The 72,089-nt window shown below is 45.4% G+C and overlaps 1 protein-coding gene across 1 annotated transcript; it reads left to right on the top strand.

The window, feature by feature from the left end:
- Window positions 1–27,141: 27,141 nt before the first annotated feature.
- On the top strand, window positions 27,142–62,612 carry OPN4 (opsin 4). The gene is given in 9 exon segments (XM_090058706.1): window positions 27,142–27,387; window positions 37,722–37,887; window positions 48,719–48,922; window positions 50,883–50,977; window positions 50,980–51,050; window positions 56,765–56,929; window positions 61,163–61,239; window positions 61,242–61,269; window positions 62,432–62,612. Coding segments are annotated over 9 exon segments (1,233 nt in total).
- The last annotated feature ends 9,477 nt before the right edge of the window (window positions 62,613–72,089 follow it).

The following is a 72,089-nucleotide window of genomic DNA, read 5'->3' as shown; positions in this document are numbered from 1 at the left end:
AAATAGAGGTTCCACTCCAGTTGTGCATTAATTAAAGTGGGTTAGATGCTAAGTATGTTTAAGGGGGAAAAAAGAATTAGTCTATAGATACAAGGCCATTTAAGCCACAAAATCTGTCCAACTTAGACAAACCAGAAGTCTATTTTTAAGCAGCATAAGGCCTCCCAACCATTATCTGTATATAGTCCTTTCTCCAACTGATTTTCTGATAGAAACAGATACTATGATGATAGTGAAATAAAGGACAAAGGTCTCAGCATTTTTCTTAGTTTTGTGGACTTTGATATTCCTTTCACATTCACAGATTTTCTCTCCTCCTCTGTTTTTCTCTTCCCCACTTTATATGGTTGAATCTAGGCTTTTGTATCTTGATAAACAAGTCTGACATGGCTGATGCATTAAGCTTCTGGTAACCAGCCAGAGTCACAGATTGCATAATTTATATAGGTGGTGCTCTTTTCAGAGAGGCGGATAAGTGTTGCTCAGGGTCTAGGTTCCTCACTTTTTTTGTATTGGTAATAGACAGGTCTTACCTCTTTACCAACAGTGATACTCCTGTCCTCAGCATCTCTTTCTCTTAAAGAGGATAGTTTCCTCCAATCCTCTGACTAGGAACAGCCATTGCTTGGATTAGTTCTGTGGCTCACCTCTATGACCTGTTAAAGACTTGGTTGGAAAAATGGGTTAGCTGCTTTCATAAAAAGTAAATAGCTCTTTTGCCTAGGAGTGTCTAGGAGAGTTGGCATGAAACAACCGGACCGTGGCCAACAAGCCATGTATTTATTTTCCTGATGCCTATCTGTATGAGAATTCTTTCTTCCCTAACTAGCCATTCCTCTAGAGATGAGGCATATTCCCAGTAAATCCTAGCCATTTCCTCATACCATTGCCTAACTGGGCTGAAAATTCATTCTGATTCTAGTCATTTATGTTTTCAGTATGCCTCTCGTATTAGCTCTGATCTCTTTAAACTCAACCCTTTAACATTAGTCAGCACCATGTGCAATCAATATTCATTTGTTACACGTGCTTTTAAAAGCTTTTCACTCAGTCAAGAGATAGGAGACCTCATCTGCATCCTCCATTCAACAGTTTTGAGGTCAGATCTGCAGGTTTGCATCTTTGTACTGACTGAATTTATGGGGTATCTCACCTGCCTCCTTACCAGAATATCTGGGTTTTCCTGTTTCAATGTCTCCATCTTAAGAGAATGCCATCTCTGCTGCCCCATAGTTTTGCATGATCAAGCTGCATTTCCTTTCCCCACTTAAAATCCCATCCTGTTTGGTCACTCAATTAATTTGGTTCCCCTAGTCATGTCCATTTCTACCCTAGGCTTGGTACTGTATTAAGAGATTTTCTTCATGGACTTCATACATCCCCTTTGGATCCTTAGCTTGTTAGCCCTAGGCACACTGTTCTGATCTTGACTTAATCTTTGAGGCTAACAGTGTACTGCTTACTAGTCACAGCTCTCACCCATTCAAGACAGTTTCCATTCTCTGTTTCTGAACCTAAACTGATCTCTAAGTAGCCCCTGCAGATACATTCTGTTTCTAGGATAAATGTCTAGCTCAATACATTTCCTGTAGATCATTCTCTTTTAGACTGCTCTGTTTTTCTGCTTTTTTTGTTGCCTTATTTTTCTATGGCTAGCTGAGCTATAAACAAATGCGCAACTGATTGGCATCTCTTGCATGTTTTCTTCACCTTTCTAGGATTGTTGGTTTCATAACAGTTTTGCTTAACTTACTGCTGTGTCACAAGCTATTACAACGCCCCCAGGAACAGTTGTTGTTCCCCTATATCAACCTAGATCCTTGTCCCTCATCACTCATGCATTTAAGAGCATTGCTTCCATGCTGTCTTTATAGTCTTGGCACTAGGGCTGTGCAAAGCTTCAGATCATGATTCATATTTGGAGATGATTCAGATGATTTGGAGGCTGAATATATGAATCAGAATCAAATTGTGGGAAGCTTTAGGCTTTCTGAATAGATTTGGAGCTTCCAAATCTATTCGGAAAAGATTTGGAGATTCGGCCATAGGGTATAATGGGGAATCAATGAAATATCTATAACTTTGTTGTCTGTTGGATGATTCAGATGAAACTTGCAGGAATGGTAGATTCTTCTGAGAGCAGAACACATGCCAGGCTTCAAGATGATAGATGCAGGCATTTCTGGTAAACTTCACCCCAAACTTCTAAAAGCAAAACTCGTGTCACGTGTGTGTTAAGCTACAGTGGAATGAAAACTGCAGAGATGGTAGCTCCTCCTGAGGCCACAAAGTCTGCCATGTTTTAAGAATATAGGAGCAGGGGTTTGGGGGAAACTACTCCCCACATTTGTGAAAGCAAAAACTCATGTCACATATGTGTGTTAAGCCACAGTGGGGTCAAAACTGTAGGGATGCTAGCCCCTGGGGAGGCCACAAAACCTGCCAAGGTTCAAGGAGATAAGTGCAGGGGGTTGGGGGAAACTGAACCTCAAGCTGTGGACAAGCAAAACTCGTGACATGGGTGACACTGTGTGTGTTAAGGTGCAGCAGGGTGAAAGCTGCAGGCCTACTAGCCCCTGCTGCAGCCATGAAGCCTACCAGCTGTCGAGGATATAGGTGCAGGGGTTCTAGGGCCCTGCACCTCTAGCTGCTGACAGGCAAAACTCATGTCATGGGTGCTTGTGCAACTGACGGTCTTGGGGTATGGGGGGGAGGAGGGAGTGGGGGAGGGCTACTGTAGGCCTGGCTGCTAAGCTACTGTGTTATCAATCAATCAATGATTCGCTCAGGGACCAGCTCAATACACTGTAGCTAGCTAGTGTAACAAGTTAACTAGCAAAGATTAACAGTACAGACTAAGGAGAGGAAATAATACAGAGCCAAACTGCTTCTGGTCTAAGACAAACACAGTTGCACAAGCACCCATGTCACGAATTTTGCCTGTCAGCAGCTAGAGGTGCAGGGCCCCAGAACCCAGAATCCCTGCACCTATATCCTTGACAGCTGGTAGGCTTTGTGGTCTCCACAGGGGCTAGCAGGCCTGCAGCTTTCACCCTGCTGTGCCTTAACACATACAGTGTCACCCACATCACGAGTTTTGCTTGTCCACAGCTTGTGGTGCAGTTTTCCCCAAGCCCCTGTACCTTAAAATATGGCAGGCTTCATTCTCTCAGTAGAGGCTACCATCCCTGCAAGTTTCATCCAAATCAGACAAAAACCAACAAAGTTATTGATATTTCATTGATTCCCCATTATACCCTATAGCTGAATCTCCGAATCAGCTCCAAAGCTTCAGAGCCAATTCGGCTGAATTGAAATGGGAAATGGATTCAGATCTCTGAATCAAATTGCTGGCATCTGAACTGGTTGAACTCGAATTGAATAGTTACCTATTCACACAGGCCTGCTTGGCACTATTTGGTCAGAAAACCATGCCCTGTGTAGCAGGGTGATAGAGGTTGGAGAAGGAGTAATCCTGCTTGTGCCCTTTTTTCTTTCCTGTCCTTTAACTGTGTCACAACCCCCAGCATCTGTGGGCAGAGCTGACCTGCCTCCCCAGGCTCTAGCAGCTGCATTTGCATGAATGGTGCCAGGGAGTAGCTGAGTGTCTCCCCTGGCTCGATGTGCCCCTGGTAAGGGCTCTGGAAACCTCCAGCAGCCTCCCAGAAAGGTGGGAACCCTGAACTCCTGACAATGCTGAGAGTCTACACACTGAATTGAGTAGGACTCACTAGAACGAAGCAGAGCCATCACGTGAGTCATCGGAGCCGCCATCAATTGGCTGAGGTCCTGAAATACTGAAACAAGATGGAAAAAGAAGTAAGATGAGAGGAAGTGGCTGGTCATTGTGGTGATGGGAAGCTGAGGCTGAGGAGTGGTGAGCAGGTAGAAACTCTGCCTTGATTCTCTTTCTGCATTACTTCAGTTTTGACTTCTGTTTCAAGAACTGACTTCTGGTGGTGAGCCCAGAACCCTGTCATTTTGGGGTTAACACCTGCTGCACTTATATAGAGCAAAAATAAAACTTTACTGAAAATGCTAAAACTCAAAAGCTTAACCTAACAATATAAAACATATTTTAAAAATTTTTAAAAAGGGAAGATATTTTCAATGAACTCCTCTACTCCTCATCAATGGGCGGTGGGCTGGTTGCCATCCCCAGTAAGTTTTGCTCATGAAAGTTTACTGCAAGGAGAGGGGAAAAGGAAGAAGAGGAAAAGGATGGGGATTTGGTGCACAGTCAAAAAAATTGACTTTTGTCCCCCTCCCCCCGCCACAAGGTTGGTGGGACATATTACCTAAATATCACCTGGGACGCTGCATATCCCAGGTGTCATGTCTGGCAGGCAGCATCCTGCTGCCCTTTGACTTTTGGTCATGGTTCTGAAATGGAATGTGATAAAGTTCAGAAGGTTTGCAATATTGCAATACTGCAATACTGAAGGAAGTCATGTAACCACTCACTCCAAAGCTCCAAACTGATTGCAAAAAACTTACCATTACGGTGATGCTGCAGCTGTCACTGGAAGCTATGGCCACTGTAGTGGCAGCAGTGGTCACAGGGGTTGCAGGTGTTTGGTACATGGGGGAACAGGGGGGACAGGAAGGTACATGGGCATGGGGGAGGACATACACTGTAGGTGATAACGGGGGCCTGAAGAATTTAGAGGGGGTAAAAAAATTAAAGGATTACTTCTCTCCCCCATTTTAAAATACTACTACTACTACTACTACTACTACAGGCAGTCCTCGGACTTATGACACAATTGGTTCCTGAAAATGGCATCTTAAGTTGAAATGTTGTAACTTGGAACTGATTATCCCATAGGAAGCAATGTTATAAATGGGGAATTGGTTCCTGAACCAAGGCCTGATACCCTGTTTTCACCAAAAAATAACCCAGAATTTTGTACTCAATCAATTATATATGAGTAATATAGCTACAGTAATGTATTTATATTGTAAGTAGCAATCATATTGTTTTGGAAGGACTTTTTTGGAAGGACTTCTTTGAGGTGACTTTGCTGGATTTTTTTGCAGGGTTCTTAGTTGGACTTCTTGAAGGGTTCTTGGCTGGATTTTTCTCAGGAGCCTTGGCTTCAGGTTTTTCTGGAGTCTTGTCTGCTTTCTGAAAGAAAGTGTCCAAGGGAGTTTGGACAGATGTTCTCCAGGGAGATGGGTGACAATGTGACTTGTTTGCTGTCATGGCATCACATCAGATTATGTGTTGTAAAGTTGAAACTGATGTCAGAAAGTTGAAACAGGGTGTCAGTTTAAAAATGTTGTAAGTGTGAAATGTAACTCAAAATGTTGTAAGTTGAGGACTGCCTATATTCCTAACAGGTTTGAGCAGGCCCGTCCTGATCTGCCTGAATTGCATGCTGTGAGGGAGGAGAGAGGAAGGAGGAGTGAGGGAGGCTAAAAAAGAACACACAGCAGCACCTACCAGCTAGAGGCTGGAACACAGTGACCCCTCATGGTGAAAGGGATTAATTAGAAGTCTTTGGAGTCTCTGGCTGTTTGCACAAACAAAATCCACAGTTGGGATGGTGTAACTGGAAAGCGATGCAAATGAAAACATCTTGAAGTAATGTTAGTTTAAGGTGCTAAATGGACTTTAAAGTAATGGGAAATCCTGGGTTGTGCAAACACAAACGCAGTTGCATTGACATAAATGGGAAATTTTGTTTCGTCTACACACTGGAGGGGTTGGATGTATTCAAGTCAGCCGGTCCGGATGATCTCCACCCTAGAGTTCTAAAGGAACTGGCCGAGGTCATTGCAAGTCCCCTGGCACAACTTTACGAGCACTCGTGGTGCTCTGGTGAGGTACCAGAGGACTGGAAGAGGGCCAACATGGTCCCCATCATCAAAAAAGGGAGGAAGGAGGACCTGGGAAACTATAAGCCGGTTAGTCTTACCTCGATCCTAGGCAAGCTGTTCGAGAAAATTATGCTGGTACACATCCAGGAGGGGCCAGCAGGGGACTGCATGCTTAGGGGCAACCAACAGTGGCAGGTCCTGTCAGACCAACCTGGTAGCCTTTTACGATCAGATCACCAGATCATTAGATGCAGGGGTAGCAGTGGATATAGTCTTCCTGGACTTCCGGAAGGCTTTTGACACTGTCTCTCACCCTGTTCTCATTAAGAAACTGGGGGGCTGTGGTGTAGACACCCACACAGTCAAATGGGTCACCAACTGGCCGGAGGGCCGCACCCAGAGGGTGGTAGTGGATGGGTCCTTCTCAACCTGGAAGGACGTGGGCAGTGGGGTTCCGCAGGGCTCAGTCCTCAGGCCCGCACTGTTCAACATCTTCATCAGTAATTTGGACGAGGTGGTAAAAAGCACCCTGTTCAAATTTGCTGATGACACTAAGATGTGGGGGGATGTGGGCACACTGGAAGGATGCAACAGGCTACAATCAGACCTAGACAGGTTACAAGGGTGGGTGGATGAGAATAGGATGGGTTTCAACACAGACAAGTGCAAGGTGATGCACCTCAGGAGGAACAACTGGCACCAGACCTACAGGTTAGGGAACTCCCCTCTTGTCAGCATGGAGGCGGAAAAGGATCTGGGGGTCATCATTGACTCCAAGATGAACATGGGCCGGCAGTGTGGAGAGGCAGTTAGGAAGGTCAGCCGCACCTTGGCATGCATCCACAGATGCATCTCAAGCAGGTCCAAAGAGGTGATCCTCCCCCTCTATGCGGCACTGGTCAGGCCGCAGCTGGAGTACTGCATCCAGTTCTGGGCGTCACACTTCAAGAGGGATGTCGACAGCATGGAGAGGGTCCAGAGGAGGGCCACTCGTATGATCAGGGGACAACAGGGCAGGCCCTATGAGGAGAGGCTATGGGACCTGAACCTGTTCAGCCTCCAAAAGAGAAGGCTGAGGGGGGATCTTGTGGCCTGTTATAAACTAGTCAGGGGGGATCAGCAGGCATTGGGGGAGTCACTGTTCCCCCGAGCACCGCCAGGAGTGACCAGGAATAACGGTCACAAGCTGGCAGAGGGTAGGTTTAGGTTAGATATCAGGAGGCGTTACTTCACGGTCAGGGCGGCTAGGGTCTGGAACCAACTTCCAAGAGAAGTGGTGCAGGCTCCTACCCTGGGGGTGTTTAAGAGGAGGCTAGATGAACATCTTGCCGGGGTCGTTTGACCCCAGTATTCTTTCCTGCCATGGCAGGAGGTCGGACTAGATGATCTGCTCAGGTCCCTTCCAGCCCTAGAAACTATGAAACTATGAAACTATGCCCCATCTCAATAGTAGAAAAAAGGTTCTTTACAAGCTCGTAGGCACAAACACCCTTTGTCAAGCATAGAGACTCTGTTGGTGTTATCTTCTCCATGGTAGAAAAGAAACTAATTTACAACAAGCAGGTCTGTGAAAATGCAAATAAGTGGAAGTTAGGAAAACAATGGGTAGAGAGAGATAGAAGGGAGTAGGGGAAGGGAGGGAAATGTGGGAAGGAATGCAAGTGATCAGTGGGGGGAAGGTTATCTGGGGTATTTGTTCACACACATTGCAAGGGATTATAGCTTTTTCAGAGCTCTCCATGTTGCCAGACTTCTTCTTCCACTCCTATGCCAGTGGAAGGGATACCTTCCTGGTAGGCAGGTAAACTAAACTTCTGGTTTGGTCCTTGCATTGTCAAACAAGAGCTTTATTCAGTTCTTCTGAATACCTCTCAGGGTTACATTCTTCAATATAAGGTGCATCTGCAATCTGGTACTTTATAGTAAGCAGAGGGAGAGTTGGGCTTTTGCAAGATGACGGGGGAACCATATCTCTGATAACTCTAGTCAATCTGAGAGCAAAGGTTCAGTTCATCATTGCATACCACAAGAGATCCTCACAACACTGAGCATCACATCAGATGAAGGTGAGGGAACCTTCTAGCAGCATTAATCAAACCATGTAGCACCACAGTGAAGTATCCCTCCTTACCAATCTGAGACCTGTCCCCAAATACCATTAGTGGTCCATTACAATTTAGGAACCCCAGCTGAGCAAACTTATCAGTAAATTACTGTACTTGGACAAGTTTTACAATCCAGGATGGCAGCCCCCTCTCAGTAATGGAATTCCCTTCCATTATGACAACACTCATCTGACTTATCAATATCAAACCCGTTAGCAATTGCCAAGCAACCATCAAGTAGGGAGCTTTCAGATCACATGGTGAAATAATTCACCATCAGAACCATCGGGAAGCTTTGCGCAGAGATCTAGTAAAGCAGCCTTGAGCATCTTGAAGCACTGCTCTCTCGGCTGATCAGTCCAGTTCAGCACTGCTATCTTGTTCTAGCAGCCAGTATATTTGACCACACTTGGGGGTGGCACCCTGATAAGTGAAATGGATACACAGTAGTTTCATACAGAAGTACTGCTTGCTTTACCTTCAACAATCAGGTATGCTCAGCTACCAGCCTGTAGAACAGATCTGGCCCACAGGGCCCCCCCAAAGGTCCAGAAGTTTGGCCCCAGGGGAGCAGTGGCAGGATTAATTGCTTCTCCCCTTCTGTCAAATTTCCATACCTCTGAGGAATTCCACTGGCTGGATAACATGGCCCTTCATGCAGCTGGATCAGTAGACTGGCAGCATGGGGCCAAATCAGGGCAGTGCAGGCCTGGATCAAGGAAAGGAGTGGCAAGCAGCTGGATTAGATCTACAACCCAATCCCTTGCCACTGGCTTATAGGGCCAGAAAGTTGGGCACCACTACTCTACAATATCCCAATGGACTCCATGGCTGCTTTTCTATGTAATTGTTAATGTACCTAGAATAGCCTGTCCATATTAAATGGCTATCAAGACTATAGCATTCAGAGATGGTCCATATATGTCAGGGGTATCAAAATATTCTTGCCCTGTAGACCACAGCAGTGGTGTGGGGTCAGTGTGTGAGCTAGATCAGGCCCACAGACCAGGCCAGCATGCCACAGCCAGTGAGCAGGGCCGATGTAGTGCAGGCACTATATGCAGCATGTGGCTCCACACGCTGCATATGGCACATGGAGCCTGTCTGAGGCACAAGCTGCATGCAGCATACATATTGGACCAGCCCAGTGCATGAGGACAATCCATGGGTCAGATATGGGCTGACCCCAGATCCTACAGCCTGACTCTGCATGGCTGATCTGCCACAGGCACCACATGTAGCACATGACTCAGCCTGCCCCCATAAGGCTCTTGTGCTGCAGCCTGGGTCAGCTCTGTAAGGCTAGGCAGGCTCCTGCTCTGCAGCCCTTGTTAAGTGCACTGACTCTGTGTCACAGAGCACTCAGGTGCCCCACATCTGAGAGCAGAAACAGCTCGGGAGAGGCCCCTAGTGGCAAGAAGGGGGAGGCTCAGCTGCCAGTTACCAGGGCAGCCAGAGTCACAGGTGCTGGTTCCTAGGACAACTGCTGGGGAACCAGCTGACAGGAAGGGGCAGGGTTTGGCCCTTCTTAAGCCCTAGGTGTGAGGCCAGGAGGGCAGTTCCCCTCTGGCGGCCAAGGGAGGGGGAGCTCGGCCAGTGCAGACAGAGGGGAGAAGCCCGACTGCATGAGCATCCCCTGATTACTGCTATGGGTTGGAGTATTTCCCAGTAGGGATTGAATGTTGTTTGGCTGGATGGTTTAGCTTTTTATGTTATAGCCCGGGGGCTTTGTGTTTTTGTGTTCGCTGTTTTGACCAGAGGACCGGGTGAGGCTATTAGGGGTTGGAGGAGGCCTCATAGAGGCTCCACGGTAGTGTGGGGACCCTGGTGCCAGAGAGCACATAGCATTTGGTGTGCACTGACCCCAGCCCCAGAACAAGGGAGCAGTGAGAAGCCCCAGAGCAAGGCGGGCAGTGAGGAGCCTGGAGAGAGGGCCGCAAGGAGCGAGACACCCCAGAGCAAGGGGGCAGTGAGAACCCCAGAGCAAAGGGGGACAGTGAGAAGACCCTGAGAGAAGGCAAGGAGAGGGCCAAATCACAACAGGGCCTAGATCGAAACCACATCAGTACCACCTGCAAGGCTTGGGCTGTGGTGTAGGGGAGGAAAAGGAGCCACAGATAGTGCCCCCTGGCACTGGGGTGCATAAAGTGGGCAGCCTCCTGCTAATTACATCAATCAATTAAGATCGAGGCATGGCAGGAAATTAAGCAGGTGGTTGGCCCATAACAGGAGGGCGGAGTCACCAATAGAAAGGCTCCAGTAGCGATACTTCTTGTCACACCCTGTTACCACTAATGAAGGCCAGCTGACACACAGCCCATTGGCAATGTGCAAGGGATGCATATGGATGCATATGCACCCCCTGAGATTTGCCATGCCCCCCCCCCAATAGAAGCACTGGCAGCACTTCTGTCAGTGGTGTGGATCAGCCACTGTAGGGAAACGGGGGCTAATGGGGCTCAGCCCTGACAAATGCCAGGGCAACCTGGCCCCAGGCTGCTGCAGCAAGAGGAGGGGTGTGCCAGGCTCATAGTCGGCCTAGCACAGCAGCTAGATAGGTAAGGTTTCTTCTTCCTTTAGTTTCTGGGCTGAGGGGGTGGAAATCAAAACCCCCACAGTTCAGGAGGGAGCAGAGTAGAGGCAGGACCGAATCATTCACCCCTGGCTTGCTCCCTGCTGCGCTGTGGGGTTGTCCCATTACCTGGCCCAGCTGGGACCCCATTCACAGAGAATGGGTCCCTGGCTGGGCTGGGTGATGGGGCAGTTGGATCCTGGCAGCTCCCACTGCTGCACGCACTACAGGGGAGCCAGAAGAGGGGCAGCATGTTTCCCCAACCCCTTGGCTCCAACATGCCACCAGACAGAGCCCTGGACAAGCTGCTGGGCTCTGAATGACCCACGACCCAGTAAATGGTGAATGGAGCTCCAGCCACATTGGGTTGTGGGAGAAGCAGAGCCCAGTGGCAAAGCGGCACTGGGGAGCCAAGGGGGGTCACATGTCCTCCCCCAATCTTTGCATGGGGCAAGAGTGGCTGCTGCAGTGAGGCAAGTTGGGCTGTGTCTGCTCTGCACCTCTGCGCCTCCCTGCAGCCTTTAAAAGCCACTGAGCAGGCTGGGCAGTGAGCACATGGTGCTATGCTGTGCCACTTTCAAAGGCTGCAATGAAGCATGGAGGTGTGGAGCAGACAGAGCCCAGCTCACCTCACAACTGCAGCCTGCCCTTACCCCATGCAAAGATTGGGGGGAGGGGACCATGTGCCCCTGCTTGGTTCCCTGGCACCACGACTCTGCAAGAGCCACCAGGCTCTGCTTGTCCCACAACTCGGCCCAGCTGGGGCTCCATTCACCATGAATGGTGCCCTGACTGGTCTGGGTCATGGGGAAATCAGAGCCTATTGGCTTGACCAGGGCTCTCTCTGGTGGTGTGCTGGAGCCAAGGGGTCGGGGGAATGTACCATCCCTCCCCCGGCTGCCCCCCATGTGCCTCCCTTGGCTTCCTGGTGCCACAACCTGCAGAAGCCACCAGGATCTTTCCAGGGATGACTAGACAGGGTGGGGGTTCTGGGGGTTTCCGTTTCCTTCAGCCCAGCTTCGCAGCTGAGGCTGGCCCTGGTCCAGCTCCAGGCCCCGCCAGGCAGTGTGAGGCTGGGTCCAGACTGGGGCCAGTGCAGGGCAGCATTGAGGGCCAGTGCAGAGGTGGGGGGTAGTGGATGCTGGCACTGGGCAATGACCTCTAGTGTGGGGGAAGGGGCAGCTGCATGGGTACAGCAGACCCTGGCCCTAAGCCTGATCCCTGCTCAGCACCAGCCCAAGCTTCACTCCCTCCACCCCCTATGGCCCTTTTCCCTCCCTCTACCCCTTTCCCCAAAGATGTTCATGCTCAGCCCGCCTCCCAACGTTTTTCTCCCTCTGTCCCCAGCTTGGGATTGGCTGCTAGTGCCCACCCCAGTATTAAGAGGCACCCGTCACCCATGCCCCAGCCCCATCTCCTGCCTTGTTCTGGAGCTGCATTTAAGGAACTCCTAGAGCATCTGAGCCTCGTTGCATAACACACTGGCCTCCACTCTCTGAGCAGCTTCTGTAGCAGTAACATCTCTGGTTCCCCTTGTTCCTGACGCTGTCTTTGGCTTGCTCCTGGATTTTGGTCTTCAGACTCTCCCTACAGGCCTGTTTCCTGACTCCTAATCCCAGTTTGGGTTACTCTTAGACTTTGCCTTGTGGATTATCCTTAAGGCTTGGGAACTAGGTTTCTCATTCTTGGCTCCTGACTTGTGGCTTTTGACCCTTAACACTTCAACCTCCAGCTTCCAACTGGCTCTAACCTGCTGGCCTGGTGGAGAGTGACAGGCCCCATGCAGCATGTACCAGACATGCATGCAGCATGTGGGCTCAGGCCAGCCCCTGGACCATATATTTGACATCCAGTCTACACAGGGGAAGCTATTCCCACTGAACACGTCATTCCCCTCTTATCAAACTACATCAGATGAAAAGAGCAAATGGCAAACTTCTGTGCTGAAATCTGACACTGCAGGAGTAAGGCATGAAAATGACTGCTCATTAACAGAGAGTGAGGTAGTTAACTGTGCCAGTCTGAAGTCAGGCAGAAGGCAGAGTAGATGTGCACCTTATAAACAAACTAAATCATTAGCTGCTGCAATGAAGTAAGCTGCTGCTTACAAAAGCTTATGCTATGCATCTCTGATGTAGTTAGTCTATAAGGTTCAAATCTACCCTGTCTTCTGCCTTTCTTCATTAAGACAACAGCCACACTACCATCTAGATTTGGGCTATGCTTCCCAACATTCCCCTTCCAGTATTAATTTGGATGCAGGAGGAGGCATGACACAGCTTTCCATGGAAACAGAAATCATGGTTTGCTCTGACCGGTCTGCAAGTCCATTCCTGAAAATTCAGTTCTCAAAGTGAATGTTGTATAATTTTGTTCTGGATCGTTTAGCCTGAAATAGAGAAAGCTTGGGGCAAGTCTTAGAATCCCCGATTGGGATGAAGAGTCAATGCCTTCCTACAAGGTGCCCAGAACATAGTATTTCACCACAGGACAAAAAGCTGGGCTTAAGGAAAGGAAGATTTGAAAGCAAGAGCGAGAGAGTTTTGAATGAATTAATACTCAGGGTCAGTAGAAACTTGGGCCTTCATAACAGTTTACAGAAATCCAGCTGCTGGAATCTAACTGAAGAAACATAGTAGTAGCATTTTGCATCTTCTTTTAACAGTTAAAAGTAAAGTTATTAGTCTAATTCTTGCCTTTTTACTCTTTTAAATCAATCAGATATCATATACCTGCAATTATCCCTTGGACTTCACTGTTAACAACCAGGCCATCACGTGGCTGTCCCCTGAGGGAGATAAAGACCCTCCTCCAGGTGGAGAAGCAAAGAGGCAGAGCCTACTGATGCAGCAACACCGAGGTCACAATAGCCCAGTAGAGAATGTGATGCTAGAAAAAGTTGGAAAATACTAAGAATCCATTTGAGAGTGAAGAAAAATTCACTTCAAACTTTCTTTTACTGTTTTATAACTGGGAACAAATGATTTGCCAAAAGACCTTGCACAGGTCTAATGTTGATGCCACCCCAAGGTTAATTAAACTTTTAGTTTCTCTGTCAAAAATTTTCCTCTGCTTTCCCTCATGCACATTAATAAATAACATTTTTCAATTTACCATGTTTTCACAGGAGTTCACTATTTTCTTTGGCATCTCAGCTCTTAATTTTTAAGGCTAGGGACAGACATGCAAAAAGTCTGATCCTGAATTGATTCAATCTTTGCAGGTTAGTCTAACCTGGCTAGGCTAAATTAGTTTTGTAACTGGACAGACATCTCAGACATGCAAGCACATGCCTGTAGTGGCTTAGGCTAGAAGCTGCGGGGGGAGCTAGAGCTCCTCCTTTCCTTCCACAGCATGGAGCTGATGGGGGTATGGCCAGGCTCTGACAGAATGCCCAGCAGGGAATTGAAAACAGTGTTTACCCCCCTAACTCAGTGTTTATCACCCAATTAAAAAAACTACAGAGGGACATTAGTTACCTCCCAACTCCTGTTCTTGGGGAACCCTGGCACAGGACGCAGCCTGTCTGGCTCACAAAGAACTCTTCCCCTCCCCGCCTCTGCCTGAACAAGACCTGATTAGAGGAAGGACTTACAGAAGACAAAGAAGATGCAGTGGGAGACGCACCTAAAGCCCTCCAGACAAGGGTGACAAGAGTGAAGCAACTCTCCTGCTCTCTTTTGCATCCCAGATGGAACCAGATGACAACTCATTTAAATGGGAGATGGGACAGGAATGCACCTTCATTAGCATTCAGGATGGAGAACAGAGATTCCAAAGCAAGGACTGCATCAAATTCTGGGATTAGAAAAGCAGGGGAGCACTGCATGATGGGAATCTTTGCTCCAAATGCTAATCAACCCACATCTACACACACCCAGCTCAGCATTTATCAAACCAATTCTACTAATGACTCCTCATTGGTATCCAAAACAATGAATCTTCCTGTCTGTATTGTGAGCTTCCTCAGAGTAATGACACCTATAGCCAGAAGTGATCAGCTCCTATTATTCAGCATGTGAACCATTGTTTACCCCTAAACAAACCTAGTGTTCTCCCTTGAGCCATTGTTAGTTCCTTACAAAAACCCCTACCCAAGCTCAAGTGTCTACTCTGGTGCTTGAATCCAAAGATGCACCAGTTCCACTCCTTTTCTGCCTGGAATCTCTCCATTGATCCTGCTGAGGACTCTGCCAGAACCAACAACACCTGGGAATTTCAACTGGTTCAACCTTTGCTGAGTGGTGAGACTGCAACTCTCTCTCTCTCCCTCTCTGACTCCAGGAACTTGACTTTTATTCTCTTACTCCAGGCACAACTTTCTAAATCTGACTTTTGTTAATCAAACTCAAGCTAGACTTCCCAAAAAACCTAATTGAACCTATGTAATATTGTAACCATTTGTTGTCTCTCTCTTGTATGGCTGTTATTACTGGTATCATCATAAGTTCATATACCTGGCAATAAATAACTTTTATGGTCAAGCTGGTTGCTATACTTTTTCTGTGAACTTCACCTACTCTTTTTTCACCTCAACCTCCCCATTTGCTCTGCAGCAACGCTTCTTTTACCTACACCAAAGATCCCTGTAATGCCCAAAACCACAGTGGGGTCTGCTCATCGAGGGGGTTACTACTAGGACAGTTAGGGCAAAAAATTGAGACATACTGAGTTTGAGACACATAAGGGGATCAGCTTGTACAGGCTGATTGACCCAGTTTTGCTCAGACGCGCCCTAATGAACTCAATGCTGGCCCATGAGGGTGTCAGCTGGACACAGAGCTGGATTCAGAGGTATTCTGTTTACCTGTGTGCTTGTGTCTGACTGCACTTTGTTGTTACCTTAATGAATTGATTCTTGGCATATGAGGGTATAAATCTGTCCATGCTGATCAACCCAGCCAGGTCAGGCATGTCACGTTAATCTGTGTGCGTGTGTATTGACTGATTTCTTGTCTGGAGGAATCCAGCCCCATTGAAACTGAGTCTTGCAAGGTAGCTCCATTGGGGGTGAGAACTTGCAGAAGGGAAAGATACAGCTCTGTATAGAAACACAAGTAACACAAGCAGCACACTGACAGAATTACAGAGACCCCCAGAAATGTACTCCTAATAAATTAGTACACCCCAAAGTGATGGACAAATCTGGTAACACATTACAAGCTACTTGTTGATTCTGCCTGTTGATTCTACCTGTTGATTTAGCATGGACCATAGCCAGCATGTGGTCTGCTAGCTAATACACAGATACCTCCTCAGCAAGGCAGAGGAGAGGGGGGAATTCCTGCTTAGCAGGGAGTGGTGAGTGTAACAGGGCAAGGACAGCCCTGTTCCTTTTGCGTTACAACATTGCAAGTCAGGAGTAGAGTCAGGTCAGGGACAGGGCAAGGTTAATTGCTTAGTTGACGCAGTTGGGAAGAGGGATCACTCCTGGGGTGAATGTTGCCTGATTAGGAGCCAGCACCTATTAAAGTCCACAGCAGAGGGTTTTTCTAAGCCCCCTGGGGCACAGTGTGAGGAGATTCAGTAGGGAAAGCCAGGAGTGGGAAACCCAGCTCTGGAACAGATTACTGATAAGACCGGCTGACCAGGTGAAGGTAACCACGGCGACCAGCAAAGCAAAAAGGTTTAATAGTTTCACAGTTTCTAGGGTCGGAAGGGACCTGAGCATATCGTCAAGTCCGACCCCCTGCCATGTCAGGAAAGAGTACTGGGGTCAAACGACCCCAGCAAGGTGTACATCTAGCCTCCTCTTAAAGACCCCCAGGGTAGGAGCCAGCACCACTTCTCTTGGAAGTTGGTTCCAGATCCTAGCCACCCTGATCATGAAGTAGTGCCTCCTGACATCTAGCCTGAATCTACCCTCTGCCAGCTTCTGACTGTTATTCCTGGTCACTCCTGGTAGTGCTCAGGGGAACAGGGACTTCCCCAATACCTGCTGGTCCCCTCTGACAGGCCACTAGATCCCCTCTCATTCTTCTCTTGTGGAGGCTGAACAGGTTCAGATCCTGTAGCCTGTCCTTATAGGGCCTGCCCTGCTGCCCCCTGCTCATGCGAGTGGCCCTCCTCTGGACCCTCTCCATGTTGTCCATATCCCTGTTGAAGTGTGGCACCCAGAACTGGACACAGTACTCCAGCTGCAGCCTAACCAGTGTCGCATAGAGGGGGAGGATCATCTCCTTGGACCTGCTTGAGATGCATCTGTGCATACATGACCAGGTGTGGTTCACCTTCTTCCCCACACTGGCAGCCCATGTTCATCTTGGCATCAATGATGACTCCAAGATCCTTTTCTGCCTCTGTACTGATGAGAAGGGAGTTCCCCATCCTGTAGGTATGGTGCTGGTTCTTCCACCCCAGGTGCATCACCTTGCACTTGTCTGTGTTGAATCCTATCCTGTTCTCATCCACTCACCCCTGTAACCTGTCTAGGTCTAATTACAGCCTGTTCCTCCCCTCTAGTGTGCCCACATCCCCCCACATCTTAGTGTCATCAGCAAATTTGAACAGGGTGCTATTTACCCCCTCGTCCAAGTCACTGATGAAGATGTTGAACAGTGCAGGCCCGAGAACCGAGCCCTGCGGAACCCCCCTGCCCACATACCTCCAGGTCGAAAATGACCCATCCACTACCACTCTCTGGGTGAGGCCCTTCAGCCAGTTGGCGACCCATTTGACTGTGTGGGTGTTGACACCATAGTCCCCCAGTTTCTTATTGAGAACAGAGTGAGAGACAGTGTCGAAGGCCTTCCGAAAGTCCAGAAAGACTATGTCCACTGCTACCCCTGCATCTAAGGATTTGGTGACCTGGTCATAGAAGGCCACCAGGTTGGTCTGACAGGACCTGCCACTAATGAACCCATGTTGGTTGGCCCTAAACATAATCTCCCCTGCTGGCCCCTTGTGGACATGTACCAAAATAATTCTCTCAAAAAGCTTACCCAGGATTCAGGTAAGACTAACTGGTCTATAGTTTCCCAGGTCCTCCTTCCTCCCCTTTTTGAAGATGGGAACCACATTGGCCCTCTTCCAGTCCTCTGGCATCACACTGGAACACCAGAAGTGCTCTTAAAGCCATGCCAGGGGTCCTGCAATGACCTCAGCCATTCCCTCAGTACTCAAGGGTGGAGATCATCCAGACCAGCTGATTTGAATACATCCAGTCCATTCCTCCAGAAGTTCCCTAACTAGTTCCTCACTAACCGTTGGCCTAGGTGCACCTCTCCTGGGCTCTAAGGGGGGCCCAGAGGGGTTTGGCTGTTCTGGTCCCTGCTTAGGAAAATGGAGGCAAAGAAATTGTTAAATATGTTAGCTTTGTCATCTGGTGTGATGACCAAATTTCCTAGTGTGTTTTGCAGGGGGCCCACGTTACCCAGAACCTTATTTTTGCCCCCTGTGTATTTAAAAAAGGACTTCTTGTTGTCCTTGATCCGGGAAGCTAGTCCCAGTTTCATCTCCACCTTGGCCTTCCTGACTGCCCCCCTGCATCCCTGAGCAACCACAGTATAATTCCCCCTGGTGATGGCCCCTCCCTTCCATTGGGTGTGCACCTCCCTTTTAGCTAGAAAACATTCCTAGATGCTTTTGGTGAGCCCTGGGGGCTTTTGCACCCTCCTGCTCCCTTTGATCCATGTTAGGATTACCTCCCTTTAGGTTTGGAGGATCATCTCCTTAAGGAGCAACCACTCTTCTTGGACATCCCACTCCCCTCCTCTCTGGGACCTCAGTGCTTCCCCAACTATTCTCCTTAGCTCATTGAAGTCCACCCTCCTGAAATCTAGGGCTGCAGCCTTGCTGCAGGCCTTTGCCACCTTGCACTGGATGGTGAATTCCAGCAGGCGATGATCGCTGTCGCCCAGGTGGTCGAGCACCTGCAGCCCCCTCACCAGGTCATCTCCCATGGCCAGCACCAGGTCCAACAAGCCATCTCCCCTGGTGGGGCTGTGCACCTCCTGGGTTAGATGGAGGTCCTGCATTCTGGCTAGGAACCTACGTGAGCAGTCAGACCTGGCTGACTGCTCTTCCCAGCAGATGTCTGGAAAGTTCAGGTCACCCATGATGACCACATCCTTTGACCTAACTACCTCTGTGAGCTGACTTAAGAATTCCTGGTCTAGCTCTTCCCCTTGTTTGGGTGGTCTGTAGTAGACCCCCACTGTTAAATCTCTTTCCCTTCGACTACCTTGTATTCTAACCCAGAGCACTTCAGAGCACCCCTCCTCTGATTCTTTGCTAATTGACGAGGAAGTGTATTCCTCCTTAATGTAGAGCACCATGCCCCCACCTTTTCTCCCTGTCCTATCACTCCTGTACAGCCTATCACCCTTGATATTCACCTCCCAGTCATGCGTTGGTTCCCACTACGTTTCAGTGAGCCCCACTATGGTTGGGTTGGTGTCAGTTAGGAGGAGGGTAAGTTCCTCTTACTTGTTTCCATACTATGAGCATTTGTGTAGAGAGAGAGAGAGGAGAGACTTACCGTACTGATCCTGTGACTGAGAGATGATCCCATAGAGAAAGAATCTTCTGGTACCTGTGAGAGAAAGAAAAGAGAGTGAGACTGGAGTTGATCTGACTGACTCAGAAGAGTTGGTTGTACAGCGGTGGAGAGTAAAAGGATGACTGTGAGCTGTGAGAACAGTTGGGGTTCTTCACAATCTGTGGGGAATTCACTAATAAACCAATTCTCTTTTATCCCACTTCCAGGGTGATTTACTACACCCTCTCTTGTTGAGGAATTAACTTCTTATTCTTCCATCATTCCAAGGTGTGGCAGGAAAGCCCTAGGGAGAGATTTTGTTATTCACCCCCACATGGCCACAATGAGGGGTGGGGGGATGCAGCCCGCAGTCTCTGGAGCTGCAACCATGGAGCAGAGGGGAGGGGCCAGCCCTGCTGTGGAGCAGAGAGCCCCAGGCAGCCCAGAGAGCATGCCAGGATGCTGGGAGTGTCTGGTTTATCTTAAACCAGCAAGGGGTCTGGGACAGACTTTGCATAAACCAGTTTGACCAAGATCAGTTAAGTCAGATACTACATTCAACCAGGTTATCTCAAACTAGTTTCAGCCATTTTCAAACTGGTTTATGGGCCCATGTGAACATCTGTTCTGTTACAGGTTTAAACCAGTTTCTGATCACTTAAACCAGTTTGTGTGTAATGTCTATCCATCCCTAGCCTAAAAGGCCAGAAGGAGTTCATAATCAATAGCAAGAGATATGAGTTTAAAAATGTAGAAAAAAAGTCTTAACTGCCTCTCTGAATTAGGGTTGCCAACTGTCCATAAATTTACAGTCAGTCTGTAAAAACCCAGTGTAAAATCACTTCAGTAAATATAAGAAGTCCTGAGCTTGTTTCAAGATTTGTTGTCCTAAATGAAACTACATTCAAGCATCGATATTGGACAAAGTGGAACAGTGTCACTGCCAGCACTCAGTAAGAGTGTTGCTTGATGCCTTGCAGGGAACCATCTGTGAGGGCTTTCTGGCTTACTGGAATCTCCATAGTTCCTTACAGCTGAAACAGATCTGTAGTGCTGGGGGTGGGGAGAGGAAGAAGCAATAGCTGGGGGTCTGTGCCAGGAGGCAAGGAAGCAGGGCTAGCAGGGATCAGACTGTAAAAACACGTCAGTAAAAAAGTTTGCAGATTGTCAGTAAAAAAAAGTCTTTGGTTGGTAACACTGCTTTGAAGTAAGGGAGATAGGAATTCTGTGTAGCTTTTCCCTTCTGGATAGCCAATTGGTAAGGACAGTTTACATCTGACTTCTGATGCACTTTTACTTGTGAGTTGGTGAAGACAGTATTTGAGAAAAGTCATGAAACTTTCTTTCAGTATATGACTTCAGCTTTATACATACAATGCCCAAGGTCATATACTGATAAATGTTCTCCCTAACTTCCCAGAACAAGAAATAGGTGAAGAAATTAAAAAGGAAGGAACTTAGAAATAAAAACTTAGGATCCATGGGTACCCACACATATGCCTGGTACCTGCCTTGATGTGTGCTAATTAGCATGCATCAGAGCAGAATTAATTAAGTCTGCTGGAGTGTGCTAATTAGCATGCTCCAGCACCTTCAGTGTCACATGCATTCAGCATTCCCATGCTTCAAAATAGCAGTGGGAGCACTTTAACTAAAGCTCACTGAACAAGCTTTAGTTAAAGTGTCCCTGCCAACCTTTTGAAATGCTGGATGCTGAATACACAAGATGCTGTTGGAGCTTTAATTACAGTGGCTCCTGAAAGGCCCCCACTTCCCACAGTGGAGCATTTGTAAAGATGCCCCAGAAGACCACATGAATCTTAGCCTTACAAAAGAACAAAAAAAACCTATTTGATTTTTAAAAATCTCTGTGACCCCCACCCGCTCTCCCAGCTCCTCCCCCTCATGGTTGCCCAACCTGCCCCAGCTCCTGGTCCTTTAAAAAATAAAAGCCCCCACTCACCAGCTGCAGAACCCTCCATGCAGCATGGGGCAGTGCGGGGCAGCGGGTATCAGTCTGCCACTTGGTAACAGCTGGTGAGTCAGGCCTTTTTTTTTTTAAAGGGCTGGGAGCTGAGGTGGGCAGGGCAGCCATTGGGGTCTGGGAGAGTGGGCAGGGGTTGGGGGGATCATTACAGAGCCCCCAACGTGGCACAGGGTAGTGGGGGACAGCAGGGGTCACCCTCCCACCCGACAGCAGCCAGTGAGTGAGAGCTTTTTTTTAAAGAGCCAGGAGCTGGGAGAGCGGGCGGGGCAGCCATTGAGAGTGGATGGGGTATGGGGCCAATTTGGAGATTCGTCCAATTCTGCTGCAACCAAATCTCTGAATCAGATTAAACTCAGTTGATTCAGGACAGTGATTTGAATCACTAAATTGAATCACTGTCCCCCAAATTGGCTGAAATCAGATCGAAAGCAAATACTAGCCACTTTGCACAGGCCTAATGTCTATACTCAAGTTAGTTTTGTCAATGCGGCATAATGAAGAAATACTCAAGCTAGATTTAAACTAGCTACTTCAGGGACTAGCAGCAATAACCCAGGGTGATGCCCTTGCAGGATGCGTTGGGAAATTTGGTACTCACACCAGACGGCAAAGCTAACATGTTTAACGATTTCTTTGCCTCCATCTTCCTAAGTCGGGAGCAGAACAGTCACCTCCCTGCTGGGCCCCCCTCGGGCCCCGGGGAAGGCACACCTGGGCCGGGGGTTAGCGAGGATTTAGTTAGGGAGCTTCTGGAGGGGTTGGGCGCATTCAAGTCAGCCGGCCCAGATGATCTCCACCCTAGAGTTCTAAAGGAACTGGCCGAGGTCATTGCAAGTCCCCTGGCACAACTTTACGAGCACTCATGGTGCTCTGGTGAGGTACCAGAGGACTGGAAGAGGGCCAACGTGGTTCCCATCATCAAAAAAAGGAGGAAGGAGGACCCAGGAAACTATAGGCCGGTTAGTCTTAACTCGATCCTAGGCAAGCTGTTTGAGAAAATTATGCTGGCACACATCCAGGAGGGGCCAGCAGGGGACTGCATGCTTAGGGGCAACCAACACAGGTTCACATCAGTGGCAGGTCCTGTCAGACCAATCTGGTGGCCTTTTACGATCAGATCACCAGATCATTAGATGCAGGGGTAGCAGTGGATATAGTCTTCCTGGACTTCCGGAAGGCTTTTGACACTGTCTCTCACCCTGTTCTCATTAAGAAACTGGGGGGCTGTGGTGTAGACACCCACACAGTCAAATGTGTCACCAACTGGCCGGAGGGCCACACCCAGAGGGTGGTAGTGGATGGGTCCTTCTCAACCTGGAAGGACGTGGGCAGTGGGGTCCCCAGGGCTCGGTCCTCGGGCCCACACTGTTCAACATCTTCATCAGTAATTTGGACGAGGTGGTAAAAAGCACCCTGTTCAAATTTGCTGATGACACTAAGATGTGGGGAGACATGGGCACACTGGAAGGATGCAACAGGCTACAATCAGACCTAGACAGGTTACAGGGGTGGGCGGATGAGAATAGGATGGGTTTCAACACAGACAAGTGCAAGGTGATGCACCTCAGGAGGAACAACTGGCACCATACCTACAGGTTAGGGAACTCCCCTCTTGTCAGCACGGAGGCGGAAAAGGATCTTGGGGTCATCATTGACTCCAAGATGAACATGGGCCAGCAGTGTGGGGAGGCAGTCAGGACCTTGGCATGCATCCACAGATGCATCTCGAGCAGGTTCAGGGAGGTGATCCTCCCCCTCTATGCGGCACTGGTCAGGCCGCAGCTGGAGTACTGCATCCAGTTCTGGGCGTCACACTTCAAGAGGGATGTCGACAGCATGGAGAGGGTCCAGAGGAGGGCCACTCGTATGATCAGGGGACAACAGGGCAGGCCCTATAAGGACAGGCTACGGGACCTGAACCTGTTCAGCCTCCAAAAGAGAAGGCTGAGGGGGGATCTTGTGGCCTGTTATAACCTAGTCAGGGGGGATCAGCAGACATTGGGGGAGTCACTGTTCCCCTGAGCACTGCCAGGAGTGACCAGGAATAACAGCCACAAGCTGGCAGAGGGTAGGTTTAGGCTAGGTATCAGGAGGCGCTACTTCACGGTCAGGGTGGCTAGGGTCTGGAACCAACTTCAGAGAGAAGTGGTGCAGGGTCCTACCCTGGGGGTGTTTAAGAGGAGGTTAGATGAATATCTTGCTGGGGTCGTTTGACCCCAGTACTCTTTCCTGCCATGGCAGGGGGTCATACTAAATGATCTGCTCAGGTCCTTTCTGACCCTAGAAACTATGAAACTATGACTCAGAGTAAGATATAAAACCCAACCCAGAAGCTAAGTAGATACTCAAGCAATTAGCCTGTTAGCACTGCCGTATGCTGCCACAACTAGACTGTTACTACTGCTTGAGTTCAACTATCTTGGGCATTCAGCAGCAACTGAAGTAAAGAGGTATCCCATGAGACCCTTGCCACTTCACCAAGGTAAGGTTAATATGTTATTTTTAGAATTTGTAGACTCCCCCACTTCAAAACAATATTTTTGTTAGTATGCTTGCTGCCACCTACTCAGGGCATCAGACCATCTTCCTTAAATGCCTTTCATGGAAGGTAGGTGTGCACTAGGGACATCTTGTCCCCCGGTTCAGGACTAGGGACTGAAAGTGCCAATTCAGAAAGGTGTATGAGCAGTGGAATCTCCAAGTTGTCCCCAGGAATGTAGCCTTCATTGTTATAATTCAAAGCTTCTCACAAAGCCTTTCAAGAGGAACACCTGGGACACTGATAGACATGCAGCTCCCTGCTGTTATTCATGGCATTTTGCAGGAAGTACCATGAGTTACACTAATCTCGACCCAATGAATGTTAGCTGTTGGGTCCTGGGCGATTGAGCTGCAGTTTGGAGCATCTTCGAGTCTGCAGCTTCTCTCCCCTAGCCCTGACCCTCCCCTTTTCCAGTGCCAGTGCTGTGTTCAGAATGGGGGGAAGGAAAGGGAAAGGAGTGGAGGGAGCTTGGTCTGGGGTTTGCCCAGCCTGCACTGGAGGGTGCAGTGGAACCCCTGCTACTCTTTTCCCTCCCTCCTATTCTGAAGACAGCACTGGGAGCAGGGTTGGGCTGCATCAGCCCAGCCTTGCTCCAGGTACATGCTAACACAAGTTAATGAAGGTGCTCCACTTTGGAATGAGGGTTATAATGAGGGTTCAGATTGTCATGGGATCGGATCTTTTTAAAACACCCTGCAGCCATGCACTTCTGTAAAAGCATGGCTGTAGAGACCTTCAGGGGGCTGATCATGTTACTTGTGTCAGCACCCCTGGTACCCTATTGGGATCATTCTGGCAGCACTAACAGTGCAGGAGGGGCTCAGTACTGTGACATTGTCATATCTGGGCAGTCAGTATCTACCAGGACAAGCTTTCCACATTGTGATCTTGACTTCTATTCACACTATGCGCTCTACCTCCTCCCTCCAACTGTCAGTATGATGTAAAGAGGCCATAAAGTGCAAATACAGTTGTTCATCACCATCCCTTTTACACAGCTGGAAAGGTACAGAAATAAGAGCTGAGTCCAGTATGTCTTTCTTAAAGACAATTTAAAGGGGGAAAAAAAGAACTGCTGAAATGACTATTTGTCATTTTCTACATAACTAGGATTTTCTTTTTTTAACTCAAAAGCAGAGAATTAAGTAGAACTCAGGGGGATTTCAATTGTTTTTATCTGTATTTTTCCTGTTTATTTTTAAAAGTATATCAAGCAATAATCATGAACTATATTTTAGAAATGAATCTCTCTCTTGCTCTCTGTCCTTCTCACTCACACAAACACACAGTTTGATATCTGAGCTAGTTTTATTCCTTTAATTTATGGTACAATTACACATATATACATTCCTTATCCCAGAATATGAACAATTATTTGACACAGACAGCAAAGAAATGAATAATTATGACTAAAACACAAGTCAGCTGGTAAGTGCCCCTCCTCCTTTCAAATAAAGATAATGTGGTGGTGGCTGTATTGTATTATCCTGCATACTTAAATCTGATAAAATCAAGAAGACCACATTATTTTCAAGTGAGCATCATTTTTATAATGTAATTAAACTAATGCTTGACTTTGGATGGACAAGTGCTTAACTGGGCATGTGCACACCCTGAAGGCTCTTATATTTAAATAGAAGTTGCTGCTGCCATCTTTTCCTAAGCTGAAGATGAAAAGAAACAAACGATCTGGGGCTGTAGTAAGAAACTCTGCATTGGATTTCATACAGTTCAGGAAAAGAGATTCTGACAAATTTGTTCAGCACTGAAGTCAGAGAAACTGGGCTGACCATTTAAAGTTCAGAGCTGACTGTTTCTTTAGCAGAGCTTTCTTTGAAAATTGCTTAGATTAACCCATTTGAAGGGGCATCTCTTGTCCCTCCCAGGATTACAACTGCACCGAGACTGTGGAGTCCCTCAGTGCCTGGAATGACTCAAAATGCAATTCCCACTAACTGGTGGACCTGCTTCTTGTAGCCTCAATAGTAAGTGTGGCAGCACATTGTTTTTCAGTGTTTAAATGCAGAAGTAAGTCTTGTGGTAAAGTTACCATTAATAGAACTGTACCTCAACACTAAGGTATGTTTGACTTGCACATATTTAAAGTTAGTGCCATAGCGAACAACATAAGGTAAATTAAGAAATATCAATTTGAGGCACTTGTAAAGATGCTAGATGCTATGGTTGTCAGCAAAGTTATATGAACAGAAGAAGGAGAAGAATATTTAATGTCAAATATTTTAGAAAACTGTCAAAAATAATATGTTCCTGTATGTGAAATGATTCTTGCAGTAGTTTAAACCATTTGCCTCTTTTATAATTACTCTGGGAGAGAAAATCCTCACACTTCTCTGGTGATCTAGGGATATAAATGGAAAGTCAAACTGAACTACTAGGGCTGCTATTTTCTGTTGCCCATAACAATCTTGCAAGAGTTTTTCCAGCTAATTCCCTGGCAAGTTCTAGCAAAGCTTTTTCTCAGTTAGATAAATGCTAAGTAGAAGGAAAATGTTTAGTGGTTTGAGAGTAAGGGTCTGTTGAACTGATATTACAGTGTAGAAACTTAAAGCAAATCCATGAAATGAAAATTTCTGCAAGAATTGTAAACCCAGTAAAACCCTGCCCTCTTAGCAAGCTGACACTATGGTAGCATACATTTTGTTAATGCATCTACAAACACTAGTAGCAATGTAAAATCCTGTCCACAGGGTTATAGATTGTTTGTACAATCTTCTCCTCAGTAACAAGGGGTATTAAAAGTTGTCTGAACTACATGAAAACATTAAGGACATGAGGAGAGATGGGCCTAATATGCACAACTCAAATTTGATGTACACATCACAGTCAAGAAGATATATATGACTGCAGACTATTCCAGGGACAGAAAAGAGAGACCACAGAACACCTGGGTACAAGGGGAAAGCGCTTGAGTAAAGGCATGATTTTTTAAAGGAAAACATAAAAGACATTTAAGACTTTCTGTGATGAAAGAGATCTCTAGAAATCAAATCAGTTTCCTAGGATTAAATTCCTTTATTCTTAACATTTCTAGCAGTTTTCTACTTGCAAAAAATTGTTTAAGAGAGTATTGAGGCCAAAAGCTTAAGGGACTGCATCTGGTTAAGTCAGAACAACCATGTGAGAACCACGTCATATAATAGATAAGGATATTGAATACCTCTGGTGTTCTTGGAACAAGGCTGTATCCAGTTTAAATGGGGCACTTCTTTGAACTCGTGGATTAATTTTGTCAGCTAAATTAAACCAGGAGGACAATGCATATTAGTCTGTTTATTTTTATTTATTTATTTATCCTGTTATACCTAAGAAGGGAAATGCTTGCTGTCCCAGGGAGCCAAATAATAAATGAGATTTACCGGCAGAAAGGGACGACGAGCAAGTGACGCTGACGGAGAGACCCGCGTGGCGCGTCAGCCACCTTTCTGTGTGGGTACGCCCGGCCAGTGATGCCATTGAGAGCCACCGGCCAGCAAAGTTAAAGCAGCAGCTGCGGCCGCAGAAGGGGCAGATGGCCCCACGGAAGAGCAGGTACTGGCTCCACCAGCGGGAGGGGTGGATAGCCCCTGGGGAGAAGAGCCATCGGCTCTGCTGGCGAGAGAGGCGGCGACCAGGATGACTGAGGAGATGGAAGAGGTGCCGAAGGGGCAAAGACAAACAGCGTGGTGGGAGGCTGCTCAAGACGAGGAAGGAGCAGGTAGCATGGCCGCGGGGGATGCACCGAAGCACAAGAGGGACGGCAGTGTGGGCTACGGGGAAAGCGCTGGAGCAATGCTGCATAGATTCAGCCACACAATGGGGGAGAAACCCTTGGAGAACGCTGAGAGGATGCCGCCGGGCAGGTATCGCCGCCATGTCCCGGTGCACTGAGCTGAGGGAGGCACCAGGAAGGCTGGGGTCAAGCACGGCTTGAAAGGACCGGTGAGGCTCAGCAGAGTGAGGGCTGAGTAGTGTGATTTAAGTTGTTTTGGTGTGGGGAATATCCCCAGTTGGGGAGAGAGAGCTGAGGTGGCATCCCTATAGAAGGGAAGATATAGGATATTTTGTTGAGGCCAGAACCTGTGCAGCGACCCCGTCCAGGGTCAAACAGGGAGAGGCCAGAGGGATCGTGGGCCAAGCTTAGTGCCGAGCACCACAACAAGAGAAGGCTGGGTAGGAAACAGTACTCTACTCTGCTGAAGACCTGGACCAGTAGAAGAAGAACACACTAAAGCGGAGCCCCATGATGTGACCGCTGAGGGATCCTGGGCCACGGAGTGTACCATGAACTGACCTTGACACTGAACGAAACAGCAAGTTGTGGCAGGCGAGAACAAGGCTGGAGACTGGGGCGAGAGAGAACTGCTTCAATCCCAAAGTGATCCCGAGAGGGGAGTGTCATCTACCTGCAGAATTAGAACCACCCGAGGGCGAGCAATTGAAACCTGGCAGACACACTTGCAAAATGCCCTGATCCACCTTGAGTATTTCACTAAAACTTCTTCTTTGCTTTTCAAATGTCTTATATAACATACACAACACAGAGATTACTTCCACTGAAAATCATGCTGTTATTGAAAATATAATAGATATTACTTTTTCATACAATGCCATGTGCACATAAGTACAATCAATTAATCTTCAACATACATAGAGTGCCACTGAAAAACGGTAAAGTCCTAAGACAATCCTCTGATGATTCATTGTTTCCCTATAAATGAAAATTAGATCTCGCTACATATTGCTTCTGTTGGGAGAATGTCAAAAATAAAATGGATCTAATATAACTTCTTTGCACAGAGTAAACAAATTTATGAACATACATTTGCATGGAAATGTCTGATCTTGCAGGTTTCACTCCCATTTTTAAAATGTGGAAAAGAACTAACTTAGTCAAAAGTGAAATTATTTTGTTTGGTTTTTGACAAGTAACTGAAATAATTCTTTAAGGTCTCATTTCCTTAGCAGAGTGTGTAAAACCAAAATAGTTTAGTTTTGAGAGCAAGAATTAGACATCTAGAACTCCTGGTTTCTCCTTAGCTTGCTGAAGATTCCCTCTGGCTGCCAATACATATGCTCAGAGGTAGAGTGGGGGGGCACATTTAATTAAAGCGGTTCCTGGAGAGCCGCTCTAATTAAAACGTTTTACTGTCACATATATTAAGAACCCCCACCCCAACCCCCATTTCAAAATAGCCATCGGAGGCTTTAACTAAAGCTCATTCAATGAGGTTTAATTAAAGTGCTCCATGGTCATTCTGAAATGCAGGGGGGATTAATATACATGACAATGAGGAGATGCTGGAGTGTTCTAATTAGAACACAGAACAGACTTAATCAAGTTTGATAGCCAGTCAGGCTTAAGGTGATGCTGCAATGTGTTAATTAGAACATGGAGCAAACTTAGTCAAGTCTGCTCTGACAGGTTCTAATTAGGACACGAACCAGCACCCCTAAAGGCACCCTCTGTGACCTGATATGCATCATCTAAGGCACAACTGGGCCCAGCCTCAACCCTTTTATCTTCTACTGTGTGCACATACAATTCCAGGGTGCAGGGAAGAGCATACCACTTGGAGCCATCTTCTATGCCCTGGCTGGCGAAAGTTTGTGCTTTCTCTCCTTGCACCAACCAACAGAAATGGCTAGGCACGGAGGGGAGTGCTCTCTCCACTGTAGCAAACTTGCTGTATTGCCCTGAGGGGTCAGGCCAACACTCAGGATTTCAATATTGCTCTGTTAGACAGGACAGTGTGGTACACAATTGCACATGCACACATAAAAATCAATTAAGCGCGCACTCCCGCATACACCCCTATTAGGCATGTACACACTCACACTACCAGCTCAGGCACATACACTATACACCCCAAAAGTTAGACACAGATCACTAATTCGTATATCATACACACAATGCTATATATATATATATATATATATATATATATATATACACACACACACACTCACACTCACACTTGCAACTCAGATACACGCACATTCAAAATAATTAGTCTAGGTTCACGCATGCTACACACACGAAATTTAGGCAGAATCAGTTACCAGTTACCAACACCTGCACATTCAATACATATATGCAGATTACTAATTCATGTACCTTAAGCCATAGCCTTGTCTCCACCACGATCCACTTGCTGGGAAATTGGCTTCGTGGTCGGACCCAGAGGGTTGTGATTGATGGCAGTCACTCATCATGGTGCCCTGTGACCAGTGGGGTCCCTCAAGGCTCTGTCCTGGGACCCATACTGTTCAACATCTTCATTAACAATGTGGACATTGGAGTCAGGAGTGGACTGGCCAAGTTCGCCGATGACACCAAACTTTGGGGCAAAGCATCCACGCCAGAAGATAGGCGGGTGATCCAGGCTGACCTGGACAAGCTCAGCAAATGGGCAGATGAGAACCTCATGGTGTTTAACAACGTTAAATGCAAGGTTCTCCACCTTGGGAGGAAAAACCTACAGCACCCTTATAGGCTCGGCAGTGCTATGTTGGTTAGCACTACAGAAGAAAGAGACTTGGGGGTCATCATTGACCACAAGATGAACATGAGCCTCCAATGCAATGCTGCGGCTAGTAAAGCGACCAAAATGCTGGCATGCATCCATAGATGCTTCTCGAGCAAATCCCGGGACGTCATTCTCCCCTTGTACTCGGCCTTGGTGAGGCCACAGCTGGGGTACTGCGTCCAGTTTTGGGCTCCACAATTCAAAAAGGATGTGGAGAGGCTTGAGAGAGTCCAGAGGAGAGCCACGTGCATGATCAGAGGTCAGGAAAACAGATCTTACGATGACAGGCTGAGAGCCACGGGACTCTTTAGCCTGGAAAAGCGCAGGCTCAGGGGTGATCTGATGGCCACCTATAAGTTTATCAGGGGTGACCACCAGGATCTGGGGGAACATCTGTTCACCAGAGCGCCCCAAGGGATGACGAGGTCGAACGGTCACAAACTCCTGCAAGACCGTTTCAGGCCGGACATAAGGAAGAATTTCTTTACTGTCCGAGCCCCCAAGGTCTGGAACAGTCTGCCATTGGAGGTGGTTCAAACACCTACATTGAACACCTTCAAGAGTAAATTGGATGCTTATCTTGCTGGGATCCTATGACCCCAGCTGACTTCCTGCCCTTTGGGCAGGGGGCTGGACTCGATGATCTCCCGAGGTCCCTTCCAGCCCTAATGTCTATGAAATCTATGAAACCACACACACACAATATCTATATATCTATATATATGTGTATTCACTAATTTATACACATACCACCCACCTACACATACACACAAGTGAGTTCCTAAGTTGGGTATTGCAATATGTATATATGTATGTGCTTGGTGTACTTGGGATACCTGGAGAAAGGTTAAGGTAAGAAAGTAGAAGTGTAGGGGGTTAAAGTTACCAAAACTGGGATTAGAATGGGTAGACTACAGGGGCCTGGGCTGAAGAGCTGAAGCTCGGGGGTAATGTCAAGTTAATTTATCTTAATTGATTAAAAGACAATGCCCAAAGCCTGCAGAACAGGGAAGCAATGCCAGCACAGCTGGGGGGGCGGGGGGGAGGCTGAAAAGGTAGGTAGGGAGAGGGAAAAATGAGACTAAGGGAAAGTGTGGGTGTTAAAGAGGGGCTCTGGGTGTGGGGAGCCAGAGGATAGCTCCGGGGCAGCTAGAGAAGTTGCAGAGAGTGGCAATAGGTGCTGGAAGCTGGAGAGAACTGCAGGACAGCTAATAGGAGCTGTGAAGCTGCAGGGGGAGATGGGGGGGGAGAAGCCTGGGGGCAGCAGAAAATCACAGGAAAAGCAGCAGGGACAGCAGGAAAGGAAGGAGAGGCTGAGAGGTGGCAGAAAAGGGGAGATGGAATTGGGAGGAGATCGGGAAACTAGCAGAGAGGGTGGGAACTGGAGCTGAGAGAGAGAGAGGATGAGGCTGGAATTTAAGATAGGGAAGGGTCTGGGATTCAGTAAAACATGACCCAACTCAGGGTTGCAAATGACAGTGGTTTTACTGAACAGGGGAGATGGTGACACAATGCCAAATTGGTTCCCTTGCACACCCCCCCCCACACACGTACGTACACACAATGGCAGCAGGGGTTAGAGAGGTTTGGTGTGGGGGCTGAAGTCCACTGAAGTCCAGGAGGAAAGAGAGAGAGAGAGAATCCAAATTGTAGGAGGAGGTATGCAGGTAATATCTACCTATCCAGGCTGGAAAGGGGTCCTTGGCCAGTAGATGTTGTCCAGATGGGGGTCGCCAGCAGGGCCTCTGGGTGGATAGGTGATGTGGCATGGTGCTGATCCAGATGGAGAGGGTGTCCCACTGGGTCTGTCTTCACTGCCCCTTGTGTGACCCTAGTGACAGGAGGCATGCCCAGGCAAGGGTCAGCCCCTGTTGTACTGAGCATGTGTGCCACATGCAGGGATGTGCAGTTTCAGGTATCTGTCATGGTGAGAGTTGTTGGATCTGCAGGGTCTTGATTATCAAATGCTGGTCTTGTCTCTGTTCCTGGGTGAGATCTGTGGTTCCTGCATGAATCAATGTGAGGTGATGGCCCAGTCATTACAGGCCACTCAGTAAAGGCCTGCTCATTGTATTTCAATCATGCCCAATCACACTCATTCATAGGGGAACCAATTTACATGGGAAGGGTACAATGAATCATATTGTTGCAACATGGGATGCCCAGGCAGAGGACAGAAGATAGAGGCTTGACATATAAAATAGAAACTTGACATGACTTTGGTTCACTTACAAACACAGGCCTAAATCATACAATATCCATATGAAACAATAAAAATCAATACAAAAGTGATAATACTACAATATACAACAGAAAAAATGAGTACAAACATAATAATAATAATACAATATAAAACAGTGGATATCCAAAACCAAAACCTTGCTACGAAAATAAAAATGTTTAAAGCTTATCCTAAGTTTGAGCTCACTTATACTTATCTATAGGGAATAGAGAGGGAGAGAAAAAGTCAGAAATGGTTGGGGAAGGGGAGGGAATGCAATAAATAGAAAAAAGGAAATGGTGGGTTTTGCTACAGCTGCTGTATTTTCCCATCAAGAGTTCCTGAAGGCAACCAGCCTTATTATAATCATTTATGGTTGTAGATTTTTATTTCATATTAATAAGACTTTGCATTATTTTGGTGAGCTCCATGAGTAGGGCTAAAACAGGAAGGATTTGAACAAGCCTGACTGGCTATCAAATATTATCTTTTCTCCCAACCCTCACAAACTTCCAAAATGTGCATAAGACAGACAAACTGGGCATGTTTAGATGAACACTTACTGTGTGGTAGCCTAATAACACTGTGTAGTAGCATGCCAGTCAAAAAGCATGCTAATAAGCTACTATGCGGTGTTATTAGGCAGCTGTGCAGTAACCATCACAAAAAAAAACCCATGCACTGGCACTACTGAATATTAAATGTAGATACTGCACATTCATACTCGATTAAGGAAATACTAAATTATATAAGCAGTAACTATGGCACATTAAGTAACATGTAAACACACCCACTGTGTGTTAAATGAAACAGATGTTTTGTTATAGGGGATGGACAAGTGCTCCCCTGAAAAAATAATGTTCATTATATATGCAAGTTGTGCACCTTTCTCTGAAATACTGGTTATTGCTTCAGACAGGATAGCAAATTACTTTGACTCTTGGCCTGGTCTAGTACCAGAATGTGCAAACTTAATGCAGGTTATAACAGGCATAGATTAAAACTTCAAAGAAAGTGATTATTGTAGTTCTAGCAAAAGACCAGTTTTCCTATATACCTGAATGCTACTGTAAAATCTGTGGTCATATTAATCCATATACCTGAAGTATTATCTGCAATGTAAGATTAAGCTTGTTGTAATGGAGTGGGTTCCCTCCAATTTACTATTCTGATAACCTCTGTGATTTCCAATATCATTTTTTCTTTTTGGTTGGGGGCATGGGGAGAGATGTAACATTTGTATTTGCCTGTTGGCAGGAAATTGCCTTTTTTGCCAATGATTTGTTTTGGCACATTTACTACCATGCTAACCCACCCTCAGCATGATGAGCCTGTGGGTATACTGGCACCCAGTGGTATAAAGTTTTAGATGCAGCATTTTTATCCATTTCATTCTTTGCTGGCTCAAAGAAAGCTATGGCATAATCTTCACCCAGAAGAACTAAATAAGCTTTCATTTTTTACTTCTAGGTTCACTGTAACCCACTTGATGATATTCTGTACCATATTATATCAAATAAAACTGCATTATATTGCTTCTTCTAAGGACAGTAACAAGTGGTGTGCTTTGTATGACTTTTTCCCTGCCTCCAACATGACCTGCATAAAAAAGAAATGTTCTTTAGAAGAATACATGGGGAGCTGTACTGTGAATCATCAATATTGAAATGCTCCCACAGAGTTGTTTCAACTGAGTCATTAGCTGTAATCTTGTTAAGATGAGAGTTGCAACAATGACCATATTATTTTTTTTTCAAGTATTAATACCTTGAGATGACAAAGGGAGACAGACTAAACAAGGCTTATTTGCTGGGAAATCTGAATAAAGAAAAACTTTATGAATTGTTTTATTTCTTGATAAAACTACAGACCTGATTTCTTAAGTATTTTTTGCCTTTCCTCTTTTAATGTATTATGTCATCTGAACTCTAGCTAGCAAGGCACATGCTATATAACTCTCAGCAGAGGAAAAAGTGTTCAGCTTGGCAAATAATTTGGGATCTGGAATTAAGCTACAATTTCATGTCTTTCTGGTTAATGGAAGTCTGGCTATTGGATAATTATTAAATTAAAATGTTTGCAAACTGTATTTTACATATCTTTCACAGCATCTGATGAAGTAAGCTTGGGCTCATGAAAACTTAAGTTATACATCTCTGAATTAGTTAATTTGTAAGATGCATCTTTATCTTGCCTTCTGTAAAATATTAGCCATTATTTCTTCTAACAAATGGCTATAATTGCATCATGAGGTCCGATCCCCACATTTTCAAGAAATTCAGACCATATTATAGATGAAAATTTTTTGACTTTGGGTTCTTCTTGTATTTTTCTTTACTATTCTTCACTATAATTTTGGTCTTTAATTGTTTATGTAAATACAGGTACTAGATTAACTGTGCAGTAGTTACTGCACAGTAGTGCTCACATAGACGCTAACCAGAAACATATTTTCTCCTGTTCAGCCACACCAACAGTGGGCCAGAGGGGATGGGTGAGTTCAACGTCTCAGGTCCTGGCACTGCTCAGCTCCCAACTCCCACAGGAGCCAGTAGTCAAGCTGCACTGGGACTGGGGAGTTCTTTGCTTCCCCACCCAGCCAGGAGCTCACCAGCAGCTGTCCTGCTTGTGGGAAAGCTGCTGGAAAGCCCCCTGCTGCGTAGGGATTCCTCACCCAACAAGGGGCTGGGAAGGACCCATCCCACTCCTGGGGCAGCTGCCAGTGAGGCCCCAGTGGAGGGAAGATTCCCTGCCCAGCCAGGGACTTGCCAGCAGCTGCCCCAGGAGCTTGCTGGCAGCTGTGTGTCCTGATGTGCACAGGGCCAGGAGAGCTCTGGCGACCACAATGGTAGCTGTCTCCTGGCCCTGTCCACAGTGGGAGGCATTCTGGTGTACACAGAGCTGGGAGACAGCTACTGCAGCAGCTGGCAGAGCTCTTCTGGCACTGTGCACTTTAGGACCCAGCCCAATGTGCATGGGGTCAGGAGACAGCTGTAGCTGGCAGAGCTCTCTGGCCCCATGTGCATTGGGACCAACTCCCATACTGCCTGCCAGCCCCTGAACTAGCATGCCAGGGAAGCCTGGAGCTCCCCTGGGCTGCTTCAGGAGGACAGAGCAGGAGCAGCTCTGTCCTGGGCTGCTCCCACTAGAAGCAGATTTGTTCCCAGTAGGGTGCACATGTAAATGCACTCCCAGAGAAGGCTTACTGCATACTATTTTACTGCACAGTAAGCCTATATCACATTAATAGCACATGTAAACGTGCCCTTTGTCTCTCTGTCTGTTTACATTGTAAGCTTTTTGAGGTAGCTACTGTCTGCTACTCTGAGGTTGAAGTGCCCAACAATCTGGGGCTCCATTGCTGATTGATCATTAGGTAATAATGCATCTAATTATCAGCAATAATAAAAATGATACTTAAAACTATATTAACTCAGATTACTGAACTCTGGCACATGGTATTCATTTCTTTATAAGCTGCCCTTCCCGCCAAAAAGGACTCCAGGTGGCTTACAGTAGAAAACAAATTATCTTATAAAGGAAGCTAAGATACTAAATAAAAGATATATAGTCACATATCAAAACTTCTCCAAACAACACTCCAACTTAACCTTGCTGCTCATCCAAACGTTGTACATGTATGTCTTACCCAGTGTACACATCACATGCATTTATAAAAAGTGAGATTTTACTGGTAACAGTTTTTATTGTTTAGAGAGCATTTTCTGTTACACATCAATGAGTACATCTATAGTAGAGATCAATGCATCTTAGGTATTAAGGACATGGCCTTCAGCCCAGGGAGCATGGTAACTGGCTATGCTAATGTACAAGCTAGGGAAGGAAGACAGCAGCTGGGGGAAGACTAGAACAGTTCTGTGGTTTGCTCCACTAAGGAAGAGGTAGACCAGCAGGAAATCTGATAGGCACCGCTGTGGCAGTGGTAGGGGACAAATGAAAGAATGGTATAGTCTGCCTCTCCATAGAGACAGTGGAAAATACTGGGGATGCTGAAGGGACTGGAATAGAATTGGGGAGCTGGAGATGTTCTGATGCTACAGAGAGCACCATAAGCACCGACATATCAATAATCCAATAGGAGGCACCCAATTAGGTTTGGCATTCAAACAAGTTCCTGCAAACTCAAAGCCAGCGGTAATTTACAATTCACTTGCTATAGTATAGCAACTCTGGTCATGCTCCTACACTGTGTTACATGAAAGGGAACACAAAGTATCTTTGAATGCAAAGTACAGGAAGTCCCCCTTTCCTCTCAGGGACAGGATACTGCAAGGTTATCTTTACCATGAGGTAAAAGCAGACATGGAAGCAGTTACCACAGACAAGCTGAGGCATAGTAAATCCTTGTTCCTGTTGACTTTACAGTAATTTGCAGTTTGCCAATGCCCTAAGGCAGCAAAATATTCAGCATCTGTTCACAAACCAATGAGCAAATATAACAGGTTTATTCAGTGATTGTTTACAAACTTTTTGTGCTCCAAAAATTTGCAATGAGAGGACAATGGTTAAATAGTTGATCCTGTGTTGGAGTGAGGGACATCTGCCAGATTGCCTATGGGAACAGAACCTTTGGAGCCAGACTCGTATTGCATAAACTGTATGTGGTGGTTTGGAGGGGGGTGGTTACAGTGTGCCCTTGGGCCCAGCCCAAGTTGCACTTAAGGCCAGAAAGAATACTTGCCCTCAGCTCCCATACTCTTAACTTGTGCCCTCCTTGCTACATCTCTCACATGATGCAGCACATATTCTAGTTCTGTTGTATCTTAGACTGAAATTTCAAGAAAGCAACTGAAGAGATATTAAACAAAGTGCCAAATTTTTAAGAAGAATCAAGAATTAGTAAGTACTGAAATGCAGAATTCTCAATTACACTATATGGTATACACCTAGAAGCTAATATTATAGCAAGTTGTTCTGAAAAATTTATGCAGGCAGGGTACATAGCCTGGCTAGCAATGGGTCCCTTCGAAGTCAGTGTCTGGTCCAGTGAACTATCTGTCATGGAGAGGAAATGATGTAAAATAAAATGCTTGATGTGGTATAAAGTCTGTATGCTAAATCCCCATATTTGGAAGTCATTCCTAATCTCATCAGCAGTGGAAAATGCACTCCCAGCTCATCATGCCCCAGATCCAGAAAATCCATAAAGTACATCAAGTTCAGTTTCCTGTTAATCACAGACACAGGGTGCAGCAGGTCAGAATAATCAGTGAACAATGCTTTTAAATCCATCACCAAGCTAGTTATCAAAACCAATCCATATCATCTACCGAGGCATAAACGGGTGTAAAAAATCTGCAATTAAACTGGTGTCTCACTTAGCCTCCCTATTCAGTAGAATCGGAAGCTGGGTTAATGTAGTTTGTCATATACCACATCTTGATATTTGTGAAGCTGTCAAGGCTCACAGCAAAAAAGGAATAACATAATTACCCAGTGCTTAGAAATGTTCCTTTGGCTCTCTTTTCTGTAGGAGTAGATGTCTTCGGACTCCAGCCAATGTATTCATCATCAGTTTAGCTATTAGTGACTTCCTCATGGCCACCACACAGTCTCCAGTGTTCTTCTGCAGCAATCTCAAGAAACACTGGATTTTTGGAGAAAAGGTTTGTACATTTTCCTTTTGACAGTTGTTTCCATGAAAATGGCTAGAAGTCAATAATTGACAAGATATGTACTTGAGCTGTGCAAAATTGTAGCCACTAATGCCCAAAACACTTCATTTGGTTCATGTTTGGTTGAGCATTCAGAGCTCAGTCCAAATTTGCTGAAAGTATTAGAACAAGTACAGGTCTGAATGTGTATTGACTGATGCTTCAGTGACAAAATTATCTAAATGTGAAAGTAGACATGTTCTGAATTTGGCTTTTGAGTTCTGGATTGGTGGATGATGAGGCATTAGTTGTTTAGTTGCAGTTAACAGAATTTGTCTTTCATTTTTTATCTCTTAAAGAAACCTTAGGAAATTATACCAGAATACTTCAAAGGAAAGCTGTTTAGGTCAAGTGTTACAAAGTAAAAAAATGTCAACACGTTTATTGGACACGCTGTGTGGTTGGTCTATTCTAACTATACGGTTCCAATAAGAGCTAACACCCACAAAAATGTTTACCTCTCATATTTTTTGGACCATCATAGCTATAACATCACTCCAATACTACTCAAACAGGTCTACTGCTACTTGTGAAACTGCATTATTATAGTATTTTAATTGCATGATCACATGCTACTGATTTTTCACAGGACCCTGGCCTTATTCAGTGTACAGGTTGCAGGTATGGACAACTTGAATTGGGTATTTCCTAGTTTACAAGTGCTTGACTTTGCGACCTAAATTAGCTCTTCTAATGTAGTTTTCTTGGTAAGTAATAAAGATATTCCCATCACTCAGTGATAAAATTACACCCAGCCAAAATCGGAAAATAAGAAATGTGTCCTTTAATTTTAACTATAAGAAGGTACTTGCACAGTCATCTCACACCTGAATGAAAAGGAGACTGACAAAAAGCCAAGGGACATCTGTTCTGAGCAAATTATCCCACCACCTGCACTTTGCCTATGGAATTCTTATTTGGCTATTCCTGATGCTAAATATCCTGAGAATACAGGTCAATTTTACCACTACTGCCAAAACATTCTCCATGTGGTTATTGAACACTGTATTTATTTAATAGATTGGGGCTAAATGAGTACACATCCTTTGTCAATCCAGAATTCTAATTGCTCATATGACAGCACTTCCTAAAATGCTATACAATGAACATAGACAAACACAGCCTCTGCTCCAAAGCTATTGCAACCTAAACCAGCAAAATCAGAGGCAAGATTGAAGGGGATAAAGAAAATCATCAAGGAAAGTGATTAAGATGAGGATGGGCACAAATCCTTTCCCCCTTTTTTTTAAATTCATGACCCAAGGGTCTCTTTTGTTCTACTGCTTTCAGTCCTCATCTGTTGATGCTTTATTTTAACTGCTGCCTTTCAATGTTTAATGATTTATAACCCTGGCCTGTTGAACCTTGTCAAACTGCCTCTGTCTCACAGACTCCTGCTTCTCCAGGGCCTCCAGCAAATATGCAACCCTCTTGATCCCTCTTCCATCTTGTCCACACAAATCAAGATTCAGATGTCCAGGCTAGGTACAAATGTTTGGGGAGATTAGATCATGTTTAAAATGGCCACCTGATCTAATCCACCCAGGTACAGACCTTATACTTAGATTGGCCCAACTACAGAACTGCACACAGAGGTTCAGAAAGGTTAGATTGGACTAAAAATGGATGACCCAATCTAAGTAAACTGTACCTTGGAGGTAGTCTAATTTAGATTGAGATTGGCAAGACCAATCTAACTGAACTTCTGTACAGTTCCAGCACAGTCTTGGGGCTGGGAAAGTTCATTGGGTGGGATTGTTCATTTGGGGTTGAGGGGATTTGTGGAGCTAAGAATAGCCCTTGGCCCTGGGAGGAGGGGGCAGAAGAGAGCCCCTGGAGACCCGACAAACCCCCTAATCCCACTTGTCCCCCCAGTCCCTCCAATTCCCCCTGCTAGCCCTACAATCCTGATTTACCTTAGCTTGGGCAGCTGTTTTTAACTGGATCTAACATCCTTGAATGTCTGTACATACCCACCATGTAATCCTAGTGCTCTTGAAGTCAATGGAAAAATTGCCATTGACTACACTTGGGGCAGAATTTCACTTTGTGTTAAATGAAAACAGATCAAACAGCCAATCTGATGGCATCCATCTGTTAAAAAGTCTAAGCAAACCCATGGTCTAAAGATGCTTTTTCTCTGGCCATTTTTTCTCTTCCTACAATTATAAGTTTCATAGTTGGTAGGGTCAGAAGGGACCTGAGCAGATCATCAAGTCCAACCCCCTGCCATGGGCAGGAAAGAGTACTGGGGTCAAATGACCCCAGTAAGGTGTCTATCTAGCCTCCTTTGGAAGACTCCCAGGGTAGGAGCGAGCACCACCTCCCTTGGAAGTTGGTTCCAGATCCTAGCCACCCTGACAGTGAAGTAGCGCCTCCTGATATCTAGCCTTAATCTACTCTCTATCAATTTACAGCCATTACTCCTTGTTACTCCCAATAGTACTCGGGGGAACAGGGACTTCCCCAGTGCCTGCTGGTCTCCCTTGGTCAGTTTATAGATGACCACCAGATCCCCTCTCAGCCTTCTCTTGTGGGGGCTTGCCGCAGAACACTTAGGTGCCCTGTGCCTGAGAACAGGGATGGCTCCAGAGAGCCCCCTAGCAGTGAGAAGGGGGAGGCGGAGCCGCCAGTCACCGGGGCAACACAGGTTCTGGTTGCCAGGGCAACCGGCGAAACCCCTGACAGAAAGGGGCAGGGAAGCTAGGGTGGCAATTCTTCCTCTGACAGCCAAGGAGTGAGGAGCTCAGCCAGTGTGGCGAGAAGGCCAAGGTTTGGCTGCACGAGTATCTGCGGGTTGCTGCCATGAGCTGGAGTATTTTTGCCTGGTAGGGATTAACTGTTGTCTGACCAGACAGTTTAGCTTTATGTTATAGCCCAGGGGCTTTGTGTTTTGTGTTTACTGTTTAACCAGAGGACTGGGTGAGGCTATGAAGGGTTGGAGGAGGCCTCATAGGGATTCCCCAGTAGCATGGGGGTTCCTGGCACTAGAGAAGGTGCAGTATTTTGTGGGGTGCATTGGCCTAGCCCTGAGAGTGCGGCAGGGCGGCGAGAGTGTGGCGGGGCAGCGAGGAGCTCCGAGAGTGTGGTGGGGCAGCGAGAGTGTGGCGGGGCGGCGAGGAGCCCAAAGGGGGTGGCAGGGCGGCGAGAGTGCGGCGGGGTGGTGAGGAGCCCCGAGGGGGCAGCAGGGCGGCGAGAGTGCGGCGGGGCAGCGAGGAGCCCCGAGGGGGTGGTGGGGCGGCGAGAGTGCGGCGGGGCGGTGAGGAGCCCTGAGAGTGTGGAGGGGCGGCGAGAGTGCGGCGGGGTGGCGAGGAGCCCCGAGAGTGCAGCGAGGAGCCCCGAGAGTGCGGAGGGGTGGCGAGGAGCTCTGAGGGCAAAAGGAGGGCCGAGACATAACAGGGCCAAAGTCAGATCATACCAGCACCATCTGCGAGGATTGGGCTGTGGTGTAGGGGAGGAAAAGGAGCAGCAGATAGCACCCCCTGTCATTGGGGTGCGTAGAAATGGGCAGCCTCCCGCTAATGACAACAATCTATTAATTAAATAAGATCAAGGCATGGCAGGAGAGTAAGCAGGCCATTGGCCCATTACAGGAGGGTGGAGCCAGATCCGGAGAGGCTTCAATAGTGGCACTCCTGTCACAGGGCTGAACAGGTTCATATCCTGTAGCCTCTCCTCATAGGGCCTGCCCTGCTGCCCCCTGATCATGTGAGTGGCCCTCCTTTGGACACTCTCCATGTTGTCCACATCCCTCCTGAAGTGCAGCACCCAGAACTGGATGCAGCACTCCAACTGTGGCCTGACCAATGTCGCATAGAGGGGGAGGATCACCTCCTTTGACCTGCTCGTGATGCACCTGTGAATACATGACAAGGTGCAGTTAGCCTTCCTGACTGCTTCCCTACATTGGTGGCCCATGCTCATCTTGAAGTCTATAATGACTCCAAGATCCTTTTCCTCCTCTGTGCTGATGAGAAGAGAGTGCCCCAGCCTGTAGGTATGCTGCTGGCTCTTTCTCCCTAGCTTTATTACCCTGCACTTGTCAGTATTGAATCCCATCTTATTCTCATCCGCCCACCCCTGTAACCTGTCCAGATCCAGTTGTAGTCTATTCCTTCCTTCTAGTGTGCCCACTTCTCCCCACACCTTAGTGTCATCTGAAAATTTGAACAAGGTGCTTTTCACCCCTTCGTCCAAGTCACTGATGAAGATGTTGAACAGTGTGGGCCTGAGGACTGAGCCCTGGGGGACCCCACTGCCCACATCCCTCCAGGTTGAAAATGACCTGTCCATCACCACTCTCTGGGTGCGGCCCTCCAGCCAATTAGTGACCCATCTGACTGTGCAGGTATCGATGCCACAGTCTCCTAGTTTTTTAATGAGAATGGGGTGAGAGACAGTGTTGAAGGCTTTCCTAAAGTCCAGAAAAACTTCGTCCACCGTGACACCTGCAGCCAAGGATTTTGTGACCTGGTCATAGAAGGCTACCAGGTTGGTCTGACAGGACTTGCCTCTAATGAACCCCTGTTGGTTGCCCTTAAGCATACACTCCCCTACTTGCCCCTCACAGATGTGCACCTGGATAATTTTTTCAAAGAACCTCCCCAGGACCTAGGTAAGACTAACAGGCATATAATTTCCTGGGTCCTCCTTCCTCTCTTTTTTGAAAATGGGGACCACATTGGCCCTTTTCCAGTCCTCTGGCACCTTGCCAGAGCAACACGAATGCTTGTAAAGCCATGCCAGGGGTTCCACAATGACCTCTGCCAATTCCCTCAGCACTTTGGGGTGGAGATCATCAGGACTTGCTGATTTGAACATGTCCAGTCCCACCAGAAATTCCCTGACTAGGTCCTTTCTGGCCCTAGGCCTGGCTGCGCCTCCCCTAGGACCATCAGGAATCCCGGGGGGGCGATGACCTGGTCCCTGCTCAGAAAATGGAGGCAAAGAAATTGTTAAATAGGTTAGCTTTGTCATCTGGTGAGACCACCAGATTTCCAAGGATGTCCTGCAGAGGCCCCACATTACCCATAGCCTTCTTTTTACCAGCTATGTATTCAAAAAAGGATTTCTTGTTATTCTTGATCCAGGTTGCTAGTCCCAGTTCCATCTCCATCTTGGCCTTCCCAACAGTTCCCCTATAATCCTGAGCAATGGCGGTATACTTCTCCTTGGTGAGGACCCCTCCCTTCCATTGGGTGTACACCTCCTTCTTAGCTTTGAGACATTCCTGGATGCTTTTGGTGAGCTGTGGGGACTTTTGAGTACTGTTGCCCCCTTTGATCCGTGTTGGGATCATCTCCTTCAGGAACGACCACTCTACTTGGACTCCCAACTCCCCACCCCTCCGGGACCTCAGTGCCTCCCCAACTGGTGTCCTTAGCTCAATGAAATCCACCCTCCTGAAGTCCAGGGCTGCTGTCTTGCTGCAGGCCTTTGCTGGATAGTGAATTCCAATAGGCGATGATCGCTATCACCCAGGTAATCGAACACCCACAGTCCCCTTATCAGGTTGTCGCTTGTGGCCAGGACCAGGTCTAACAAGGCATTTTCCCTGGTGGGACTGTGCATCTCCTGTTAGATGGAGGTCCTGTAACACAAACTCCACTGTGACCAATGCAAGCCGGACATAAGGAAGAACTTCTTCACTGTCTGAGCCCCCAAGGTTTGCAACAGACTGCTGCCGGAGGTGGTTCAAGCACCCACTTTGAATGCCTTCAAGACACATTTGGATGCTTATCTTGTTGGGTTCCTATGATCCCTGCTGACTTCCTGCCCCGGGGGAAGGGGGCTGGACTCAGTGGTCCTCCGGGGTCCCTTCCAGCCCAAATGTCTATGAAATCTATGAACACATCTAGGAACCTACACGAGCAGTCAGACCTGGCTGACTGTTCCTCCCAGCAAGTTTAGGTCACCCACGATTTCATAGATTTCATAGATTTCATAGACATTAGGGCTGGAAGGGACCTCGGGAGATCGAGTCCAGCCCCCTCCCCAAAGGGCAGGAAGTCAGCTGGGGTCATAGGATCCCAGCAAGATAAGCATCCAATTTACTCTTGAAGGTGTTCAATGTAGATGCTTGAACCACCTCCGCTGGCAGACTGTTCCAGACCTTGGGGGCTCGAACAGTAAAGAAATTCTTCCTTATGTCCAGCCTGAAACGGTCTTGCAGGAGTTTGTGACCATTCGACCTCGTCATCCCTTGGGGCGCTCTGGTGAACAAACGTTCCCCCAGATCCTGGTGGTCACCCCTGATAAACTTATAGGTGGCCATCAGATCACACCTGAGCCTGCGCTTTTCCAGGCTAAAGAGTCCCATGGCTCTCAGCCTGTCATCGTAAGATCTGTTTTCCTGACCTCTGATCATGCACGTGGCTCTCCTCTGGACTCTCTCAAGCTTCTCCACATCCTTTTTGAATTGTGGAGCCCAAAACTGGACGCAGTACTCCAGCTGCAGCCTCACCAAGGCTGAGTACAAGGGGAGAATGACGTCCTGGGATTTGCTCGAGAAGCATCTATGGATGCAAGCCAGCGTTTTGGTCGCTTTACTAGCCGCAGCATCGCATTGCAGGCTCATGTTCATCTTGTGGTCAATGATGACCCCCAAGTCTCTTTCTTCTGTAGTGCTATCCAACGTAGCACTGCCGAGCCTATAAGGATGCTTCAGGTTTTTCCTCACAAGGAGGAGAACCTTGCATTTTTCGGTGTTAAACACCATGAGGTTCTCGTCCGCCCATTTGCTGAGCTTGTCCAGGTCAGCCTGGATCACCCGCCTATCTTCTGGCGTGGAAGCTTTGCCCCAAAGTTTGATGTCATCGGCGAACTTGGCCAGTCCACTCCTGACTCCAATGTCCACATCATTAATGAAGATGTTGAACAGTATGGGTCCCACGACAGAGCCTTGAGGGACCCCACTGGTCACAGGGCACCACGATGAGTGACTGCCATCGATTATAACCCTCTAGGTCCGACCACGGAGCCAGTTTCCCAGCCAGCGGATCGTGGTGGAGCCAAAGCCACAACCGGCCAGTTTGGCCAAGAGGTGATCATGGGATACCAGATCAAAAGCTTTTTTGAAGTCAAGATATATGACATCAATCTCTTCTCCCTTGTCCAGGTGATAGGTCACCTGGTCATAGAAGGAAATGAGATTGGTCAAACAAGACCTACCCGCAACAAACCCGTGCTGGCTATCCCTTAGGATGTTAGCCTGGGCCAGTCCCTCAAAGATGGCCTCCTTAATAAACTTTTCTAAGATCTTCCCCAGGATAGAAGTCAGGCTAATGGGCCTGTAGTTAGCCGGATCCACTCTCCTCCTTTTCTTGAAGATCGGCACCACATTGGCCTTCTTCCAGTCTTCGGGCACTACACCAGAGCGCCAGGAGTTTTCAAAGATCCGTGCCAGGGGCTGGGCTATGGCGCTCGCCAGCTCCTTGAGTACCCTGGGGTGCAGATTGTCAGGGCTGGCTGACTTGAAGGTATCCAGCTTCTCAAGGTGTTCCTTCACGAGGTCAGCATTTATGGAGGGTAGGGGATCCCTATCACCCAGATCTCCCTGTCCCATAGTCCCATGGGACTGATGAAAGACTGACGCAAAGTACCTATTTAATAGGTTGGCTTTTTCCTGGGCGTCAGTTGTCAGTTGCCCCATCTGGTTTAGCAGGGGTCCAACATTGCCCTTGCTTTTCCTTCGGCTCCCCACATATCTGAAAAAGGACTTTTTGTTGTCCTTGATGCTTGAAGCTAGCTGGAGTTCAGTTGCAGCCTTGGCTTTCCTGGTTTGCTCCCTGCAGGACCAGACCAGCGCAGAATAATCCTCCTTGGAGGTGAATCCCGTCCTCCATCCTTTGTAGGCTTTCCTTTTTAGCTGCAGGAGGTCCGCTAGGTCCCTGAGAGCCAAGAGGGCTGCTGTGCCTTCTTGCTGCCTTTCCTCCGTGTTAGAATAGATTTAGCTTGTGCATTGAGGATCGCTTCCTTGAGAAGCAACCACTCTTCTTGAACTCCCATCTCCCTGGGGTCATGGTCCCTGAGGGCCTGACCGACAAGCGTCTTGAGCTTGTCAAAGTCGGCTTTTCTGAAGTGAAGGACTTCTGTGTTGCTGACTGACTTGCCAGTGTTACGGCGGATGGTGAAGGTGATCAGCTCGTGGTCGCTGTCACCCAGCTTCCCATCGATCACTAGGTCGCCGATTAGGTCGTCCCCCATAGCCAGTACCAGGTCGAGCAGCGCTTTGCCTCTCGTTGGCCCATAGACTTCTTGAGTCAGGTAGAGGTCATCCACGCATGAGAGAAAGCTTTGCGACCGCTTGGATTTTGCTGAGTGATCTTCCCAGGAGATGTCCGGGTAATTGAAGTCACCCATGACAACCAAGGTCCTGGAGCAAGCGGCCTCAGTCAGTTCCTGGGTGAACTCCTGGTCAAGCTCAGGACTTTGAGTGGGAGGTCTGTAGTAGACTCCCACCATTGTGTCCCCTGTGCCGTATTCCCCACTAATTTTTACCCAGAGGGTCTCTAGCTGTCCATGCTGGTTGCCAACATCAGCTTGCAGGGACATGTAGCATTCCTTCACATAGCGAGCTACACCCCCACCCCTTTTGTCAACACGATCCCTCCTGTACAGGGTATAGCCCTCTATACCCATGGTCCAGTCATGGGTGGAGTCCCACCAGGTCTCCGTTATCCCAATGACGTCATAATTCTTTGCACTAGCAGGAGGACGAGCTCCTCCTGCTTGTTGCCCAGGCTCCTGGCATTAGTGTACAGGCAGGCAAGTGTGCCCTTGGGGGCTCTTGCCTTGCCCACAGATTGTGCCAGGGCTGGGGCAGGGGTGGGCTCCCTTAAGTGCCTTGGTCTGGTGGCTTTGCAAGGGTCGCTCAGCATGCCAGCAGTGGCAGTAGTCCCCCCATCCCCCAGCGGGCTTAGTTTGTGACCACATCCTTTGACTTAACTGCCTCCGCAAGCTGACCTGAGAATTCCCGGTCTAGCTCTTCTGCTTGGTTGGGTGGTCTGTAGTAGACCCCCACCGTTAAGTCCCTTTCCCCTCAACCCCCTTGTATTCTGACCCAGAGCACTTCAGTCTGACCCTCCTCTGACCCAGCTGCTTGCTGAGGATGTGAATTGTTCTTTGACATAGAGCACCACACCCCCTGCCTTTCCTCCCTATTTTATCCCTCCTGTACAGCCTATAGCCCTTGATGTTCACCGCCCAGTTGTGTGTTGGATCCCCCCACATTTTGGTCAGCCCCACTATGTCTGGGTTTGTGCTAGTTAGCAGGAGGGCAAATTCCTTCTGCTTGTTCCCCATACTATAAGCATTAGTGTGTAGACATTTAAGGCCTCCTGAAGGTGTATGCACCCTCCCCCCCACCCCCGCCAATCCCAGGACTATCTGGGTCTCTTATCTGGGTATTTCTTGTGCTCGTCATCAGTCTTGGCTGGGCTGTTCTTGTGGGTGACACTTGGTTTGGTGTTCTGAGGCTCCCTCCGACCTCATCCTCCCCTTCCCCCAGTGAGCCTAGTTTAAAGCTCACCAGAGGAGATCAGCCAGCCTGAAAGAGAATATGCACTTACCTTTGGAAGAGAGGTGAAGCCCATCCCACCCGAGCATGTCTCTCATCTTGAAGTATGGATCATGGTCCAAGAAGCTGAAGCCCATCCCGAGACACCGTTCCCAAAGGCACAAGTTGACCTCTCTGATCCAGGTCTCATGGTGTCATCCATGTCTGCTCACTGGAAGGACAGATGAGAAGACCACCTGTGCCCCTGTCTCCTTCAGCTTGTTGGATAGATGTGAATAGAGCAGAGAACAAGAGATATGCTGTTGTAATGTTGGTCCTCATTGACAAAAAGCTTGTTTCTTGGAGGTTTGCACTATGCAAGTGCAAAGACTACACATGGATGTATAAAAATAGAACCTGTCTAATCTCTAGAGCTGGTTAAATAATTATAAACAAACTCAAGAATATATTCAACATTTTATGAATATTTCCTCAAAGTTTGCTTATCTCATCATCCTGGGATATGAGTGTTTCTGTGGTGTCTGGGTAAATGTAAAAACACAGTGAACTAAAATAGCTCTTTCCCATGGGAGTTACAGTAAAATTAAAGCTAAATGAGCTACAGCAGGATTGTTGAAATGCTTCCACTAGAAATTTCGGGAGTAAATAAGTGAAATATACTGTGTCACTGTTTTCAGCAATACAAGCAAATGAAATCTTTGAAGTAGATTTTCATGGATAATGTAATTAGCAAGGGCAGCCAACAGCTCATAAATTGTTACAGCTGCTTTGCCCACAGTGTTCCAAAAGAATTTAGCTGGCAGGAAATGTGGATCTGGGCTGGGACTGTTATGAAAGGTAGCTTCTCTCCCAGGATTGGTGGCATCACCAGTATGGATGATATCCAGGGGTGTCAAACTCATCTGGCCCCCTTGGGTCAGATAAGTAGTGTGGAGGTGATCTGCAGACTGCATTGGGGCCACAGACTGGCTCTGTGCACCAGATCCAGTGCATGGGGTCAAGCCAATGCAGGCATGCAGCATGTAACCCAGACCAGCCCCTAAACCACATGCAGTATGCGCTAGACTGGCCCACACAGCCCATGCAGCATGAGGGAAGGGGCCAGGGCTTGGGTGTGCTGCAGATGGCATGGGGGATGCCACATGCAGTGTGTGGATCCAGTTCAAGACTCATTGGCATCACTGGAGACTGAATGATAGGGTTCCACAGGCTCAGTCTTTGACACCCCTGGTTTAATCTATTTACTGTATTTGTACTCTCCACTTGAAAGGTGGTGAGCTGTATGCCTTCTGCGGTGCTTTCTTTGGCATTACATCCATGATCACATTAATGGTGATTGCCCTGGAAAGATATTTTGTGATCACAAGACCACTGGCTTCCACTGGGGTGGTGTCCAGGAAGAAGGCTCTGATAATCCTGGTAGGAGTCTGGCTGTATTCTTTGGCTTGGAGCCTTCCACCCTTCTTTGGATGGAGTAAGTGGAAGGGAATAACAGCTTATTTGCTTCATACCATGAGTAAATGAGAGATTAAGGAATGGGTTGGTTAGATGAAAGGCTGAATAAACAGGATTTAAATGCAAACTAGAGTTTGAAGAAATCACTCTGAGGAAAACTGCTTACAGCTAATGAGACTTAAGATGTTTAACCAGCAGAAAAAATTACACTGCATGTATCACAGTAAATACATTACACTGACACTTTTGCTAGAAATCTCATTAGCACATTCAATAAAAATAGTAGATAAATTCAAGGGCAAAAATTATGCAAAACAGACTTACATAACATTTCATAACCTTCTGCAGTCATGTAGAACTGAATATAAAGTAAAAGGGAGATAAACATACTACATGAGTTTTCAGAATTACTTTGTGCCCATAAAAATTGCCATATTGAGAGCCTGGGTAACCTCAGTTCATCTCTCTCTATATACATCTAAAAGGAGTTCAGAATGAGCAACCAGAGGTTATTTCATAGTCTTTCAATATGTCTCAACCCTGCCCTGGAGAGACCAGTTGTAGAGGTGAAAAAACAGTTTACAGTCTCTGCCCATTTAGCCATTTGGCTCCTAGCTGAGCCCACCTCTACAGATGATGTTTAGTAGTAATGTTCCTTTATTGATTATGTGTATGTAAATTACAGCACATATATTTTGCATCCATGCAAACTGAAAATTTACAAATAGAATTAATAATTGGTTTTGTGTTTCTCTGTTAGAAACCAAACCAATACCATTAACTTATTTCATTTGAACCAACAATCACTATCTTTCAGTTACTTTAGACCTAAGGTAACATGAACTTCAACCTATCAGTAGAAGGCCCAAACCCACTGCTATCACAGTACCAAATTGTGTAACAGCACTCCATAGGCGTCATGTGCAGAGGTGGGTTAAACTGAGAAAATACCACTTATTCATTTGCCCACAAGTCTGCTGCAGCAAGCTCAGATATTATTTTTTTTCCTAACTGAATAGGATGCATAGCTGGCAAATTCCAGCTGTTTAATGTTAGCAACTTAAGTTTAAATGAGAAGATTTAAAGACAGCAATATGACAAATACTATTAGATGAATGAAAGTTAACATGATGAGGCAGAATAATTACTTGAAGGGTATTATAATTGCTTTCTTATAATTAGATTCTAATTGTATCCATAACACTGAGCCTCATGCAATAATTGGATGTATCTGAGCACATCTGGTACAATATTTTTAAGAGCTGGAGCTGGTCTAACAGAAGCCATAATTGAAAATGCTGAGAATTAAAGTAATGAGAATAAAAATAATTTGGCATTGACAGTTTGCTTTACTTTTTTAACAGTTTGACATGCTTTCTCCAAGGAGACTTAATTTCAGGCAGGTCTTGCACATGTTTCCTGTTCCACTTATTTGATTATTTATTTCATGACCATATTAACTTGATCTGCACAGAAAATTTCTGTTCCCTGTAGAATTTATAAAAAAGTGGTGGTTATTGTAGTCAGTTTCATTTCACTCCTGACCAAGAGATGAAGATTTCAGAGATAACTGGAGAAATAGTAAACTCTGGAAAATGTGAGTCTGATCCAAAGCCCATTGAAGTTACTGGAACAATGCCTCCAATTAGTGTGGGCTTTAGATCAAGCCCAGAGATTGAAATAAACAAAGAATCAACCTTTAAAATAACACAGTTAAGATTTTTAGAATTCTAAGCCCATGAAGATGAATGGAGTCAGGAATTATCAGAATTGTTAAAAAAAAAAACAAGTGTCCCTATTAAATCTCTTTCTTCAACAAATAAAATCAGATTAGATACTTTTCAAATCCCAGAGATATTGCTAATGCTTTCTCCCTTTGCTGCTGCACCAAAATTGCATAATAAATAAATACATACATACATATAGTGCCCAGTAAAAATTGCTTTGTTGCTTATTTCTTCTTCTGTCTCTCTTTTAAGGTGGTTATGTTCCTGAGGGACTGCTGACTTCCTGTTCCTGGGACTACAAAACCTTTATCCCTTCAGTCCGTGCCTACACAATGCACCTGTTCTGCTTTTTGTCTTCTTTATTCCTCTGACTGCTATCATATGCAGTTATATTTTCAGGGCTGTCAGGAATGCCAACAAGTGAGTCACCAATATTCAAGTTCCATTCCTTCTTTAGGGAACAGACTGGATTTTATCTTTAACCAAAAACCCATAAAAGTGTAAATTTAAAAAACCTTCGTTTATCTTATATAAAAGGCTGAAGCACAAAAGCAAAAATTTCCAGTTAAATTTTAGCATGGCAAAAAAGGTGAATACTGAAAGAAGTTTTCAAAGTTCTCTACTAGCCTCAGCATTGTTTACAATATTTACTAGCAATTTTAAAAGGGTGTGAATAGCAACAGTAGATGAATCAAGACTAGAAAAGACTGAGAAATTTCAGAGGCACCCAATACAGCTAAAGAATTGTTTGACTCAATGCCAATCAAGACCAGATGTTGGGGCGGGGGAGGAGCGGTATTATTTTTGCTCCTCTGCATAGGCATTAGACTTATGCAAAGTAGCTTTGAAAAAAAGGAAAGAGAGACAGTGGAAAATTTCCCAGGCAGAAGGGAAGTAAAGCTGTTCAGAATTCTCTCTTGCACAATGTCTTGATCTAGACAGGCCAACGGTCTGCACAGATACAATCAGTCTCATGTCAGTAAATAGATTCAAGGGCTCACCTGCAAGGTACTAGCCATCTACAAGAAGGAGGAGAAAGTCAGCTTTGAATTTAGTGTTCAACAAAAAGTAATGAGGAGGTAAAACATGGCAGGAATTTATGAAAAAAAAAACTATAAAAATTGCAAATTAAGGGCCAAATATTGCCACTTCAAATTCTATGGAGTAGCAGAATGACTAAATATTGCTATTGAAAACAATGTATCTATCTACACATGAGCTACGAACTACAGAGCAGTAGTAAGAAAAAAAATCTGATCCTAGAAAATAACGAAATATTTTTCCTATTTACCCCAGAGATGTGGGTTTTCTGGTAAATTTTCTAATACCCTAAATAGAGAATGATCTGATTTAGCATGTTTATTTGACTTATATTTGGTAAACAAAACTAAAACGTACCCCATGTTAATTTTATGTCCTAATAGTCGCAAGTATTTGAACTGAAATATTTGATTAGGAAAAAAATTAAATACAGCCCACTTAATGTGGTTTAAATGTTATATTCAAACAAATCCAAAGCTTTATGTGGAAATAAATTATTTTTATTGGAACACTTGTAAAAATGTAAAGACAATATACAATAGCATGTACTTCCTTTACATTGTTTGTTTAAATTTAAGGAAAAAAATGAAGGCACTGTAAACTGTTGACACACTAATTTTAGCACATCCAAAGAACTGTGCATTAGGCCTATGCAAATAAGGAAGTATTCAATTTGGATTTGGCCAATTCAGAGGACAGTGATTTGATTTAGTGATTCAAATCACCATCCCTATTTGAGTTGGCCGAATCAGAATTGGAGATTTGGCGCCAATTCAGAGATTTGGATCTGCTGGGGAGAGGCAGGCACAGATGGGCAGCTGCAGGTTCTCCTGTGGCTCCTCTAGCTGTGCCTGCCTCTCCCTGGGCAGGGGGAGCCTCAGAAGAAGCCCCCATGGCTGCCTTGTCTGGTCCCAGCCTCCCATCACTTAAAAAAAAGCCCCAAACTTACTGGTTGCAGCAGCGGCAATTGGGACCTCTGAGGGCTCATGGCAGAGTCCCCCCATGCAGTGGGGAGCAGCAGAGGGCAGTGGGGATTGCCCCCCCAACCTGGCAGCAGTGCAGCAGCTGCCCCATGGTGCAGGTGCAGCATGGCTCAGCAGGGTGCCTTGCACTGTGTGAGAGCTGGGGCTACTGGGGCTAAGCAGTGCTGGGCTGACTGGTGGAGCCACCCCAGCTCCCAGACAGTGTGCAATGCCCGGCTGAGCCACGCTGTACCTGCGTGAGGTGACAGCTGTTGTGCTGGTACCAAGTAGGGTTCGATCCCTGCTGCCCGCCACTGCTGTGCACTGTGTGGTGGGGGTGCTCTTCCATGAGCCCTCAGAGGCCCCAATCATTGCTGCAGCAGCTGGTGAATGCGGAGCTTTTTTTTTTCTTTTTCTTTTTTATAAGGACCAGGAGGCTGGGGCTAGGCAGAGCAGCTGTGGGGGTTTCTTCTGCAGCTCCCCCAACCTGGGGAGAGGCAGGCAGAACCAAGGGAGCCGTGGGAGAACCTGCAGCCACCCAGCTCTGATTGCCTCTCCCTGGCTGATCTGAATCTCTGAATCTCTCTGAATTGATCTGGAGGCTTCGGATTCAATTTGGACCTTTTAATGGGTCTCCTGATTCAATTTGGATTCAAGAGATTTGGCCACCAAATCAGGCCAAATCTCCTCTGAATCGAATTTGTGACAGAAGCTTCACACAGCTCTACTGTGCATGATATACCGTGGTTGTCCATTCATCTACTTCAACAGAGTTTAACTTCCTTCCACTGGTACCTCCAGTTTCACTGTCACTATATGTAGATTCAGTTGCACTATTTATTAGTTCCATTTCAGAATCAGATTGAGGCAAATCTGATTCACAACTACTTGAATCACATTCTCTTTCACTAAAAGATGGGTTTTACCAATGAGACTATGGGCAAGGGCAACTTATCATCACACTGCATCTTCTTCACTAATTTTGCTTCTGACTGGTTCTCCAGAAGCAAGAGATCTTGAGAAATAGAAACAAGCTTAGCGGTGTGTTCATTTGTTAGTCTATTCTTTTTTGTCTTGATTAAGCTGAAAGCCTTCCAGCTCTGTTCACAAGAAGCTGCTGTTGGTGGAATGCTCAGGATTCTTAGAGCAATCCTGGACAACAGTCAGGTGTTACAGTATTCCTTCCACCATGTGAGAGGAGACATATTCTTTGCTGCCCGCCCAAAGATGTCTGCTTCAAAGTTTTTTTTGGTGCAGTACTCAGCAATGTCTGTCATCACAGCTATTTCGTCTATGTTGGGGACATTCTTAACTACTTCCATAATTGTATCAAAAGCAATAGATAATTCATCTTTTGATAAATGTTCTCCTCTGTGTTGAGGAGCCACAAGATTTGCTGCCAGATGAACTGGATAACAGCAAAATTCAGATCTCTTAGTAAACATTTGTTTTACTTCTTTTTGGGACAGAGGTGACGGCAGGAAAAGCTCAGTTAGATTTTTCATTCAGTTGTCTGAATATCTCTGAAATATTTGAAAGGCTTGGTGCATCTCCTTCAAGTTTCTTAATAGCCATTGTAACTGGTAGTAGCAAATTGAATGCTCCTTGAACTCGAACCCAGAACACATTGTCGTTGAGAATTTGCTTCTGAAAGGTCATGGAAATTATCTGGGATACTGTCATCTATTGAAGCACTCTGCAAACAGTTCTTTGTGCATAGCAAACTGTGTAAACACTTTGTAACTGAGCCCCATCTAGTTTCTCCTGGCAATAAAAGTGCACTTTCCTTCCCCTGCTTCTCTTTCTGTAATTTCTTCAAAGTCTGATTAGCGACATAATGATTGTTGAATACCTTCACAATCACTTTGCAGTTTACCAATATTGCCTTCATTGTATTCACACTTACTTTGTACTTTGCCGGAAGATTCAACCCATGAGCAAGACAGCCAAATATTATTAAATGGAGATACTTTGCCTTTAATATTTGCCATGCAGCTTGCATCTACTTGAATTATCAGTTACAAGGGCTTGTACCCTGGGGGGACCTGCACTTTCAATCTCTTCACTCAGTAATTTGGCTATGTATTCACCTGTATGACAAGACGATGTGGTAGTGATTGCTTTCAAGAATATTGGTTCAGGTGTTGCTAACATGATGTTCAATAAAGAATTTCCTTGTATATCAGTCCATTCATCTGACATCGGAGTCAGTGATTCTGCTTAACCAATCCTTTGAATAACTATTGTTTGAACTCTACCATACTCTCTATCTAAGAGAGAATGTGATAAGCAATAATGTGATGGTAACTTATATGATGGGCAGATAGTTCGTAATGTTCCTTCCAGTATTGATTTTCAGTTATGGAAAGAGGTGTACCACTTGCAAATATAGCTCAAGCTAATGTCTCATCTGCTTTTTCATGATCTTCTTTTGACATTTTCTCCACAAAGCTTAATAAAAAGCTTGACTGTCTTGAACAGCTACTCATGGTGGATCACATATCTGGTGCCAATGATCTTGAGTGAGGACCCTGCTTCTTCTTCCCCCAAACCTGGCAGCTCAACATTTTCATTTTCCATTTTTTCCAATCTGCTATTTCACTTGAGCTACCAAGTTCTTGCAACAAAAGGGGAGAAAGGTTTTTATTTTAGCCTATTCTAGTCTGGCCTTATCCATCAGAAGAAGAAGCAGCAGGCAGCTTGTTTCCTGCCTCCCTGCCAGAAAAAATACTCTGCTGCTCAGTTGCTCTGGCACAGCAAAGCCAAAAGGAAGTATAGTCTGGCCTCTGCCATCGGCCAGAGGACACGGCTCACTCTGCTGGGCTGAAATAGTTAACTATTTATCTACTGTGTAATTAAAAAGTATATATTGTTAAGCCCAAGCCACTTTGGGTGCTTAGTGCAAGCAGAAAAGCAGGATACAAATATTTTAAATAAATAAATAATAGACCAGTTGTATTAACAACTTTTAAAATTATTATGTTTTAAAACAATATAGATGCTAGTCTATACTGTGTGTTGTTTAACATATTCATTTGTTTACTTGCACAGGGTTCCTGAAGTAGACTTTATTCAGATGATTTTGTTCCACCGCTTGGTTGTAATAGCTTTCTGTATATGGCTTGTATTCTTTCAGGACAGTTTCTACATGCTATAAATGTTTCTTCATTCTCATTGTGTTGTTAGCATACTCCTGGGCACAATATTTACATCTACCAACTTTCTTCCTTCTTTCAGTGGCTTGCACTTCACTATAATGATGCCCCACACTAGTTTTTTTCTGATTAGGCATTATGATGACTACTTCAAACCAAAAGTACTAAAAAACTAACAGATTTTATGCAAATACTTCCAGCTTTCCCAACTCAAGGACAGAAATGAGACACTGCTCTGTGCATTTGCTGAACTGAAAGTGAAACAAAAATTAATCACAGTTTTAGTTTTGCTTTTGCTTTTGCTTCCAGTCTGAGATGAAATAAGAATTTTAGCTTTGGTTTTTATTTGACCTGCACAGCCAATTAGGTGAAACTCATAACTTGATTTTTGGTTTGAATTATTATGTGAGTGTATTTACCCTCCTGTTTAAAAATCAATAAAACATATATGTACTCTCTCACACACTTCCTAGGGATAATCACCTGGAAAACAATTACAACTTTGAAACTGCCAAGCTTACCTAATATTGTATTGGCATCCATTCATTGTTACTAATGAATTTTATGAAACAATGAATATTTAGAAATGGAAAATTGCACACAGAAAAATAAGGCACTGGAAAATTTTCCAGACATGTTTCCACCCCGCATCTCTGATTTACCCTAACGGACAATGTATAGATTAATAAAGGTATCTGAATAATCAAGAGCCTTATTCTGGAAAGATATCGTTAACACTGGACTCCGTCTTGCTCATGCTGAAGTCAAAGGGAATCTTGCCATTGATTAGCATGAGCAGGACAGAGCCTCAATTTCAGAGCAGTTGTACAGGATGGTATATGGTCTGGGGGTCATTTTAGCATTTCCTGGTTAGGGGCCAGCTGTCTGTCTCATTTTGTGAAGGCATTTATTTAATCCTCCTCTCCCAAGAGTTTTTGTTGTTGTGCCTGTTGTAATAATGCTTTTTTCCCCCCAGGATGTTTTAGACCATTGGCTCTGATGGTGATAAGAAAGAATCCCAGAGGCAATATCAGAGGATGAAGAATGAATGGTAGATGGCCAAAGTTGCCTTGATTGTCATCTTGCTTTACGTCATTTCCTGGTCACCATATTCTGTTGTAGCTCTGGTGGCTTTTGCTGGGTAATTCTAAATATGTCAGCAAGAAAAAATTCAGTGAAACCAGAAGGTGTGAAACTGTAAGAGAAGCAAATGGTGAAAGTCAAAGTAGCTGTCATCTCTCATGCTTGAAGTTAATGACAAATGTTCACACATTGGGGGGCGGGGAATGTGACAAATCCAGATATGCTAACTGCATTTTTTCTCACAATTTGATTTTTTAAAACAAGAAACCTAATTATTGGCAATACATGAAATCATGCTAATGAATTTTAAGATTCAGATTCCCTATGCAAGCGTATTTGAACATATCCATATGGTTACTTGGGGCTAAAAAGATATACTGTGGTGCCAGTTCTTCTCTCACGCTCAGTTTCATACTAATGTAAATCCATTGGTTTAGATGGAATTACTTCTGATTTACAACAGTAGAAGTGAAATCAAAATCAGGCTCTCTGTGTTTAAGTTTCTTGATTCAAGTCTTTTAGTGATGCACATAAAGGTAACAATGAGTACTGGAATTTTAAATGTAAACCATATTGCACTTCTTCCACCTATTAATCTATCAGCATTTGATATCTATGTTTCAGACTAAAGGCATAATAAGTAAATACCCTCTCTTGGGTATTCAACCTAGTTATGAGTATGAGATCAAGCATTAGGGGTCTTAGGTTCTATCTTGCTGCTGTTTTTGATTTAATATGTGATAATCAGTAAGTCATTTAACCTTACTTTTGTCTCACCTTGCCCATTTCTAAAATAGATATGACAAAGTTATCTACATCCAGGAAGGCTTAGATTGTTTTTATTTGTAAAGCAAACTAAAATCCTTAAGTGAAAAACTCTACTGAAATGCTTCTATATATCTGAAAAATAAGGAAGAGGTTATTACAAGCTTTAAGAAAGCAACCAACTGGAAGCGCTCTAAAACCTTTCCCTTAGAAAGGAACAAGCTGGCTGACAGAAGGTGTTCATTTTCTCTAACAAGAGGGTCAATCAGATAAGAATTTAAATCCTCTCCGCAAAGGAAGCAGATTTTCCTCTTAATCATTTAATGTTCCATGATGATTTTAGTAACATTAGGCTGGTGCAACCTTGTCTTCCTTCACACAGGGCATGTCTACACATGCAATTAATGTGCAGCAATAAACTCTGGCGCATATTGCACCAGACCTTATTGCTCCCAGGCATCATGTATATTCATGCACAGCACATTCATATGACCACAGTACATTCATATGAGTTAAAGGAATGAGCCCAGGGGGTCAACCTGCCAGCCTGGGGCTCCTCTGACCCAGCTCAACATGCTGTGGAAGAGCTGGCTGGAGCATGGGGCTTGCTGCTAGGCACCCTCATGCCCCAGCCAGCCCTGCCAGCATCTACATATGTGGTGCTGCAGAGTAAAAAATTCTGCCATAGGACAGTACTTTTGTTTACAAATGCTAATCTATGGAGGAGTTAATTAGTTTACTCCATTCTAAAACCACTGAGACATTTACTATGGGGCTAATTAAGCAACTTGTGTAAACATCTCATGTAGACATGCCCCCAGAGACCAAAGTGGACTGGATATTTAGGGTAGAAAATCAAGGTAGACAAGGGAAGATAGAAGATGCCTCTATGAAAGTCAAGGAGATGTCTTGAAAAACTAAGTGGTAAAATCAAGTAGCATGGGGCCAGAGGCTGGACAGATCTGTGCGATTCAAAATTGTCCTTAGGAACCACAAGTTCTTGCTAGACTTCACTCTTACGCTATACCTTTAATGATAAGCTCTCAAAAATAGGGCAAGGCCTAATTTATAAGCCTCTAGAAGTTGACGTGAATATTTACAAATCCTGCTTATGAAGAAATCTGGAAAGAAAAGTGACTTTGTCTTTTCCTATGTGTTTTTTTTTCTAATTTTGAGCTGTGCCTTTTTGCTTCTTATGGAACCTACTGTGCCTTTAAAAAGATAAACAGACTAAGTCCTGAAGTTCAGAACATACCACTGTTTAACTAGATACATTGTCTCCTAATCTATGCCATGTGGGGAAAGTGTTGGAATCTGGGAGGCCAGAGAGCCTCAAAGACCAACAAAATGTGCAACAGGGAAGAGTAACTACTAATATCTCTTTGGCTGGGGAAGATTAAGTTGACACAATACATGCTCAGTGATGATGTTGCCCTACAGCCACCATAAATGGAAGACTTATGTCATCATTTGGCTCATTAAATACACTTTTCACCAAAACATTGACAACCTCCTCCTGCCCTCCCCCAGTAAATAGGTTTCTAGGAGCTTAAAATGTGAGACAACTTTTCAGCCCAACCAGAACATTTTGCATCACCCATAACAATGTTCTCCAAATATTTCCAGGGAATTTATTCTCCAGACCAAGGCTGTTTAACTTCTGAGCAGCCAGAGGCACCAGCTGCATGGGCTACACATCCCCTGTGGCCTGGACTCCTTCCTTAATGCACTATACGTGCCTCCCCACTGCACTGTGAAGCTCTACATGGGTGCCCTATTCATCCCAAAACACAGCCTTCCTGGGCCATACAGGCTACCCCACCCTGTTCCCAGGGGTAGAAGCAGGCAGCAAAAGTTGAATTGCGGAGAAGGGGGAAGATGGGGACCACAGAGACCCCAGCAGCAGCAACGAGAGGATTGAGGGAGCAGTACCTGAATCAGGAGCCTGGGAGCCATGAATTCATCTTGTGGGCTGCACATTGTTCATGGGCTGCAAGTTGGATAGCCCTGCTGCAGACTAATGATATCACGGTAGAGTTGGGAGCTATGTCTCAAAAGGAGGATAAGGGTGAACTGGTGAGCTGGATACTGTGAACTGAAAACTGCTAACAGAGAAGTCTTAGGTTAGTTTTGAGAAGGAATGTTTGTGGTCATCCATGAAGCAATCCATGAAGAAACTCCACTGATATCTTCAAGGGGCCTGTTCCCATTTGGTCAGAGACCATAAACTGTGTTTGATAAATGTAACAGAAAGTTCCACTAAAAGGGATGATGAGCTCTCACCTTATCTTATTTCTGCTTGGTGCAGTATCATGTTAGGCCACTACATAATATCATAGGAAACTTTCCATGGAAGAGAAGGGGCATTTTGTGCTGCCATAACAGCAAAGAAAGTCAGTGCGTGAGGGAGTTGGGAAGAAGGGTTATAGACCTAAGCACCTGAGAGCAAGAAATAGGTTAATGAGAGCCAGATAAAATTGGAAGCATTGCACTGGGGCTGATAGTAGCTGTTATGGATAATAGCTGATAATATCTCTTTCAGCAAGGGGAACTATGTCTGAGGAAAGGATGTTATCTTTAGGAAAAGAGGTTCTTACTAGAAAGCCTAAGGGTTCAAACAGAAGTGCAGCTCCCCACTGTAACCGAGAACATTTTTCTGGAAGTATTCTGAATTACAGTGTTACCCCAGACCAAACAGCAGTTCATTGTTGGGTTCACGGGGAAGGGAAATCTAGCTGCTAGCCTGCAGCTGGTTTCCCCTAGCAACAGGCCCCCCTGCCTTCCAACCTGTCCCTTTTTCAGAATGGGAGGAGTGAAAGGGAGAAGAGGGATCTCATTCTAGTGGTTCCCAGGCAGCACTGGAGGGTAGGGTGGGTGTATTGGAGCCCTGCCACCTCATCAGGAGCCTTCCCCCATCCTCCAGTGGGGGCTGAAAAAAACTCAGACAAATTCCTCTGCTCCCTTTCCCCCCTTCCCATTCTGAAAACAGCTCAAGGCTGGGAGACAGCATAGACACAAGTTTTGAAATATTTTCATCCAACACCTCATGCAATAAGGATTCACACTTTTGCCCAATCTACCATTTAAGTGGTCTGTAACTGTGCTTGTGTTTAGTCATGGCAATAAACCAGTTTCTATGGCCAGATCAGGCAAAAACTGTCACTTCTATCTGTGCCCTGAGGGGCAATTTAGAATTCCTCCTGCCTATTCAGAAAAGGGAGTTCCTAGTCAATAAAAAAAACCTGGTGATAGCTTGGTTGATGGAAGTGGGATCCATGATTTTAGAGCTGTAAGTCTGGGCTGAACTTGTGTTCAGAGAGATAAAATGAGACTGAGAGAGATAAAGTCAACCCTTACAAGGACAGAATGGAACATTTCCCACTGGTAGGTTAACCCTACCTCCCCCCAATCTTACTGTACATTCCCCTCTTGGGTGGGAGCCATGTAGTACAGTCCTTGGACATGTACCAAATTGTGCCCAACAGTGCAAAATAAGCTACTAAAAAATTAATTTGCATTACTCTATATATTCCCGTGTCCTGACACCCTACATGAACTCCATACCAGCTGTGATTGCCAAAGCTTCTGCCATTCACAATCCCATCATTATGCCATTACTCATCCCAAATTCAGGTAAGTCGGCTCTTTTCAGATAGAATTAATATAGCAAAGAAAACCAGATGCTAACTATTTCCCTGATAAAACTTTCATAGATTCATTGAAATGCTTTTGCTCTCTAGTGCATGAATTCTGCTTCCCCTGCTCATATTACCACTGCAAAAGGGCATAAAGCCAAAAAGAAAAGAAAAAAAGAGAAAGAAATCCTGTTCTGAATGCCTTATAAATGTCAGTGGAGTTTGTACTCAGAACAAATTACTGTGCAGATGGGAGCTAGAGACATTGGCAGGGGGGAATGATCTGTATTCATTGATCACAGATAAAAGGTAGAGACCTTTCCCAGCTAAAACCAAGTTGTATGGTGTTTTGCTTTAAAATATCTCCTTGGGAGATGAATACATTTGTCAGTGTTCCAAATAGTACAGTTTCTTAAATTAATCAGGCCAGTGAGAACTGTAGTTTGGTAAATGAGTCCATTTCTTTCCTGTGTTTAGGGTCTACCCTTAACTCTTCAGGCTTTCACAGTTCAGGTGCCAAGTAACTACTTCTCATTAGCTAGAACATTCAGGGTCAGTCCTAAGGCAAGTGTAGAGAAAGGCCACACAATATTGCTTCACCTCTCCTGAAAACCTTTTTGGGTTGCGGGGTGGCATCTAATGCAGAAAACAAATCCTAGGCATCACATAGGAGGAATGGTTTACTGTACAGTGTATTACAGTACTATACAAATAGATACCCAGGAGGAAACCAGCTGCTTATGAAAAGATTAAAATAATTAATTACATAGTTCTTCTTCAAGGTTCTGTTTAACTGGCTAGAAGTTTAATTTTTGTTCCAATTTTAAACTTTAAGCAGATAAAACATTTTAATATCTACTTTCAGTAGAAAAATGACATTTTAATATTCTTATCTGCCAAGCAATGTCAATACTAAACCCAGACTCAGCAGAACACTATAAATCACTCATATTTTATTTCTTTAAAACAGTTTTACAGGGCAATTGTGCAAAAGAGAGCAGAGATCTGGGAAACATTGTCCCATATGCCCAGTAAATTTTAATCTCTGCAGTATGTGTCTGAACTTCTCAATAAATACACTATTGATGGTGAGCAGATTTTTATGCTGGCAGTTTTATTTAGGCAGAGAGAACTGATTGGTTCTATTTCTTATTTACTAGAATGGCCATTGTAAAATACATTCCATGCCTTGGATCCATCCTGAGAGCATCCTGAAAAGACTCCAAGTCTTACAGCAGCTATCCTTCTACCAGATGAGCCACTGTTGCCAGTCGGTGTTCTGATATAAATGGGTTGCAGAAAGAAAAAAACCAAACACCCGTCTTCTGTCTCAGATACTAAATCAAGGAAAGTCCATGAGAGGTGTGTGGTTTTAAGTGCAGAGTAATTAATTTTCCTGTAGAATCATAGGATTAGAAGGGGCTCAAGGGTTATCTAGTCCAGCCACAGATGCAACACTTGTTGTTCCTAGACATCTGTCTAGGATGATTTATCTAGCTTCTTGAAAGCCTACAAAGAACAAGATTCCAGAACTTCCCTTCTCCCTACCATAATTACATCTAGGATTTTTTTCCCCCTGAGATTTAACTGAAAGCTGCCTTGCTGTAGCTTAAACCCATTGTCTCTAGTTTTACCCTCTATAATAAGGAGGAACAATTGTACTTTTTCTTCCTTATATAGGATATTTGAAAACTGTTGTCATTTCCCCCTTTTTTCCTCCAAGTAACATACCTAGTTCTTTCAACCTTGTACAGCTTATGGCCCAGCCCCTTTATAATTGTTAACATTTGCCTCTGGATCTTGTCCAGATTTTTTTACAACCTCTATAAAATTTCGTGTCCCAAACTGGGCACAGTAGTCCACCTGAGGTCTATGCTGAGTAGAATGGTACTGTCAGTTCTCACATCTTGCATACCATTCAACCCAAAACTGCATTTCTTTTTCTTACAATGTTATTACATTATTACTGATTCATGTTGAACATATGATCTTTTATATCCCCAGGATCCTTCTTAGTGCTATAGTGAGCTAGTTATTGCTGTTCTGTATTAGATCATTTGTTTTTTTCTTTCCTCAGTGTATTACCTTACATCTGCCTTTGTTGAATTTCATTTTGTTGTTTAAGCCCAGGGCTGCCCAACTAGCAAGCCAGAAGCCACATGCAGCTCACAAGGGGTTAACTTGTGGCCCCCTGAAATGGTCTGGGTACTACTACTCCCACCATTTCAGTGCTACTGCCATCATCTCCAGGCTCCTGCACTCTCCGCCTGCTTGCACAGTCTCTCCTCACCCTGGGTGTAGGGCTGGATAACATTGTCCATAGGTCCTAGGGAATCTGCAGGTAGCAGCAGGGGAACCCAGGAATCCTAGCATGATATAGTAGAAGGGAGGGAGGGAGGGAAATTCACCATGGAGTGTTGCAGGGGGGCACATGGCACACCATACAGGGGGCAGAGATGCTGGCACTGTGTAGGATAGGGGGGATGTGACGGGCAGAACCAAAGGGGTTAATGAGCAAATTATAACAAATAATGTCTGCTTCTTGGAATCATCTGACAATTGGCATGACAGTTAATATTAGCTAAGGCAAAGCTTGCAAGATTGTAACCTGCAAAATGTACCCTGTCTGTCACAAGTATAACCTTGATTTTAAAATTAACTGTCTGTACCGATCATAAAGCTAGATTGGGCCCCAAGAAGCAGAACCAGAAAACAGAACTGCAAACTTTAGCTAACCTAGTGGTTCTTGCTTGAAGTTCAGTCAAAATGACAAACCTGACCACAAGGTATAATTAACACACTCCAAAAAAATTCCAAAAAAGGAAGTAACCAAGTGGGCTGAATTTAGGCGGAATAAATGCTAATCTCAGACCCCAAAGCAATGTGATGTGATTTGCTTACTGGATAAACCCAAGTTTAAGCAGTAACCTATTATTATAATTTCTCACACCTTTTAATCCCATAGGGTAACAACTGTAGAGTAAGATTGTTAGTGGCTCTGAAGCCAACAGATTAGCTTAGGGCAAGATATAAACGAACACGTACATCAGGTGACCAGCAGGAAGGACAGAACAGAACAGTCATTGCTGTTCCAAGCCTGAACTCCAGACTCTCAGTGTGAGCAAGGACCAGATTCTGACTAAGGGACCTTCCCCGGTGCTCCCTCCGACAATGTAGATTGGGGACGCCTGACTTCACTGAATCAACTTGGCATGTACCTGGCGCTGAAGGACTATCGATAAGTTGCCAATCAAGTGGGAACTCTTTGTCAATTTGTTTGTCTGTTGTTACTATCACTGCCAACTCTTAACTCTTATTGTTGTATTATCTGTTTATTAAATTAACCTTTCTGTTAACTGTTATATGTGTAAACTATATTTTGCTGCTAAAACATATTTTTGCTGCTATAAGTAAAATTTATTTTTACTGTTATAAGTGAAACTTGTCTTTACTTCACTCCCAACTCCACCTCCCCTATCCCGAACAAACAGCCCAGTGGCTGATACATTTGCAGCACCCAGTCAGCCTGCAACCAAATTGATACACTCACAGTGCCCAGTTGGCCTGTGACAGTGGGACCCTTGCCATGCAGCATGGTTAGGGTGGAATGGCATGGATTGCAGTGCACGGGGCCACCACATTGCTGAGGGGCATCTGCCACATGTGAAGCAGCGCACATAGCACATGACCCAGGGGGCATGCCGCTCCTGTCCTCTTAGAAGTGGGACAGCCCTGATCTAAGTTCATGTCTCTAATTAATCCTTTGAATTTATGATATTCTACAATAAACTGGCAACCTGTTCCAATTGTGTCCCATCTACAAGTATGATAAATATATTCCATTCCCACATCCAAGCAATTAATATCAAGAAACATTGACCCCAAAACAAATTCCTTCAAAAAAATACAACATTATGGTACTGGGTGCACAACATCTCATAGGAGGCAGTTGTTGCCCTGTGGGGTCAGGCCAATGCTCAGGATCTCAGTATTGCACTGTTAGACAGGAGGGCATGGTGTACAATTGCACACACACACACAAATCAATTAGGCACACACACACCCCCTTGGTGCATACACACCCACCAAGCGTGCACACACACACTACCAACTCAGGCACGTACATATCCCAAATTACCAGCCTAGGCACATGCACATCTATCACCAATTCAAGCACCTATACACTATACACAGCAAAAGTTAGACAAAAATCAATACCTACACACTCAGTACACATACACGGATCACTAATTCATATAACACACACACAATGACATACACACACCCATTCACCAGTTCATAACTGTGGAAGAAATCAAACTTTTCGTTGTGGTTGAATCAGAACTGACAGAGCCAGCCTTCCTTTATTTAGGGCTATACTGTGATCACAGGGAGAATTCCATACAGCAAGGGGAATCACCCACTTGTCTGTTTCAAAGGAATTCTCAAACTCTATAAGTTTACAGGCATATTTATACTTAAGACAGAGAGAGAAAAAAATATGACCTTGGAGAAACAAATAGGAGTAAATCACTGGCCTGACACACACAGGCAATTTACTTAAAGAAAAGGGAAACACTGTGCTTATAGGAACGGTTATCAGTTTCTGGTTCTCAGAGAGAAAAAAACTAACATCCACACACAGGGTAATATATCAAGACAAAAACAAGGCATGCAGGATTTTCTTATCTTAGAACATTTTTCTGAAATATGCAGTATCAGCACCTCTGGTCTCTGTCTCTTTTCTTAGTCAAGTTAAGAGCCTGGTTAAATTTATTTCCATACAACAAAACCACCGACCTACACATGCACACAGGTGAGTTCGTAACTTGGATGGTACGGTATGTGTATGTGTGTTTGGGCTACTTGGGGGAAGGTTAAGGTAAGCTAGAAAATGTAAGGAGTGAAAGTTGCCGGAACCGGGATTAGAAGTAATAGACTTGAGAAAAGCTGGCTGAGGAACTGAGGCTTGGGGTGACTTAAGGTCAAGTGGCCCTGGGGTCACCTGGTGCTGAGATGGAAGCAAGGGAAAAAGTTCAGTGGCAAGGAGGAAACAGCCAAGAGACAGGGGCAGAAAGCTGGGATATCAGTGGAAAAGGCAGTGGGAACAAGGCAATAACAGTGGCAGAGATCAGGGGGAAAAGGCAGTGGGAATGAGACAATGGCAAAGAAACAGGGGTTTGCAGGCAGAGAGGAGCTCAGGATGGCTGGAGCCACAGGAGCATGGGACAGGTGTTGGAGGTGGTGGTGAGCCAGGAGCAGGAGAGGAAAAAATGAGACAGAAGTTAGAGGGGCAAGAAGCAGAGATTGGAGCAGGGCTGGAACCGTAGTAAAGCACAACCCAACTCAAGGTTCCAAATAACAGGTTTATTAAATGAACACTGTACTGTACAGCTTGGTTCTTGTAGCAGGAGAAAGAGACTCAGTGGAAGGGCTGGAGTCCAGGTAGGGAAAAGAAAGAATCCAAGTCCTTGGTTGAAAAGAGGATGGGAGTGATAGCTACCTATCCAGGCTGGGAGGAGGTCCTTCATGGCCCTTGGGGGTGTTTCTCCACCAGGTGCTGTCGGGGGGGGTGGTCACTGGCAGGACCTCTGGGTTGATAGACAGTGTAATGTGGAGCAGGTCTGGTCCAGGTGAAGATGTTGATCCCAGGAGTCAGTCAGTCTTCACTACCCCTTTTTATGGGGCAGACTACCTATGATCTCCTATGGGTAGGGCATGTCCAGGGAAGGTCAACCCTGTTCCAGAGGGTTCCAGATGTTCATACTGAGCATGTGCAGCCTTGGCACAATGATGGGTTGCCTCATCTCTTGTTTCTTGAATGCTGAGGTGGTTCCAATGGCTGGGCTGTTGATCCAGGTATTGCTTTTGATGGTGGGGTGATTTAGTAGTATCATTGTGTTTCACTCATCCATTCACTCTTGTTTCAGGCATTCAAGGAAAACCAATTTACATAGGAAAGGTTACAGAATTGCAACATACTTACACAACAGGGCATGGGGACAAGACGAGAACAAGATGGGAATGGATACTTGGCATCACTACAGACACAGGCTTAAACCATATAATATTAATATGAAACAATAAAAATCAATGCACAAATGATAGGATTACAATATAAAACAGTAAAAATCAATACAAACATAACAGAACACTATTTACAATATATAAAAAAGGGACCTATTACAATAATAGCATACAAGGACTTAGCTTACCTAGTACTACTTGTAATCACTTATAAAGGATAGAGAGGGCGGAGAGAAAAGTCAGAAATGGTTGGGGAAGGGGAGGGAATGTATTTTTAAATAAATAAAAAAACTGGGAGTTTTGCTACACAGTGTATAGGGACAAAAAGCAGAATGAAAGTGTTGGCTATAAAGGACCAACTCATGGGATCATAATAAATTCTAATTTATTGGACATGTGAAGTTACCAATAAAATCATAAAAGCAAACTTTGAGTTATGAGTGGTACTGGTCACCTTAGCGCACACACATGCACTCACTCATTCAACCCCATGTCATTTAAACACATGTAGTAGAGTGTACAGTAGCTGCTGTGAGAGCACTGGTATTAGTATATCTATCTATCTGAGGCCCTGGATTCTGCTGTTGATGGTCAGCTTCCTTCAAGGCAATGTCTTCTCCAGAAGGGGATTGTCTACTTGTCCTTCTGTCCTGGTAGGTCAGGTGGTGGATGAGAGGGCACCACTGAGGGTCACACTCCACTGCCTTTTATCCCATTCTGGCAGACTTGTGCAATCCCCCAGCATAATCTTGGCTGCCCAATCCAGAGCTCGCTGTCCCACATGGGTTTTAAGTGGGTTTACAGTAAGTGAGTTAGGTTAGTAATAGGATACATTTACAGTCTTTGAAGTGGATGTTTTAGTTCTTCTGTTTTCTTTAGTGACACTGAGCTTAATTGAAATGTAGATGCAGTTTCTAGGTTTCTTCTGCAGAAAGCCACTTCATCTTTTTGGCTTGCTCTGAGCTTTGCCACACCCATGTGATGAGTGTGCTAGGTCTCTACCAATACTTAGAAGGAAAAAGAAATGCACAAAATGGCAGTGGGGGTGGGGGGGCGGGGACGGTTGCAGGCAAGAAGGGGCTTCTGTTATATAAATGTCCAGATGGGAAGTGTACAAAAAGGGTTTTCTGCTACAAAAGAACAGGAAACTAAAGTGCCAAAACAGGATGGAGATGGAGATGTTTTGAGAAGATTGTGATATTAATTGGAGAATGAAAAGATGAAAAAGTGCATGCGGGTTACTATCACTACATTGTACTGTCAAGCGAGCAAATACATTTCTAGAACACTGCTTTACTGACCAGAAGTTTGGAATTTAGACATTTGAAAGAAACTGGGGCACTTTTACACATGCTCCGGCGCATTCCGATCAGAACGCATTGAAGCAGGCACAATTAATCGAGTCTGATGGAGCGTTCTAATCTGAATGCTCCAGCATGCTGCAGTATCTCATGTATTCAGCCATTTTGAAACGTGGGATGGTGAAATACACAAGATGCTGTGGACATTTTAATTAGAACATTTCCCAAGATCTCCCAAGAGCTACTCTAAATAAATGCCCTCCCCCTGAAAACATGCATAGGCACCCTGGGTTACTAAACAATGCTCGAGGGAAGGAAAGACTGTAAAAACAGATAATGTGGTAGAAATAGCTTTATCTTCAAAATTAGACAAATCAACAAATCCTTCAAAGAACCATTTTTCTAGAAGCTCCCCAATAGTTCTCTTTTGCTGAGCTAGGTACTCCCAAATGTTGTTTCTGTAGAATATAAGGAAGCAGGCCAGCTCTTTGGAGGCAGGGTCTTCATCTTAGTCATTAACGGCTTGTTAATGTTCATTTTGCAAAAGTTTTTAACCAATCTGTAACCAAAAAAGTTTGAAGCCCAATTTTTAATTCTTAAAATTCACACTCAACACTGTCCCCTGTGAGTGCTGAGCCTGGTGCCACTCAAAGGAGACAGGGACAGGCTTGGTACTTCATTGGAGCATCCTTACCCCCTGCAAATAGTGCCTGGTTTGCACTAGCCAAGCAGTGAGCCCAGTGCCACTCACAGGAGATGGGGCCGTGCTGTCTGGGTGCCAAGCCTGGTCCTATCTGCTGTGAGCGGCACTGCCAAGCGCTGAGCCTGGCTGTGCCTGCCGAGTGCCAAGCCCAGTTCTGAGCTCATCACTCAGCAGTACCACTCGCAGTTGATGGGGTCAGGCTCAACGCTCAACCGGCACCGCCCAGGCAGTGCCACTTGCAGGGGATGGGGACATGGGAGCTGAGCACCAAACCCAGACCCATCCATGTTCTCTGTAAGCAGCGCCAGGCTTGGTGCTCAGCTGGCACGCCTCCATCCTCTGGGCCACACCAGCTGAGCATCAAGCCTGGCACTGCTCACAGCAAACAGGGCCAGGCTCAGCACTCGGCTGGCAAGGCCCCATACCCTGTGAGCAGCACCAGGCTCAGTGCTTGGCTGGCGTAGCCCAGACAGCACCATTCATAGGGGATGGGGCCACACCAGCCAAGCCCAGCCCCATCCTCTGCAAGTGGCCATGTGGAATATGTCCACCTTGCAGGTGCCTGGCCCACAGTGGGGCATGCACAGACTGTTACAAGTCGACCCATTCTGTCTGATCCAAACAGTTAAGTCAACTTATACATCAGATCTACAAAATTCCTAACTTTAACAACAACAAAAAATGGAATTGATTTATATACAGCATCAACCTATACACCATGAAATACAATACTTCTGATTTCAATTCACAGTATGGCAAAGATACTGCTCAACTTAATGCTTTGAAAAACAGTTTTAAAAAAATTTGGGCTCTGACATAGTGCACTTTCAATGGTGTATCCTGAATTTTTTTAAAAGAAATACTGCTTTAAGAAAATGTATATGCATGTTTCTTTTCTACTATCTTTTTTCCAGAAAGGGAGAAACCTAAAGCCCAGATACTGCAATCAGATTTTCCCAGGCATATTCCTGCAATTATGCAGATTGAATCTTAGCTAGCAAAGGAAAGAATAGTGATACTGATAAAAAGATGTTATAAGTTCATATAACAAGCTGAAGCACCAGAATGCTAACTTCTACCAGCTATCATGAATACCAGATCTTGGAAAAACAGAAGGTTGAAAGTATTCAGACAAGAATTTTTAGGGGCTTCTTGTCTCCCTTATTTACTTGAGTTGAACACTGCACACCTTGACTGTATTAAGAGTTCTAGCCGAACAGCAAGTGACATCATCAATTTAGCAAAAAATTTAAAGTTATTACACACAATGTTCTATATATATTTAGGTAAACTGGCAAAAGCAAGACAATTTTGTTTTGCTCTTGAACCTCTCCCTTTGACTGTTTGATATTTCTTTAGCACAGGAATATCAATGAAAATATTAGCATTCTAAACATGTACATGCAACCTCCTCTCCCCCCCATCCAAAACTAGAACAAATTCTACCATGTATTTTGTGCCAAGACTGCTCAATCAAATTATAATTGGCTCCAATTAGCACTCTCAGGAGCTGATAAAATTATCAGCCTACAGCTAAGTTGTACTCCAGATGAAAAAATATTAATGGTCTACCAAAGTCTAGCATCACAGTGGGCTTCTGTGGTTAAATTATACCACTTTAGGAAGCCACCAGCACACAAGGCCATGGTTTAGACAGCATCACATCTGACTACCTGTGACATCTCACCCCAAATGAGGAGGTAACATTTACAGCTGGGTCAGCTGGGGATAGCCTTTAGAATGAGTTCAGAGCAAGGCTTGAACTTGCACCTCTCCACCCCCAAGTTCTGCCACTTATGCCCAAAGGAGAAAATAATTTTTTCATGATTTTGAAAGATCTCAAGGAAACTAATTTCCAACCAGATTTTTCAATGCAAGTTAATCAGATTTGGAATCAACGTAATTCAACAGCATTGTAGCAGGGACCTGACTGAGGTCTGCACCTACTGGAGTGACAACTACCAGAATGCTCTGCAGCCGGTATACTCCCACTCAACCCTGAAGAGCAGTGAGCCTATGAGCTGACAGTGTTCTCCTTCGCACCTCCAGTCCCTGAGTGGGATAGGGAGCCAGTGGACAACACACTCTCCATGGGCCTATTTGCTCACCTGGAGTGAGAGCCAGAAGCCAGGCTCCACATGGGCCCAGGGCCCAGCCTGAGAAGGGAACAGGCAGCCATCACAGCTGATGCTGCCTAGGGTCCAGAAGCTGTAATTGCAGGAGCTGATGGGCCCCTCTGGGGTTCTTAGCACACAGTGGCAAAGCAAGGCAAATGGGGGCAGGCAGGGGTCGTTGGCCCAGGCCAACCCAGAACTTCCTGCATAAGGCAGGACCAGCCTCAAAACAGGGAGGATACCAGTGTAGGTGTTGGCCATGTCACGTCCTTCCACCAACAAAGCCAAGGCTCTCCCCACAGAACCCTGACCCTCAGGCAGCCACTGAAGGACAGGTACCTTTAGGGACTCCACAGGGGTTCATAATACCCATGGCTCCAGGCTACCTGAAGGACTTGGATCAAAACAGGCCAGCCTGCTTGGATTGGGCTAACAATGGGGCAAAACTTGAAGAGCCCCGACTGGCTGAAGAAAGGTAGTCGTATTATGCTGCTGGGGCAAGGCAAGGCCTGAAGCAGACATGGGCACTATTATGTAAGTTATACTGGTTTATTCATTTTCTTACATGGCCTGGACATCATTGACCACAGACCTTTAACAAGAGCCTCAGGCTCAGCCAACTTACGCTGACCCCAGACCACTTGGTTTTCTTCCTTCATGAACCTTTCTACCT

This window comes from Crocodylus siamensis, chromosome 7, assembly GCF_052110815.1.
Source record: "Crocodylus siamensis isolate JL-2025a chromosome 7, ASM5211081v1, whole genome shotgun sequence".
NCBI lineage: Eukaryota > Metazoa > Chordata > Crocodylia > Crocodylidae > Crocodylus > Crocodylus siamensis.
Note: the sequence above shows the minus strand (reverse complement) of the source record. Positions and strands in the feature narration are given on the sequence as shown.